This window comes from Phocoena phocoena, chromosome 16 (assembly GCF_963924675.1).
Source record: "Phocoena phocoena chromosome 16, mPhoPho1.1, whole genome shotgun sequence".
Taxonomy (NCBI): domain Eukaryota; kingdom Metazoa; phylum Chordata; class Mammalia; order Artiodactyla; family Phocoenidae; genus Phocoena; species Phocoena phocoena.
The window spans coordinates 45,427,478-45,489,241 of record NC_089234.1 but is presented as its reverse complement, the minus strand read 5'-3'; the positions used below and the strand labels follow the sequence as shown (position 1 = coordinate 45,489,241).

Genomic DNA, 61,764 nt, shown 5'->3' with positions numbered 1-61,764 from the left:
GGGTGCTTTTTATGGATTGGTTGGTTCATACCAACAAAAACTTGGTAACACAAATGTCCCTCCATATTTTTCTTGCAGAACTTTTCTGTCCCATAAAATCCAGTCACCTGGGAACCCTGGTCCCGGGGCTCTTTGCTCAGCCATAGGAGGTGTGTGGTTCCCTGAGGACTGTATAAGTGCCTGTGTCACACTCCTGGGGGGATGCCCATAGCTTTTATCCGATTTTCAAAGTGGTCTGTGCTTCCCCTCACAGGAACGTCCCTCACCCAACACTAAGAACAGGTACTCCAGTCTGACCCCCATGTATAGCGGGGAAACTGAGGCCCAGGGAGGGCATTGCTCTGAGTCACGGAGACCCCTCTGACTCAGGGCTCTCCTCCCACCCCACCCTCCAGATCTCAGCCAGTTTCTGGGGTGTCTGGGAAGAAATGCAGCCAATTTCCAATTCCCCCACCCCATCTGATTCCACCCTGTGGAGGCCCAGGCCCAAGAGACAGAGTTGGGCTCTCTGGGCTCATCCCACCATTTATGATGGAGGAAGCGAGGGAGGACGTGAAGCTCCTGGGAGCAGGGCTGCCCGCTGGGTTGAATTAGCATCTGCCTGGCCGACTTCTGCCTGTTGGAATCCTGCCCCCCAGAGGCCTGCTGGCAAAGGCTTCACTGCTTCAGAAGCACTTGTAATTTCTTAAAATGTTGGAGATGAAAGGTACTCTGGTGCGAGACCACCCAGAGGCATCACAGCAGATGATGTGGAAGGCCCTGCTAGGCCCAGCTCTCCTCCAGCTGGCAGCCTCTCAAGGGTTCCTTCTCTTTGCTGAGCTTCAGTTTCCCCATCTGTGGACTGGGGCTGACACTCCCCACCAAGCCCCTTCAAGGCGAGCCTTAGAGGTCAAGGCCGTGCCGATGAGTCCCCACATTGCCCTTTTTGAAGGGTCCACCCAGGAATGTAAATTGGTGCAGCCACTATGGAAAACAGTATGGAATTTCCTCAGAAAACTAAAAACAGAGTTGCCATATGATCCAGTAATCCCACTCCTGGGCATATACCCAGACAAAACTCTAATGTGGGGCTTCCCTGGTGATGCAGTGGATAAGAATCCGCCTGCCAATGCAGGAGACACAGGTTTGAGCCCTGGTCCAGGAAGATCCCACATGCCGCGGAGCAACTAAGCCTGTGCGCCACAACTACTGAGCCTGCGCTCTAGAGCCCGCGAACCACAACTGCTGAAGGCCGCGTGCCTAGAGCCCGTGCTCTGCAACAAGAGAAGCCACCACAATGAGAAGCCCGCGCACCGCAACAAAGAATTGCCCCTGCTGGCTGCCACTAGAGAAAGCCCGCGCACAGCAACGAAGACCCAATGCAGCCAAAAATAAATAAATTAAAAACAAAAAACCAAGAAAACGCCCTCTAATGTGAAAAGATACATACATGCATCCGTATGTTCACAGCATAAATGTGGGTGGTGTGTGCAATATTACTCAGCCATAAAAGAGAAGGAAATCTTGCCATTTGCAGCAACATGGTGGGCTTAGAGATTATCACACTAAGTGAAGTGAGTCAGAAAGAGAAAGACAAATACCACGTGATGTCACTTTCATGTGGAATCTAAAAAATGACACGAACTTATCTATGAAACAGAAACAGACTCAGAGACGTAGAGAATGGACTTGTGGTTGCCAAGGGTGGGGGGCAGGGGAGGGATGGATTGCGAGTTTGGGATTAGCAGATGCAAACCATTATATATGGAATGGATAAACAGCAAGGTCCTGCTGTAGAGCACAGGGAGCTATACTCAATATCCTATAATAAACCATAATGGAAAAGAATATGAAAAAGAATTTGTATATATATATATATATATACATATATATATGTATGTATAACTGAATCATTTTGCTATACAACAGAAATTCACAGAACATTGTAAATCAACTCTACTTCAATAAACTTAAAAAAAAAAAAAGTCCACCCAATGTTCCTTCCTCCAGGCTGTACCAGTGCACATGGAGGTAAGAGGGTACTTTGGGCCCAGGGGTCCTAAGGACACACTCACTGCTCCTCACTACTTGGGGTGTCAGGCTGGTGGGGGGAGGATGACCCCTGGGCTAAAATAGAGCTGACCAGATGGCCTAGGGTGGCTGGCCTAGCACAGCAGGTGTACACTTTCCTGAAACTCTGTGGATTCCACTGACCCAATTCTGAAGCCAAGGGCTGGGGGCTGGGGCTGGGTATGTGTGTAGGAGGAGACAGTGGATTGTCATCCCCAAGCTCAGGGCTGGCTCTGCTGCTTGGGCCTGAGGAAAGAAAATGCATTTTTTAAAAAGGCATGTTGCTTTCTCTGCCATAGGAGAAAACAGCCCCCAGCCCCCAAGACGATGCCTTGAATCTGTAGGGTAGGTGCCCAGCTGGGAGGAAAATATGGGAGCAGCACGGTGGTGACTTATGCCAGCCCTAGGCCACCATTAGGGCACAGAAATAAATACGGCGGGTCCCCTATCCTCCAGGGGCTCTAGTTCCAAGGGTGAGACCACGTGGGAGGATGGAAGAGGTTTGAACAAAGCCCTGGGGGGAGAGACGAGCTCTCTCTGGGCAACTAGGGTGTCTCCCCAGAGGGGATGAGATCTGGGATGTGTTCTGAAGGAAGAGTAGGAGTTTCTGGGCAAAGAAGAGAGAAAAGCACCTTTTCTCCAGACTGAGGGTTGGGGGGAGGCTTTTGCCTAGACGGGATCATAATGATTATGGCTTTTTGGGGTTGGGGAGGGAATTGAGCTGTTTGGGGTGATTGGAACGTAGCATGTAGAAGGAGACCTGTTTTAAATAAACTTTATTTTTATGAAAACCAGTTCTTAATGCATTCAACAAGAATTTATTTGGGCACCTGCTCTATGCAAGAAATTGAACTAAGCATAAATAGAAGAGAAAGTAATCATCCCGTGTCCCCAACAAGAGCAAACATCCGTCAGTTATGCTGCTCTGTGGGTCTGTCCTGCTGCAGAAGCGCTGAGCTGGGTGGTGGGCAGGAAACTACACAGTCCTCTGTGTAGGAAAGGTCCCTGCAGTGTTTACACACTTCGATCAAAGTATGGGATTCACTGGAGACTGAGGAACAGACAGGAAAATGCACCGAAGCTTAGCTATATCATGGTCTAACCTGGGGAGCCTTTGGTTTGAAGCCAGGAGCCTGGGGCCTGCGGGCAAATTCCCAGGAATCTGAAGGCCTGCCCTGCAGCAGCCCTGGGAGCCCGCCCTGCTGGGCAGGCTGGAGTCTGGGTGCCGAGCCCAGCCTGGAGCAGCTGGCCGTCCCGGAGTGAGACGGGCTCAGGCGCCACTCAGATGGCTACGCTGTTGGGAATCCGGTCTGGGGACAAGTAGTAATACGGCAGCTTCTTCTTCTTATTGCGCTCGGCGATCACGCTGACAATGGTGTCAAGTTTCTTACGGAATCGGGCCATGGCCTCCTTTACAGGCTTCTCAATAAAATGCTCCTCCGGGTACATGCCTAGGAACAGCTGAGGACCCAGACACGACAGAGACACGTTAATCTGCGATGAGGCGATGTAAACTGACAGGCCTTGTCCCACCCCCAGAGACCATCCTTTGGGAGGCAAGGCGTGTGCTCATCCCCCCATCTCCACCTCCTGCCACCTGCTGAGAGCGCCCCGAGAATGCTCCTGGGCTGGGAACTTACAGATCAGTGCCCTGCCGCAGGGTGTAAGGCTATAAGGACGTGTAAAGGTGCAGGTGGACGTGGAGGTGGGGGGGTAGTCCTGGCCGTGGTGGGCATGTGGCCTGGTCCCAAGCAGCACTCCCGCCTTCCCGCCTGAACTCGGGGCAGCAGGGCCACAGGGGGCCAGTGCAGGCCTTCTCTCCAGCCCAGGACGGCCACAGCCAGGCTCTGTTGGGGGTGGTATGCCCATTTGCACACCCACACAGATGCCTGCAAATTAAAACTAAGCGTACCTTTTAGAAACAAACTATGGGATTGTTAAAATTGGAAAGTTTCATACCCAGGGCTGGTAAAAATGAGAGAAATATCCCGTGCTATTGATGGGGTTTTAGATTTAGTTTGTGGAGGGCAATTCAGTCTCAACATTCTTTGACCAAGAAACTCCTCTACAAGGAACGTACTTGTTCTACGGACACACGTGCCAAGACCCATACATGCAGATGTTAGTGAGGGACCACGACATTAGCAAAGGTCCCAAAGCAACTCGATGCCAACGAATGCCTGCGGGTCTGGGGCTGGTTCAACTGGCCCGTCATTCTGAGCAGCCATGCGCCGACACCGTGGGGCTGTGTCTACCGAGAGCCGGCTTTGGGATTAGCTTCGGTAGGTTGTACGTGCGTGGGAATGTCTCAGAAGATACCCAGGAAACTCTCAGCCCCACCGCTGGGGTGCCGGGGAGAAAACCACATGACGGAGCTTTGTCAATGGTGGGGGTGGGGGGTGCCCTTGTGGGGAGTGTCCCAGTGTCCCCCGGCTCTCCTGCCCCGCCCACGCTGAGCTCCAGCCAGGCTTGGGCCTGAGGGCTTCTTGGGCCCCTCCAGCCTTGCAAGTCAGGATTCCTGGCCAGCAGGGGTCCAGCCTGAGCCCTAAATCACAAAACCCTGGGGTTGAGGAGTGGGTTAAACCTTCTAACTCCCGGAAGGGGCGAGAAGGCCTCCGGTCTCACCTCGTTGTCCTGGAACTGGCTCAGCGCCCACACTGCACCCAGATGCCAGCAGGAGCGGCCACGGTCGGGCAGCATGTCCACGATCTGCTCGATGGTGACCACACCCTTGACCTTCGGCGGCGGGGCTCGCATGGTTGGGGGGGCATTGGGGATCCAGGAGTACCAGTCGTACTGTGGGGATGGCCACCGACTCGCGTGGGCACCTCTGCGGCGCAGCCTCCGCCCACCTTCGTCTCCTGCACCTCCTCCCGAGTCCCCTCCTCCCGCTCCAGCAAGGCCAGGGCAGGTCCCTCCCTCGGGCTGGCGCCCACTGCTTAGCACGGAACCAAACCGCACCAGGAACACCGGATTCCTGGCCCCGGGGCTGCCTGGGCTTCGTCCACCCCCGTCTGTCTGGAAGACGAGGAAGTGGGGTGGTCCGCCCAGGGGCCCTCAGAAGCAGTCAAGGTGGCCTTGGCCACCTCGCCCTGCCCTTGCCCACCTGGCCGAAGTTCACTGCCGCGTGCTGGGCTGAGGCCGTGAAGATCACCACAGTCAGGTACTCGGACAGCTTCTCCTTGGTCTTGATGGACTCGGGGAAGCCTAAGGCAGAGCCATGGGCTGGCTGAGGCCCCGATCCTGGGGAGGGTCCCCCGACTAGCAGATACACGCCTCCACCCATACTGCTTCCTGGGTTCCCACACACCAGTGCTGGAGGGCCCGGGCGTGGGCAAGACTCACTGGGAGGGGACAGCTGCTTGGCCCAGTGTTCCTGTTGTTTCTGACCTGGGCTCTCAGGAGACACAGAAAGGCCCTGAGATGTCCCCTTGAGGCATACTGGTGGATAGGGGTCCCCTAGGGGCTCTGGCCCCAGTGCCAGGTGCTAAGGTGGAGGCCACAGGCCAGCACTGCCCAAAGAAAGTCAGGGAAGAGCAGAAGAGAGGGCTGGGGGCGGGGCAGGGGGACATCCCTACCCGAGGCCTTCTTGCCCCGCATGCCGTACACGTAAACGTCCTTCACGAAGTCCTGCAGCTCCTGGTCCCCCTCCACCACCCGGTCGCTCTCGTAGTAGATGTCCACCACCTCGGCTGTGAACCTGGCCCGGGAGGAGAGGCCCGGCTAGGAGTGGGTGGTCCAGCCAGGGTCTGCAGAGCTGTATCCCGGGCCCCAGGGCAGAGCCCCCATCGGTGACGCTGTCACTCTTTAACGTCCAGACTCACGTCACATGCTCTTCCACCCCTGCCCCGCCCCGGCATACCCTCATTCCCCCATCCCTGCCCGTACGATGGAGCCAGGCCCTGGCCCACTTTGCCAGCTGCCCAGCCCCCTGGCCGGGTCCATCAGCGCCCAGGCCCACTCCTCCTGCTGCCCAGAACAGGTCCCACAGCCACAGCACTCACGCCCTGATGGCCTCCCACACCAGGAGCCCGTCGTCCCGGTAGAAGTAGTAGGGGATGTCTTCTGTGTTGTCCATGCCCCGGGCCTTGATGGCCTCAGGGAAGCACAGGGAGCTGTAGGTCAGGTCCTGCATGGACTTCTGCACCATCTGCACGTGGCCACCACCCCCTGTGGCGTTGGCCTTGAGCAGGAGGGGAGAGAGCGCCGTGAGCCGAGGCTGGTTCCCCGCCTCCAGCCTTCCAGCCCCAAAGCTCAGCATGAGAAACTGTGAAAGGGCAGGAGGATGACCAGGCCTGCCGAGGGCTAACCTAGGTCTCATGAGGTGGCTGGGAGGGACGTGTGACTCGGAGAATGCCAAGGGCAGCCCAGTGAGAGGCTACGGGGAGGAGCCTCTGCCCAATCAAGATGTGAGGGGCTGAAGTGCAGAGACTGGGAGCAGCTACCGGAGGGAGGAGAGAGCTCCCACCCCGAGCAGCGCAGCAGGGATAGCTGGCAGGGTGGAGCCTGGGCTGGAGCAGCCCTCTGGCCAGGCCTGCCCTCGTCCCGAGCACGGGCTGCCCAGAGCCAGAGCACTGCTCTCTGGGACCTGATCTTTGGGCACAAGACGGGGGCAGATACCAGCCCCCAGGACCCTCACAACTCTGTTGAGAGCATCTTGTGTGCCAAGGTGAGGGCTGGATAGACGCACCGGCTGCTGAGATGCAGGCACACACACACGGTGGCTGAGTGCTCAGGGTACAGAATCTTCAAAGGAGGGCTTGGGTGCTGGGGACCAGACACTGGTCCACTGTAGGCGTTTGACCCAAGCAGGACCAATAGAGTTGCTCCCTGGTACTTTCTATTTGGATGGAAGATGATGTCACTGTGTGGGAACATGAGCTTGGAGCTCACCGTGATGAGGTCCTGTTCCCTCTCCCACAGGGGGAAGGCTGTCCGAGAACCCCGTCTGAGAGAGTGAGGCCCACACAGTTTAAAGAGTGGAAGAGCTCCATCCAGTGGCTTGTACCCTGGGGACATTATTCGAGTCCCTGGTCCCTGCGTATGAGGCATCCTGGTGGGCAGGGGTTGCTTGGGGGCTCTGGGCCCAGCACCTGGTGCTGAGAGGAAGGCCACAGGCCAGTGTTGCCCAGCGAAACACGGAGCTAGGAGCTGTGGCTCCCGAACCTGAATATGTCCAGGTGTGTGAGATGATACAGTTCCTTTACAGCTGCAGCTGGTCTGAGATGGGTTTTGTCATTTTCCACCCAAATGGTGATTCAACCCTAGTGATCATCCGGCCTGCTCACTAATGGGAGAGGAGAAAGCAGGAAAGTTGGAGGTAGGGGTGCCGGGAGGGTCCAGGCTTGGTAAGCCTCCTGAGGGGTCAGAACAGGGGTGGGGTGCTGCCTGAGAGGGTGTGATGGGCAGGGGGGACCTGAGCCCCCGCTGACAGGGCGAGTAGGCTGGGAGCACCGACGGCCTGCAAGGGCAGAGTGTGGGAGGCTGTGCTCAGAATGATGGGCGGCGGAGTGGGAGGGGAGATGCAGGTCCCCAGTGTGTAAGAGGTGGGGTGGCAGGAGGATGGAGAGGGGAGGGAGGAGGTGACGGGGAGACCACAGTGAGGAGGAAGAGCGGGTGGTGCTTGGAAGTGGCTGGGTGGGAGGGGTGGACGTGGGCCAGGGAAGCTGGGAGGCTTCACTTGGAGCACCTGCAGCCTCCCACCCTCCCCAGGCCTCCACCCCAGTGCCTAGGGGGCTGGTCTCCCGAGAGGATATCTGGACCTCAGGTTGGAGTGGAGGCTGCTGAGGTTCTGAGAAGTAGGTGCCTGCCGGGCCAGGCTCTTCGGGGCACCGAGGCGGGCGGGAGGCACCCACCTTGTCAAAGAGGCCGTACTTGCAGATGAGCTGCTCCCGGGCCTTGGTGTTGATGGCGACGGTGAACCGCACGTGTGCCACCAGGAGCTGGGTGGAGGGGCAGGAGGAGACATCAGAGAAGGCCGATCGGGGGCGCCGGACCAGGTCTGTGCCTCCTCGGGGGTCCTCTGTGGAGGGGTGATGCTACAGGCCTCAGGGAGGGAGTGAAGCTGACATGCTGACCTTCACTGTGGAGCCGCTGCCAGCGGCCTGGGGGATGGGTGCCGCTCTAATGCATAATGGTCGTGATAAAAATGATGACAGTCAACACTTACACAGAGCATAACTGTGTGCTAGGCACTGTCTGAAGCTCTCGAATCTGTCAACTATTTTAACCCTGACAGTAATCCTAGGAGGCAGGCATACTATCTGAACTGTTCTACAGATGGGGAAACGGAGGCACATAGAAGTAACCTGAGCCTGCAGTCACCCCAGCAGTCAGTGCCGGTAGGATTTGGGAACAGAGAAGGGCAGTGACAGTGCCCACCCCACCCAAGGCGAGCCCAAGCTGGAGTCAGGCCCCAGCCCTGTGTCCTCAGGAACCAGCAGGCTCAGAGCCACTTCCTTCCTTGGGGGTACTTACCCACTTCCCCAGCATCTCTCCAGGAGTCTCTTATGGCCACTCCCAGCCACAGTCCTGTGAGGATGTCAGTACCCCTCCTCCCTCCCTTCTGTCCCCCACCCCCCATATCTGGATACCCTCTCCCACCAGGTAAGGCAGCAGCTTGCTGTACCTTGAAAATGGGGTGCACAGCAGGCAGCTGGCGGTACAAGGCGATGCCAAAAACCTCAGACACTAGATGTGTGCGCAGAAGGTGGGTGATGGTCTGGTGGATGTGGAAGTCACTGGAACGCACCCAGATTTTGGCCAGAAGCCAGTCATACTTTGCATCCGAAGGGAGAAAAATGGGGTTCTCATCTCCTGGGACCTGGTTGAGCTGATACATTGGAGAAAATACTGCAGTATTTCGCTCCAGACTGTAGCCGCAGAAGAGCCTGGCCTCGCAGGAAATTCCAGGAGAATCCAAATTTCTTAAACAGTGACTTTTGAATTATGAGAGGATCATGGAGGAGGGCAGAGGCCTAGAGATCGTATTTCCCATCCCAGCTGCATCACTTACTACCTGTGGGACCCTGGGCAATGTAGCCTTTCTGAGCTCTGTCTTTGCCATCTGTAACAAGGGCACAGTGTCTACTCACCTCACAGTTATTAGGAGAAGTGAATGAAAGAGCATGAAGGCATCAGCAAGGAGCGAGCACTGTCATGTGTGAAGGCTGTGGTCTTCCACCCGTTCCCCATCTCCGCTCCTCCCTCCTGGTTCCACCTGCTTCTCTGCTGCTGCTTTTTGGTCTCCCAACTTTCCTTTCCTCTGCTCTCCCCTTAAATACTGCTGTTCCCTAGGCTCTGTCTTGGTGCTCCTGAGTTCCCTTCTGGCCCAAGATTAGCAACTCCAGTTCCTGGGGCTCTAGGGCCAGCATGATGCAGTGTCCCAAGTCACTGTCCCTTGAACCCAGCCCTGCAGCCAGGTGCCTCCTTAGTAGAGGCTGGCTTGTCTTTCCCTTCCCCGTTTCAACTCCACACTGGGGCAGGGGTGATTTTTTTTTTTCTAAAATGTAAATCATGTCAGGTCAATCCTGTCTTTAAAAACACCCAGTCACCTCTTCGTGCCAGAAAATAAGGTCGCGAAACTCTGTGATCTGGCCCTGACATATCGACATTATCCAGCCCTTCCTGCCCAAGCCCCTGGTCCCTAGCTTTGTCCATGACAACAGCCCTTGGCATTCCGGGGGCTCTCCCCTAGTGCCCGGTGCAGCCTCGGGACCTGACAGCCCGATGTCATGTGAGCCTGCAAGGTAGTTGCTGTCATGACCCATCTTTCTGAGGAGGACACAGAGCCTGTGAGGGGTGGACACATGGGATGAGAATGAATTGTCCAGAACAGAGGAGGAGAGTGGAGGAGCCATCATAGGAACTGGGGGCTGGGCCGGGTGTTAGACTCTTGCTGGGAGGAGTGTGGCGGGAACAGGGTGACCCAGGAGAAGAGCTGCCTGAGATGTGGGGGAGCCAGACCAATTTGGGTCCTCAAGGTCATGCTAAGTATTTTGGAAGGTAATTTCCCTGTCTCTCCCTCAAAAACAGAGATGAGGTCCAATAGAAATATAATGCAAGCCACAGGTGGAATTTAAAATTTTCAGGTAGCCCTGTGACCAAGCAGGACCCTGTGGGGGTCTTTCCAGGACAGATCCCCTCCATGTCCTCTGCCTGCCTCTTGTCTATAGAAAAACTTTAGCCTCCTAGCTAGGCCTTCCCTGAGTTCCAAAGAATAAATTTAATTAGAGATGTGAGAAAATGCAGAAATAAAGGAAAACAGTCAAGCAAGATAAAATAATATACTTTAGCCATTAAAACAAAGTCAAGGAACTTTAGTTCCTCCTCAAGGGCTATAGATAATATTCTGAGCCATATACTTTGAGCTGTTTTGCAGATACTGAAACCCCCAGCAGGTGGAAGAAATTAACTGTTTGCTGCCCACAAGCACACAGACCCCAGACCAGTTGGAACCAGAAGGCTGATGCTGACCCCCGATTACCTCACCACCAACCAATCAGGAGAATGTCCATGAGCTGATCACACATCCCACAAACCGCTCTCTCACCCTGTCTTTAAAAACCTTTCCCTGAAAGCCATTGGGAAGTTTGGGGCCTTTTGACCACTAGCTGCCTGGACTCCTTGCTTGGAGCCCTGCAATAAATGCTGCATTTTCCTTCACCACTATCTCTGGAAAAGAGCCAGCTGTGCAGCTGCACCAGCCACAGACCTTAACCTGAATGGGAACCTTGTTCCATCACCAGCGGTGGGAGCTTTTGCTGGGAGAGAGGAGCAGAGGCAGTCAGATGAGGACCAAGTACACACTGATAGATGAGCAGAACATCCCTGCTGGTGGAGGGCTACTCCTTTGAGGCCTGGATGGAAGTAGACGCGGATGGAAATGGTGCTAAGATACTTGTATATGCCCTTGACAAAAACCAAGCAAGAGGGTCAGGAAGGCTCCTTCCTGAGCTGCTGTGGGAGCGATGGGGGGGTGGGGCTGGGGCATCGCTCCCCGTTTCAGGTGATGCATCTCAATGCTGTCACTGTGGACAGTCGCCTGGACAACCTGCAGCTCGTACCGTGGGGTTGGCGGCCCAAAGTCAGAGACCTCGAGCAAGTGAAGGGAGCAAAGCTTATATTGGCTTGCAATGCAGCAGCTTCCCACGGACCCCATAGCGGAGCAGTTCCCTGTCCTGAATGTAACCCGGTACTATAACACCAACGGGGACGTGGTGCAAGAGGAGGAGACTCCCTGCACCTGCTACGAGCGTCGTTCCCCTCCCTGCGCGATGACCGAGAAGCAGCTCCGGGAGTTCAACATCAGGGGCCGCTGCCAGCTGGCTCACTACTGTGGCTCCCAGTGCCCGCGGAAGGACTGGTGCGCCCACAAGCAGCACTGTCAGGAGAAGCTGCGCCCCTTCCAGCACGAGCTCGAGCCGGAGCCTCGAGCCGCAGAGCAGCAGTGCAGCGCCCGCGCTCTCGGCTTCCAATCTCCCCGGGACTCGGCGGACGCAGGCTGAGAGCCAGACCCGGAGCTGCTGAACTAGCCGCTCCCGCAGCCGCGCAGCTGCCGGGGGCCCCTCACAGCGCACTGCCGCAGCGCCCCCTAGTGCTCACCTAGAGCAGAGACAGCCGGGAGGCGCCCGCCAGGACCCTTCTCATTCTCTCTATGTTAATTGTTCGTAAACTCATGTACAGTTTTTTGAGGCGGAGGACATGGGGGGCGGGGGGGCTGTCGTGGGAAGGCTCCTTAGGGTCCTGCTCAGTGACAGCCACAGTAATAAAAATAAAAACAAACGGGTGAACTTTATGTTAATAATACAATTTTATTCTACCCAATCTCTCTAAAATGTCATTTCAACATGTAAGTAATAAAAATTCTATTTTTTTTCTCGTTCTAAGTCTTCGAAATCAGGTGTGTATTTTGCACTTCCAGAGCGCCTTGGTAGGGGCTAACCACAGCTCAAGGGCTCTAGAGCCGTGGGTGGCCAGGGGCTCCCACGCTGGACAGAGCGGCTCTAGACAGCCCACCCCGGGCCTGCTCACCCAGGACAGAGCAGTGCAAGGAAAGCAGAGTTTGACCTTCACGATATTTTTGGTTGTTTGTGAATGCAATTAGTTGTCAACCTTTAAATATCAGTACTTTCACATAAAAATCTGGATTAATAGGTTTTCTTGGAAAATTAGGAGGTCTGCGAACTCTGAAACCATGTTTTCATAGAACAACACTCCAGCCCCTTTTAACAGTCCCAGCTCTCAGGCTCCCCACTGCCCCACCTCTCCCCTGGCCCCTCCCCTGCTGCCCCCTCAGTCTCGCCCCTCGTACTGTTGTCCTGCCCCACCCCCTGTCACTCCCCTCTTATTGCCCTGCCCCTCCCCTTCCCCACCCCCTGCCCCGCCCCTCCCAGTGCTTCGCTCTTTTGCACTGACTGCGCGGCCCCACCCACACCTGACTCTGCTGGCAGAGCAGGTAGGATGCCTGCTAGGCTCTGGTGCATGCTCTGTGGCCAAGGAGACCTTCTGCTGCATGCTAGGGGCTATACTTGTACTATCTCATTTATCCCTCACCGTGGCCCTGCAAAGCAGGTATTCCTTGACATTCCCATTTTACATAGGGGTAAACTGAGGCTCAGAGTGGTTTAGCAGCTCTCCCAAGTCACAAACTGGTAAACAGCTGAGCTGGGAAAGGACCCAGTGCTCTGCCTACTCCTTGGCAGTGCCTCTGGCCTTTCTCTCCACTCTCACTGCTTAGTCCAGACCCTCACTTGCTATCATCCGGAACTCCTACACCAGTCTTGCAGGTCACTCCGATTTGGGCCTTCCCTCCCACCCATTCTTCCCACCCTCCCCACTCCCCTCTAGGCTGTTAGTGATGCTGTGGAACTCCAGAACGCTTGGTGTTTTGTGTTTAAATTTTGGGGGGGGTGGTGATAAGGATGTATAGCCTTTTGTTTCTGATTAGGAAAGATTATATACTTACTGTAAAAAATTCCAATCATTACAGAAGAGCACAAGAAAGAAAGAAAACATTTCATAATCCAGCCTCTTTGCATATATGCATATTTGTGCAATTTTCCATACATTGATTAGCATTATAATCAAGTCTGTTGCTACTTTCTTTTGCTCACCTGTGCCCCAGCCAGTTCCATCCCAATGTTCCCAGCCTGGTGACCTGTGTCCTTCTGCGACTCCCCATGCCCACAAGAGTATCTGGTCACATCTATGGTGGGCCCTTTCCTTGCATTCAGTTGCCATAGAAGAGATCGTATAATCTCTACCCTGTATCTTGCTTTCTGCTGTTAACTCATAGCTGACTCAGGTCAGCTGGGATAGATCTAATTTATTGGTTGTAAAGGTGGCGTAATAGTCCATGGTCTGGACATAAAAGGTCTCTGGAGGACAGGCTGCTTCAGAGGTGCCTGAGAGTGGTGAACAAGGTTCCCAGCTCGGCTTACTTCTCCATCACTTGTCCCTTTACCTTTGGCATCAGTTTCTGAAGAATAGGGCTTCTTTCTGATAACAGGCTGGGAACTCCTTTGGAGGAGAGGTGCCCCAGAGACTGGGAGACTGGTGAGGCATGAACTTTGGAGCCAGAAGGCCTGGCTCGAGCCTCAGCTCTGCCGCTGACTACCCCTGTGCCTTGGTTTCCTTATCCGCTTAAAATGATCGGTAGCACTAGTGCCTGCCTACTCAGAGGGCTGTAGTGACAGTTACATAAATAAAGGTAGGTCCTGGTCTGAAACCCTGGTGGCCAAATGTTTCAGAATTCATAATTTTTTAGGATTTTAGCAGCGTGTACATTTCATTACGTGACACCTCTCTCCCCCTCCCTGGGTCTGGGGCAACACAATATTTTACACTCAAATATGTTAGTATTTCTGCAGTGAAACATGCATTTCATACTAAGTGAGAGAAAGCCTCTTAAATAGCCTCTCCTGTTGGTTCACAGCAAGCTTTGCTGCCAATGAATTTGCTACACATTTTTGATAAGTCTAACAGCTTTAGAATTTTTTAGATTTCAGAATCCAAGGTAAGGGGTTGTGTGTAGGCAAACCCTTGCGATAGCCTTGGCGGTTAACATCTGGCAAGACTAGCTGCTATTACGCCCACGGCACCCAATGCCTGGTTCATGGCTGACTCAAAGTACTGTTTGCTGAGTGCCTGTCTGCCTTCCCCTTGGGGGCCCCTGTGCAGCCTCCCCCGTTCATGGACCCACACCTCATCCTGGCCCGGGTGTGGTTTCCTGCTGTCTGCATACCAGCTCCCACAGTGTTGTAGTGGCCTGGTGCCTTGAGAAAGCCGATGCAGCCAGGAATGGGGAGAGATGAAGCTCTGTCCCTGCCTGCCTCTCCCCCAAACTGCTCCCCTCTCCTTCTCCACCATCTTTGGTGGAGACAAGAACCCCGGGGCACATGAAGGGGGCATCTCAGGATGGGAACAGTTCCTGAACCCCATGGTCCCCTCTTGGCAGCCTCAGCTTCCAGCTCAGCTCACAGCCTCACTTGCCTGGGCTCTGCTGGCGTTTTGATTTGGGGCTGGTCACGACGCTGGGGTGGGGAGCCCAGTATGCTATCCCAAGGCAGGTCCTCCTCAGAGCCAGGAAGTTCTCAAGGGTATCTTGGGGAGTGGAGCCTTTTCTGCCCATTGTGGTCAGCCCTCTCCAGGACTGGCAGGAAGCCCTAAGTTCCTGTTTTTCCTGTCTACCTGGAAAAGCCTTCAGCAGGACACTCAAGGCAGAGCTGCCTTCTCCTCCTAGAGCTTTGGTGGTGCCACCCAGGAAATCCTCCCTGAGCCCTGACTGCTGAGGGTAGAGCCGCCCGGGAAGAGAACAGGTCCCCTCAGCCTACCTGGATGGCAATGGGGACAATCTTGTTGGCCAGATTCTTGTACAGCAAGCAGATGGGCGCGGCAAGAAACTGCAGAGTGCAGGGGTCTGTTTTGTTGACATCGATGCCATCCAACAGCTTGAAGTCCACGATGAAGATGTTCCCCAGCTGTAAGAGGCAAGAGGAAATACATGCAAGTCAGTTGCAGCCTGAGATGGACCCAGCAATCAGGCGCAGAGGGAGGGAAAGGGGCCTCTGGCTGCCCTGGCAACTCAGTGGAGCTCAGAATTTTATAAAGTTCTTGGTCCTCTAACTCAAAGACTGACTGACATCAGCTTTCACAGGTTGCGGTGGGCTCAGTAAGGTGAAGGAATGAACAGTTCAGGAACTGTTCCCATCCTGAGATGCCCCCTTCATGTGCCCCGGGGTTCTTGTCTCCACCAAAGATGGTGGAGAAGGAGAGGGGAGCAGTTTGGGGGAGAGGCAGGCAGGGACAGAGCTTCATCTCTCCCCATTCCTGGCTGCATGGTCACAGGGTTGGCTGGACTTCAGCTCTTCTGCACTTGCTGTACCCGAAGTCTGCCTGACCCTCGTGAAGGATGTTGAAAGATCACCCGGAAGGACACAGTTTAAGAAGAAGAAAGTAGGCAGAGTTTAGATGAAATAGGTGAGAGAAGTCAAATGCCAAGAGTGATGCTGCAGGACTCCACTTACAGAGAGTTCAAAGCTGGGTAAACTCAGTGTCAGAGTCAGGACCAGGGCCACCCTTGGGAGGAGAGACGGAAAGGGCGCAGGTTCGCAGGTGGGAGGCTCTGAGGGGTGGGGTCTACAAAAGTAGGCGTCCACCGCGTCAGGAGGGGGTCGTCAGGGCCGGGGGAGGTCTTTAGAGGTGGGTCTTCAGGGGTGAGGAGGTCTACAGGGGCGGGGTGGGGGTGGGGAGTCTGCAAGGGTTGTGTGTGCTCTGTGTCCTGGTCTGAGGCTGGTGGCACAGCGGGGTAAGGTGCAAAGTCATTGAGCTTGCTGCCACTCTTGATTCGTGCCCTTTTCCGTGGATATCGTACTTCAATATAAAACAAATATGCACCTGGGATTTGGGGAAGGTAGAAAGCCACCCACCCCAGACTACACTTGAGTCCCCTAGAGGGAGCTTAAGCTGAGGGCCGCAAGGGCTCCTTTCTCCAGAGCTGGAAGAGTTCGGGTGCAGGACAAGCGGCGCTTCTTTTAAAGCCTTTTGTGTTTTAAGCTAGAAATGGAGGCAGGGGTTGCGGTCCGGCTGGGGAAGGGGGTCGGGTCTACAATACGGTGGACACTGGTCAACAGGTGCTCGTCAGTTGCACGTCCACGACTCTGCCTACAGAGGGCGCGCGGGGGCCACTGTGCAAGCGCTTGAGGGGACCAAGGCACTAGAGAAGCTCAAAGCCTGGCCATCATCTTCCTCCTTTTTTCGGACACAGAGGACCCTGGCCATTGTCTGACACCAGTGATGAGCTCCGAGCAGTCTGCTCGAGATGCATTCAGGGCAGGAGTGGGACGGGGTCGGGGAAGGAGGGGATGGTGCCCTCGGCCAGCCAGGGCAGAGGGAAGTGGGGAGAGGCTGCTTCCAGGATAGCAAGTGATGGCCCCTCGGGACACCTCGGCCAGAAGTTGGAGACACTAGTCCCGGTGGGTCACAGGGTTGGCTGGGCTTCTGTGATGGGCTGGACAAATGGCCTTTCAGAGCGGGTGTGGCCATCAGTGACCACTGTGCAGAAGAAATGGCTGCCTATCAAATCTTGAGCGGACCCAGGTTGTTTAACTTGATGAATGAAAGGCTAAAGGGAGGCCCTGGGAACCCAGGGGCCTGGGATTTGGGTCTGCACATGGGGCATTTCTCTGTTATTCCAGGCCACCTCCTCTCTCTGGGCCTCAGTTTCATCCTTCTGGAAAGTGAGAGCGCCAACCCTATCTCCCAGTTGATATTCTAGGTTCTGTAGAAGATGCTGGTGGTCTTGCTTGTCTGGTATTCCTGTCCTCTCCTTTTGGTCGACATAGTCCATTCTCCTGACCATAGCGATTGGTTCAGGGAATTATCTCAAGCTGGACCCATGACACTTGCTGGAAGTGTTGGGAAACAGGGACTTTCTTTCTGGGATTGGGTAATGTTTGCTAAAATGGTGGAAGGTAAGTCTGAAGCTGTTGGTGGTCATCTTTACCTCCACAAAAGGACACCTTCCTAAGAAAAAAAATCCAACAGAGGCAGAGAATTGAGAAATGGAGAAATGATGCCAATGGATTATCTGAACCTTGGACCCAGCTATGCCTGAACTAGTCGCTTTGCTTCTTCGTTTTTAAAAAATTTATTTATTTGGTTGCACCAGGTCTTAGTTGCGGCACGTGGGCTCCTTAGTTGTGGCATGCGAACTCTTAGTTGCGACATGCATGTGGGATCTAGTTCCCTGACCAGGGATCGAACCCAGGCCCCCTGCACTGGGAGCATATTTTCTTATCCACTGTGCCACCAGGGAAGTCCCCTCGCTTCGCTTCTTGCTGTTGCCTCAACCAATGCATTTCTTATGATTTTTGTGACTTGAAACTACAAAATCCTAATATAAAGTCTAAGAACTAAAACACTCTTGAAGAGTTGTGACGATGACTCAAAAACAACAGGGCTAGAATTTCTCTATTCATGTTGCAAAAAAATAATTGCATAGGTAAAGGTTAAAAGAAAAAATCTTTGGAGTTTTAGTAGGCCACAAACTTAATGTAGATCATAAGATGCTGCCAAAGAGAAGTAGCAGAAATGACTGTGGGAATTAAGAACCATATTGTAGGGGATGGAGCGATGTATGTGTAAGAGATGGGTGGTGTGTGTGTAAGACTCCAGTCAATGGTGGCTATTGGATTATTGCTTCACCACCAAAACCACAGCTGAGCATCAAGACCATAACTCAAAGGAAAGACGACCATTGTGGTGGCAAGGACTCCTGAGCGGAGGCTGTCCCCCTGCCAGGGTGGCTGGATGCACAGATGGCTGCTCAGTCCCTTCCAGTTCTAGGATTCTCTGGCTTTTAAGGTTCCGTGATTCTCCGATTTGAAGTTTGAAACCAACAGCACTGAATCAATGTTACTACGTCCAGCAATTAAATCTACCGGGGAGAACTGCTGTGTGTGCCTGTCTACGTGGGGACAGGTTGTCACCTGTCCACATGACCAGGTGGGGCAGGAGCCCTGCCTGGGGACTTCAGCTGGGCGGGTGGCCCTCCAGAGTCAGGTGGGCAGGGTGTGAGGGCTGGGAGGTCTGTCCACAGACGGCACTGACCATCGCTCTCTTTCTGGGGCCCCATGGTGAGCTGAGCAAGCAAGACAGGGTGACTGGAAACAGCAGAAGGCCGCCTAGACACCTGGGGCAGGTGGCAGGAGGCCTGGTCATCCTGGCTCTAGTGGGAATGCGCCAACTGATGGGAGACTAAGGCCAGTTCCCAGAGCCTCAAGCTCCTGGCATGGAAGGCGGCTGACACTGAGTCCCACCAGAGGAGGAGGTTTGAACCCCTTTCTGTCTCAAGACTACAATAGTCTTGGAACTGGAGAGGGCTGACCCTGCAGACGAGGGCCAGGAGAAGGGCTGGGGGGAGGGTGAGGACAGAAGCAGAAGACCGACACTTCTAATTAGGAAGTCAAAAGTTCCATCAGTTTTCTCCTTTTTTTTTTTTTTTTTTTTGATGCAAGGTTTGCTTTTTTCTCCAGTTTCTTTACCTTTGCAAGGTGGGTAACAATTGGTGGTCCTGTGTGTAAAGCATCTCTCACAATGCCTGGCCCACAACAGGCCCTTAGCTAGAGGGAGCTCTTTTAATCATGATATTGATATTGAAAATATTGATATTATGCTCTAAGACCTGCACATCACGGGGAAATATCCCTCTCAATTCCTCCACCTATGCTGGACAAGACAGTTTTCATAAATGCTCAGGAAAAGGAAGAGGTCACTTCACTGAGGGCAGCCGATCTTGCCATCAGCCAGACAGATGAGCCTGGAGGTAGCAGCCTGGGGGCCAGCGAGCAATGGCCAGCAAGAAGTGGTTTCTGCCCAACAGAGTATGACCTGGCTGAGCCTCTGGCCCGGGCCACCGTCTCCAGCCAACCAGGTTCTACCTCAACCTCCTGCTCCAAGGTGAGCTGCCGCTCCAGGCTGCACTCCACCATCTCCGTGGTAACCGGGAGATTCTCTGGCAGCTTCATGCAGCGCTGGATCAACACAGGGTTGCAGCCGTTCAGGAACTGGTAGCCAAACATTGAGTCTTCTTGCCAGTGATTCATAACCTGCTCTATGGAGGAGAGAATTGGAGCTCAGCCTGAGTTCTGAGCCGGGCTGAGGTCTTCCTGATGCTAGCGGAGGGCCAGAGTCCTTGCCGGGTCCCCTCTCCCAGGCACTCAGTGGACAGCCCACCATGCCCAACTGCTTGACCACTAGGTCAGGCCATGGCACCACCCCATCCTCCCTGAGCTGGCCCTTAGTGGCTCAGAAGGTTCCTGGGGAACCCCTTTCTCAAGCACAAAAGCAAAAATAGACAAATGGGATTGCATCAAACTAAAAAGCTTTCTGCACAGCAAAGGAAACAATCAACAGAGTGAAAAGACAACCTACAGAATCGGAGAAAATCTGTGCAAACCATATATCTGATAAAAGTTTAATCTTCCAAATATCTAAGGAACTCCTACAACTCAATAGCAAAAACACCAATAACCCGATTAAAAAATGGACAAAGGATTTTTTGTTTGTTTGTTTTTTCGGTACGCGGGCCTCTCCCGTTGTGGAGCACAGGCTCCGGACGCGCAGGCTCAGCAGCCATGGCTCACGGATGCAGCCGCTCCACAGCATGTGGGATCTTCCCGGACCGGAGCACGAACCCGTGTCCCCTGCATCGGCAGGCGGACTCTCAACCACTGCACCACCAGGGAAACCCTGGACAAAGGATTTGAACAGACATTTCTCTGAAGACGACATACAGATGGCCAGCAGGTATAGGAAAGAATGCTCAACATCACTAGTCACCAGTGAAATGCAAATCAAAACCACAGTGAGATAGCACCTCACACCTGTCAGGATTCTATTATTAAAAAAAAAGACAAGTGTTGGTGAGGACATGGAGAAGCTGGAGCCCTTGTGCACAGTTGGTGGGAATTCAGGATGCACAGCTGCTATGGAAAACAGTGTGGAGTTTCCTCGAAAAGTTAAAAATAGAACTGCCACATGATCCAGCAATCCCACTTCTGGGTATTTATCCCAAAGAATTGAAATCAGGATCTTGAAGAGATATCTGCACCCTCATGTTCCTTGCAGCACAATTCATAACAGCCAAGATGTGGAAACCACCTACATGCTCATCTACAGAGGGATGAATAAAGAAAATGTGGTATATACATACAATGGAATACTATTCAGCCTTAAAAAAGATGGACATTCACAATATGTGACAGCATGGGTGAACCTGGAGGACATGATGCTAAGTGAAATAACCCAGTCACAGAAGGACAGGTACTGCATGGTTCCACTTATATGAAGCATCTGAGTTAGTCCAGCTCAACAGAATCAAAGAGCAGCACAGGATGGCGGTTGCTAGGGAGGGGCTGTGGGGAGTTACTAATCCATGGCGTGAAGTTTCAGTTAAGATGAGTACGTTCTAGAGGTCTGTTGTACAACACTGTACCTATAGAAAAAGAAAAGGAAAAAAAACCACCCAGGTCCTTGTGCCCAGGAAGCAGGGGCCCTAGGATGAGGGAGAAGGAGGGGAGCGGGGGGCACCCTGGGGAGGAGTTTGTGAAGGCAGTTTCCCCCCTTGCTTGTCTCCTTAATGTCTCCTAATCTTTCTGTTGCTGTGTGGTCCTTCCTGTGCCATCCCTGGCAGTTATGATGCTACTGTTCTACCAAATACATCCTAGTCCAAAGGAACCCACTGTTGCTTTCACGTAAATGCTTAAAAAACAAGCTAACTCCTGCCTTTTCTCTGTTCGGAAGCATCATAAATGATTGATTTATTTAAAGAAAAAGTGTTGATATTTATGAGACTTTCGATGGTGAAATGAGGTTGAGGGTGCTCAACACTGGACATCCAAGGAGGAGAAACTTCTGGCCATGAGGGTGATCCCCAGTGGAGCGTACTGTGTGGGTGCAGGCAGTGCTGGCCTGAGGCACAGGGAGGCCTCGTGCTGGAGTGGGTGGAGCAGCCCTTTCCCACACCCAGGCAAGGCTCCCCAGCACCATAAGAGCCCCCAAAGCACACTCACCAGAAATAGTGTTGCTGATCCTGAGGAAGATTTTCTCAAAGTCAGCAAAGTCGCTCCAGGAAGACTGGAACATGTGCATGAAGCGGTTGATGAACAGGTTCTCCATCCTGCAGACCGAGACACGGCGGCGCCCCTGCACGCTCTGGCCTCACCTGCCCCCTGCCAAGCCCCTCCGCACCCTGGTCTCATGGGGCCTCAAGGGGACTTGAACCCAGGGCAGCTCCAAGGGGGCAGCTGATTGGCCTTGTGGAAACCAGGACAGAAACTGGCACCCATGCCCATGCTCTTCCTTCTGCATTTCCCCTAAGAAAGAGACCAGTCGCCTGTCCTCGACAGCAGTCTACAGTGCTCTCTTCCCATTCACACGGGCTCTGGTCTGTGCCTTCATTCATTCATTCACCAAACTTTTTGCTGCCCCAAACTGATGCAAGCTCCCAGGGACAGAGCACCGTTATCTCCTATGCGGCTGCTCTCCCGAGTCTCCTGGATTTGGGGGATACGCAGTTCAGTGGAATTTAACCCTCATTTACTTTCTGCCTAACCTTGGCTCTTTGCCTGGTGCTGAGGAGTCCACATGCAAGGCCAGAGAGGGCAGCTGAGGTGGGCGCAGGCCAGCACAAGTGTTAAGGGCCTGGCCGAAGATCCCAGCTCCATCTCTTCCCAGCCATATGGCCTTGGGCAAATCCCTAACCTTCTGTGCCTCAGTTTCCTCATCCATGAAACGGGTACAATAACTGTCCCTGCCTCACAGGGCTGACATGATATATAGAAAGCATTGATTTGTAAAATGAGTTCAACAAATATTAGCTACTAGTACCACGATTATCACTTACTGTTAATATTAACGTCTGCAGCCTTAAACTGTGGTGTTCTGGAGGGACCAGTGGACAAGTTCACAATCCAGGCTACGGCACAGAACTTTGCCCTCTCCCTCCGGGGGTCCTTCTGCTTAATTCATTCATCCCTTTCTTCCTTCACACTCAGTTTACCTAAGAATCTTTGCATCTGGCTCCTCTTTACTTCCTCTCCTCTCTGCCCTCCTTAAGTGCTCTCACCCAGGGCACTGTGTGTCACATCCTAGTGGCTGTATCTAAAGAGTCAGCTCTAAACTCCCCTGATCTCGCTGAAACATCTGACAACCAACCCCTTTTTCCTTGACACTAAAATGCTGACCCCCATGGACTTCATCCCTGCTTCAAACCCCCATGGTCCTGCACCGCCCCCCGCCCCAAGTAAAGGCTGGGATCCTTGCCCAACTCTCTGCGTTGGCAGCCTCAGCTCCACTTCCCTACACAGGCCCCCACTCTGGTCCTCCTGGATCACGGAGTTCTCACCGCCCTGAAAGCCATCCCCTCCACTCCTCCAATCAGCGTGGTGAACTCCTACGCATCCTTCAAGACCCAGGTTGGGCTTCTCTCTTAGAAAGCTTTTTTCTGATGCTGCCTCCTCAGAGCTTCCTCCCTGCCTCAAGTTTTCCCAGTGCTCTTTTCCAAAGGAATATCTATCACATACTATCATGATGAGCTGTCCATAGCTTGGTCTCCACTAGACTGTGAGCTTCTTGGAGCTGGGACCAAGGGAACACTTTTGATTCATCTCAGGCCCCCATCCCCAGGAGCTCAATTTGCATTTGTCAAAGGACAAGCAGCAGGGAGCCTTCTCTGGGCCAGCTCCCGTGGGGATGGAAGAAGCCCAAAAGAGCCAGCAAACAGGCAGTAACAGAGCCTGAGAAGGTAGCTCCCTGGCCAGTCTCCTTCTTTGGGCTCAGGAATGAGGACAAAGTCCTCCCAAGCATCCAGAATGGAGATACTAGATACTAGGTTTACACTGTGCTAGACCGCACCGCAGCGGCACTGCCTACATGAGTTCGTTTAAATCTCATAACAATTCTAGCAGTTAGGCAGCACCAGCCTCATTTTATAGGAAGGAAATGGGTCAAAAAAACTTAAATAACTCTCCCAAGATGGCGCAGCTAGAGTCAGAAACAATCGCTGCTCTCCAGGCTCTAAATAAGGTGACCTTTTGCTTTTAAAGGGTAATTAGAGATGAGTTGATATTTGTTGCTATACTTTGAATAGATTAATAGGTTTTTTTCCCCCAGGAAAGCAAAGTATAACCTTGCTACCCCGAGTGTGGTTGGTGGGCCAGCAGCATCAGCACCCCCAGGATGGCATTAGAAATGCAGATTTTCAGGTCCCACCTCAGCCTTCCCTAATCAGAAACTCTAGGGGTGGGTCTCTAAGTCCAGATTTTAACAGGCCCTCCAGGGGATTCTGATGCAACCTATAACTTGAGAACCATTGCTGGAGAGGTTGCAATGTTTTCCAAATTAATTTAACTATAAAGCAAACCCTTTTTAAAGGAAACATTACTTTATGATTTGTGTTAACTTATACCTTTATTTTATGATCCATTTTTAACAAAAAACTGCTACTTTAGCAAATATAAGTAAAAATTTCCAGGTCTAACTTTTAGGTGGGAATTTTTTTCCCCCTACATTTTCCCCAACAAATTTATTTTCCAATGGGACACATCTCTGATACTGTAACAGAATTCAGCATAGGTAAATAGGGTTGATATACAGACATACAGGGATCAGTTAGAACAAGGAGGAGACGACTTTAACAATTACCAAGGAGATCCAAGGATTTGGGTAGCATTCGTGAAGTTAAAGGGGAGAATCCTATTTTCTGAGTGCTTTGGTGATGTGGAGCCAACTTGTTTCTGAGCTGGGGTGACAGTAGGAGGGTGTGGGGACTTCTTCCCGCAAAACTCCTGGCTTTGGCTTCCAAAGTCAAGAGAACAAGCTCCCTCGGCTTCCCTGCTCCCGTGCCATCATCTCTTCCTCTCTCGCTCTCACCCAGCCTCAGAGGGCCTCACCCCAGCCCTCACCATGGGCAAGGAAGCCCATCTTTTCTCTCTAGCTTCCTGCTCTTCATCTTGGGGCCCGCTCTTTCCTTCTCTATGCCACCAGCTCCTTTCAAAGAGCTACCATACATGTAATTTTGTCTGACTTCACGCAAGCAGTGGGTGACTGGTCTGTGGGGCTGGAGCAGGGGTGGGAAGACTTATTGCCTTCGGACCACACTCTTCTCCCTGTCCCCAAAGCCTCTATCTGGCCCTTGACCCCCTCTCCCCCGTCCCTTGCAGGGCTCCCAACCTTGCTTGGCCTCAATGCTCCCTGAAGCCTCTCTGCTTAGCCTACCCATCCCACTCTACCCTTGGCCTCACTATCGGAGGCCGGACAGGGCTCTGAACGTCAACATGCCCCCTGACTGCACTCATCTTCCTCTTCACCACTTCTTGTCCAGCTTTCCTTTCTGATGACCACCCCACTCTGCCTATAAGCCAGATGTACAGTGTCAAGGGTGCCTTGGGTTCTCCCCTCGGCCTCTCCCCATTTTGACCTGAATTTCAACTGGATCCTGGGACATCCACACCACATCCCGAAGTCCTCCCTACTCTCCCGTTCCCTGTCTTTGTTTTTCTCCACCGCTGGGCTCGCTCATCTGACCCTCAAAGGCTGCCAGGTCTACCTTCTGCAGTGTGGCTCTGATTTCCCTCACCTCTCCCTGTTTCTCATCCAACACTGCAAATCCAGACCCCAAGGAGAAGGATGACCCTCCAAGGAGCTGCCCCCCCCACACACCCTGCTCTCATCTGATGAGAAATGTCCGGTGGGTGAGGACCCAAGCACCCTGGTCTGGTCACCTCTCCCGAACTCAGTCACATTTCTGCACTGTTCTCCTCTACTGGGAAGGAAGCTCTCTTTCTCAATTTCCTTTGAAGAGAACATTCCCTTACCAGTCCCGCCAACCTCCTGCAATCAAAGCTCCAGGCTGCAAATGGTGAGTGGTGATTAAACAGATAAGCTGCTCCTCCTTTGACGACAACATGAAATTTCACCACCCACGTGGTTCTGTGAGTAGGCCCAGCCACACCCAACCTTTATATGTGATGCTCCCTCTGCCAGAGCATCCGAGTCCTGCTTCTCCAGGCTCCCAACCGTCTGGTTAGCTGCAAGGCCAGGCTAGGTGTCCTTCTGCTGTGTAGCCTTCCTGGACCCCATAATGAGATAACACCAAACAGAGGAAGGGTCCCTCTATGAGCCCTTGAGGGCAGAGGTCTATCTGAGGGAGCAAGTGCTCAGCAGGTGATGCTGGAGAAGTGGGTCCTGGCTGGCCTGACCTCATTACTGGGAATGAATGAAGACTAATGCTGTCTTTAGGGAGAACCTTCTCTGTGCAGGGTTGACATATGTGGTTCCTTAATATTCTCACAACAGCCTGGAGTGGGAGCTATGGTCTCATTTTTTAGATGAAGACACCAAGTCTCAAAGAAGTTCACCAGCTTCCTTAGCCTCACCTTCCACTGGCCCAGAGCCCTCTCCCATGAATCCCTCATCTCCCGGGGTGGGGTCCCTCTGACCTGCTTCCCTGAGGCCCAGTCCCCTTGACTCATCCTCCTCAAATGCAGAGGCTGTGTCTCTTCTCTCCTTCTTAGGACCGCATGGTCCTTGGTTCACTGTGCCAACAGAGCTGGTGCTCAGCTGACCACCCCAGCTGGGCTGTGCCAGGTGGGGCTGAGGGCCCATCTCAGGATTTCTTTGCTCTGGTCCTGCCAAATAGTTTGCAGCTCAAGGGGCCAAGTAACATGGAAGATGTAGAGAAAGATGGGCTATGGTATTGCTGGAGAGATGGTGGCCTGTGTGGCCCATACTGGGGAGCACAGGGGAGGAAGCCTCCCTCAGACCTGGAGCTTCTAGGAGCTTCTGGGAGAAGGGGCACCTTATTCCAGTCCTGAAAAATGATGAGTTGGACTTGGCCAGGCAAAGAAGGGAAAAAGGGCATTTGAGGCAGAGAAAACAGCGAGGCAAAGACAAGGGGACACGAAGACCCCCAGCTCTGGACACACATGGCTGGGGAGTCCTGTGCATCTGGGGGCAAGAGAGAAGGCTGGGCAGAGACCCCTGTGGTTGGGGTAATCGCTGAAGGATTTTAGGTAGGTGAGTCAAAGAATTATATTTGCTTTGTAGAAGGAGCCTCCAACAAACTATACAAGTACTTGAGAATGAACTTCCAATTTCTGTGTGGGATGGAGCCTGGGGAAGCAGGTAGAAGAATGTTCCTGAACATTCTGGGGAGACATGGCGGAGCTGAGAAAGGAGGACATGCACACTGAGACCCAGGGGATGGACATGATCCCACATTCACCTGGATGGAGGATGAGGCCAAGGGAGGCATCAAGGCCAGTGGTTTCAATCCTGGTTGCACATTAGAATCCCCCAAGGAGCTTTTAAAATATACTCATGCCCGTGCTGCAAATGCTGGCTTAACAGCCTGGCTGCAGTGAGGTGGCACGGAGTCTTAATACTAAATGCACAGTCAGGACTGAGAATCACTGATCTAGGATGCTGTTGGCTATGATGGGGATACGTGAGAAGGAAAAGATAAGTGTGTGATTGTGTGTGTGTGTGTGTGTGTGTGTGTGTGTGTGTGTGTGTGTGTGAAGTGAGGGCCTGTGAGGTGGCCACACTTAATTCATTTTGAAAGGGTTTACTGAGCACCTATCCTGTGGCAGCTGCTGTGCTGGGATCCTGAGATAAAAGATGACAATGGCCTAAGGAACACTGAGCAGACATAAGAAAGGCACAGCCTGGCTTTCACTCCACCATCCCTCCATCCACCATCCACTATCCATCCCTCCACTCACCATCCATCCATCCACCCATCCATCCATCCACTCCCCCACCATTACTAAGCAGAGGTGGCACTACCCCCCAAAGCAGTATCATCTCCTCTGACCTTGCTGCCTCTCTAGCATTATCGTTTTCTCTCCAAACTGCCCCTTTTACAAGGGCCTTCTGTCCTTGTTGTATCATCCTGGTCTGGACCCTGCTCTCCTAAAGCCACATGCCTTTGACTCAATAATGCTAACCCCTGGGTAGGAAATGAGACATATGATTGCCCTGATGTTTCTAGGGAGCCAGATGTTGGGTACTGCTGCATCGCTAATCTAGTGGTTTGGTTTTAATTTTACTCTCCATTTGATCTCAATAGTAGCAGGGAAGAAAATCCCCAGTTTTGAACCCCAATAGACCTGGATTCAAATCCTGGTTTTGCCAATTCCTGCCGAAATGACCTTAGGCAAATTCCTTGGCCTGGACCTGGCAGAGCCTCAGTTCACTTACCTGGAGATGGTTAAAAACAGTACCTATTTCTTGGGGTTGCTGTGAAGGTTAAAACAGACGATTCTATACAGAAAGCACCCACACCTACAGCCTGGCACTTAGTAGAGGCTTATTAAGTGTCAGGCCCTTATTACTTCCTCCCTCCCATGGAGATGCAGCCTCAGGGAGACAAATGCATCCCAGTCTCTGTGATGTGAGGGGATTCCCTGCGGAGCCTCATATGTGTGTGTGTGTGTGTGTGTGTGTGTGTGTGTGTGTGTGTGTGTGTGTGTGCAGGGTTTTTCTCAAATGCCCCAAAGAGGAAGGCCTGAGTGTGTGGCCTCCCACCCTTTCTTTACAGAAGTTCGACCAAATGAGGCAACTTCTTGAGTGGAGCAGCTATGCAGCTAAGCAAATGCTACCACAGAAGCTAACTGGGTTAGTGCTTCTCTACCTGTCTGCCTCCTGGTTATGCCAACCCAAGGCCAGGGCCCACCCTGGGAGACTCTCACCCTGGCGGTAGGGGGTGCTGGGCACTGGGAGGTGCTGAATCTCCTCAGGGCCGTCCAAGGCTTGGTCAGGTTGCATGACCACGGATTTAGGGTTTTCCAAATTTGCATGACTGTGAGAATTCCCTAAAGTATCAGAGTACAGGTTCAAATGCCCTCCACTAGCCCTGAGGTAGGGCTGGGGCTCCATGTTGGTGATGAGCACCCAGGGAGTCTTTGAAAACCGTGTAATAATTCAGCCGCCAAGAAGGAGCACAGAACTCGGATCTCTGCCATTAATTAGCAGGGGCTACTGGGCAAGGTATTGTACCTCCTTATTCCACATATTCCTCAACTGCAGAATGGGGATAAGATCTCTGCCTGCCTCGTGGGGTTGTAGTGAAAGACGAACGGGGATGCATGTAAGTGATCAGCACAGGCATGTTGGTCATTATTACTGCAATGCCCTACCAGCTGGGTGACATCCTGGACACTGTTCACCCTTGAACTAGCCCCAGGGGAGATGAGCTGTGGATGGGGATGGGGCACTCCAAGTAAAGACCTCCACTCCGGGCTGAAAACAGCTGTTTGGTGTCTGGAGTCCTACAGTCTGTAAGTTTGTTTAGATACAGGTTTCCCTGTGATTTGATTGTGCATTAAGGATCCATGCTATTGTCGAGATATAATCAAACGATTTGGGTAGAGTTGCTCTGCTGAGCTGATCCCCCAGCCCAAGCCCACCACAAGGGGAGGAATGAGGGTTCCACCTCCGGCCCCAGCCGCTGGAGGGCTGCCCAGCATCCTCGAGTGCTTGAACACTTACGCTTTAGAGTAGTTCAGAACAAAGTCTACTCCCTTCTCACTATCGAACTGGATATCTCTGGGTAAATCCTTGTGGCATTTGGCATCGATACTCAAGGGGAAGCCAGGGTTCCACTCCATCCATCTGAGCGTGAAAAGGAAGGAGAAGAAAACTGGGTTAAATGTCTGGCTTTTGGGCTGGCCCCTCAGGCTGAAGGCTGCCTGTGTGGTCTGAGGATGTGCCCATAAGGTCACCATGCTTTAGCTGAGTGTGTGCCTGGCGAGGTACTGGGATGCCTCCCAAGGTCTGGTGTCCCCCCACCTTGCTGTGCCCTGAGTCTCACAGTGGGAAGCCAGAGGTTCCCTAAACCTGAAGCTGGGCTTACAGCACAGGGGTGGTGAGTGGTAGGTGCACACCAGTGTGTACAGAGAGCATCAGAAGACCTCATTTATTTGAGGTGACATTCAAGGGCGATGTCTCCCCAGCACAGCGCTGCCTTGCTGGTCCCTGGAGGTGGAAGTGGTTAAGGTTGCCCCATCACACTTGACCTAGACATCCAACATCCTACCAGCTTGGTCATCACCCCTGTATTGTGTGTGGTGGTCGAAGGAAAGGGGACAGTGGTCATGCCTTCCCAAAGGGGGCATGAGTCAGCAGGGAGGTTGGGTGAGGACCTCCAGTCACAGACTGATGCCAATAGCAGGTTCAGAGATTGTTATAATCAAAACAGCTCCCCGGGACTTCCCTGGTGGCACAGCGGTTAAGAATCCGCCTGCCAATGCAGGGGACACGGGTTTGAGCCCTGGTCCGGGAAGATCCCACATGCCTCAGAGCAACTAAGCCCGTGCACCACAACTACTGAGCCTGCTCTCTAGAGTCCGCAAGACACAACTGCTGAGCCCACGTGTCACAACTACTGAAGCCCACGTGCCTAGAGTCTGTGCTCTGCAACAAGAGAAGCCACCGCAATGGAGAAGCCCGAGCACCACAAAGAAGAGTAGCCCCCGCTTGCTGCAAGTAGAGAAAGCCCGCACGCAGCAAAGAAGACCCAATGCAGCCAAAAAGAAATAAATAAAATAGATAAATTAAAAAAAAACAAAAAAACCCCAGCTCCCCTCAAAGACAGGCTGTGCACTCTACCCCGCCAAAATTTTTAGAGCCTGGTGTCCTTAAAATTTATCCTGTAGCATTAGGCATTTAAGTTTGTTTTTTAAAATTTTACTTTTCTTTTTGTTTATTGAAAAACCAAACCAAACCAAACCAAAAATCTGTTAGTTTCTTTTAGGGTGGGGAGAATAATCTTTTATTTATTTAAATGATCTTACATTTGTTTAAAAACCAAAATTTACATTCTGGGATTTCAGCTTTTCCATTTGTATTCCTTTTTTGCGGTATGCGGGCCTCTCACTGTTGTGGCCTCTCCCGTTGTGGAGCACAGGCTCCGGACGCGCAGGCTCAGCAGCCATGGCTCACGGGGCCAGCCGCTCCAAGGCATGTGGGATCTTCCCAGACCGGGGCACAAACCCATGTCCCCTGCAGCGGCAGGCGGACTCTCAACCACTGCGCCACCAGGGAAGCCCTAGGAATGTCATTTTTTTTCCTTTCTTTTTTTTCTGCCTAGGATTTACTCAGAAAATTGAGGTCCCTTCAGCTTAAGGAAGTTTTTCTCCTATTTCTTTGGTTTTTACTTCTCCATGTATCCCTATCTCTCCTCTGGAACTCTCTCTGCACATCAAATCTTCTATATCTGGTTTTCATGACTCCTATGTTTTCTTCCATGACTTCCACTTCTTTGTGTATTTGTGTTACATTTCCTTACATTTCCTTCCGTTTGTCACAGAGCAGTGTCTGGCACATAACAGGCACTCAATAATTAGTTACTGAATGAACAGATTTTGTCTTCCAGGAGACCAATCAGATCTCACAGTGACTATTACTCTTTTTTTCCATTTTTCTATGAAATATTCAATTCCGAAATCATGTTTTGTGGTTGCAGAAAGTCTTTTTAGATTCTAATTGCATCTCCTTAAGAATTCTCTCTCTCTCTCTCTCTTTTTAAAATTAAATGTCTTTTCTGCTTCTTCCTTCCTTCCTTCTGCCTGGTTGTTCAATTTGGTCTTTCCTATGGAGTATGAGTTTTTTCTTTGCCTATTTATCTGTGGGTATGAAGGCCTTTGGCTCCTATGCACATCAGCCTGTCAGGCCTCTCAGGCAACAGTGACTGCAGTGGAAGGAACATAGGTATTGGTTTCAGGTGCCAGTAGTAAACTAGCTGGCAAACTGTGCTGTCTCCATGCAGTGAGAGGCCATTGTCTCCTGACCTCCTGAGGTGGGGCACTTTGGAGGCTGGGGGTCAGCAGGAAGGTGGGGTCTTGAGGAAATGTGCTCCAAGTAAACTCTACCCTTAAGAAAATGTGAATGTATTTGCTGGCTCATCTCTCCTCATTGGGTTCAGTGCTTCCATACTGAAGAAATCCAGCTCTACTCAGCTCTTCAAATTAATTAGAGCCCTACTTCCCAGTGGCTAGGAAAAGATGGTTAGGAATATTTAAATTGATTTGACCAACAGTAATTAAGTAATTGACAGTTAATACCAGTGGGGCTACCAGATGACTGCCTCAATTTTACACATATATTGGAGATACCTTAAATCATTTTCTGAAACAAAGGGAAAAAAGTCAATAAAGTAGTTGACGTTTGTGCATTCATCCACATTTTTACCCTGGTTAATGTTAATCCAGCATTGGCGTTAATACAGACAACAAAAACAGAAGGTTTTTTTAATGTCGAGGAAAAGAGAATGTTGTTAGTAAACTAACAGCGAGAAATGTAGGTTCTATACAACAGAAAACGCTTTTCAAAATGCATTTTGAGTGATCATATCCAGTTCCTGTTCACCTCTAATGATACTAATGAGAGGCTTACTGGGCCAACAGGATACCTCAAAAAACACTGTGGAATTTTTGTGACAATAAAAGTACAAGATGATATTAAAGGGCCTTAAGACTTTTAAAAAATAATTATTAGAGTATAGTTGATTTACAATGTTGTGTTAGTCTCAGGTGTACAGCAACGTGAATCAGTTATACATATACCTATACCCACTCCTTTTTTTTTAGATTCTTTTCCCAAATAGGCCAGTACAGAGTACTGAGTAGAGTTCCCTGTGCTATACAGCAGGTTCTTATTAGTTATATATTTTATATATAATAGTGTGTACATGTCGATCCCAATCTCCCAACTTATCCCTCCCCCCCATCCCCTGGTAACCATAAGTTTGTTTTCTATATCCGTGACTCTACTTCTGTTTGTAAATATGTTCATTTGTACCCTTTTTTTTAGATTCCACATATAAGCGCCATCATATGTTATTTGTCTTTTTGTGTCTGACTTATTCACTCAGTGTGACGATCTCTAGGTCCAACCATATTGCTGCAAATGTCACTATTTTGTTCTTTTTATGGCTGAGTAATATTCCATTGTATGTATGGACCAAATCTTCTTCATCCATTCCTCTGTTGTTGGACATTCAGGTTGCTTCCATGTCCTAAGACTTTTTAACGACCTAAACTCTCAGTGTTTTACTTCCCTCTTATAAGAGAGATTAGATTAAAAAGGAATACAGGCTTCCCTGGTGGTGCAGTGATTGAGAGTCCGCCTGCCGATGCAGGGGACACGGGTTCGTGCCCCGGTCCGGGAAGATCCCACATTCCGCGGAGCGGCTGGGCCTGTGAGCCATGGCCGATGAGCCTGCGCGTCTGGAGCCTGTGCTCCGCAATGGGGGAGGCCACAACAGTGAGAGGTCTACATACCGCCAAAAAAAAAAAAAGACATTCCTAGATATATACTGATTAAATTGTAAAATGTCAAAGAGGAGAATGCTGTGGAGACGGAGAGGGGATTGAGAAAGGGAAAGAGAGAGAGGAGAGATGGTTCCACAAACTCACAAGCTTCTGGGAGAAGGAAAATAATGAAACTATCACTAGGTTTCTCATTTGCCATACTGAAAATGGGGAGATAGTGTAAGGTGTTTACAGACTTTTTTAGATAATCATTTAAGCCTCTTATATCAAGTATGGACTCAGACATTATATTACCTGCATATATTACCCATCCTTTCATATATTAATTGAACAAGTTCAGCCAAACAAAAATGACATTAGAATGAACCAAGAAGTTCCTAAATATAGTAAAAAGTGTTTATTAGAAAACAATAGCAAATATATTGAACAAATAAAAATATCAAAGGCATTTTCTCAAAAATCAAGACCCAGGAAAGATGTTCATCCTTACTACTGTTACTTTGTTTTGGCAATAAGAAAAAATTATCAGTGATGTAATAATGTAAACTAAGAGACAAAAGTATCATCATTTATATAATACGATCAAATAACTGGGCAATTTAAAAGACTCACTTAAAAATAGAGACAATATTGGACTTCCCTGGTGGTGCGGTGGTTTGGAATCCGCCTGCTAATGCAGGGGCATGGGTTCGAGCCCTGGTCTGGGAGGATCCCACATGCCGCGGAGCAGCTGGGCCCGTGCACCACAACTACTGAGCCTACGCTCTAGAGCCCACATGCCACAACTACTGAAGCCTATGCGCCTATAGCCCGTGCTCTGCAACAAGAGAAGCCCGTGCGCAGCAACCAAGACCCAACACAGCCATAAATAAAAAAACAAATAAATTTATTTTTTAAAAAAGGAGACAATAAAATAATTTAGTAAGGTGTCAATACAAAGTAAATATTAAATAATGAGTAATTATCTTTATCCCAGCAATATTCATTGGCAAACGGAAAAACACCCTACTTAGAATGGCAAAAGCTATAGTTTCCCTTGGTATAAAGTGACCAGAAAGGTGAAAGAACTTCATGAAGAAAAAGTAGAAATTCTACTGAAGGACATCACACAAGATCTAAATGGGTGGAAAGATGCAACATTATTAAAATGCCACTACAGGACACACGTGTCATTCAAAGCGATTCTCATCATGAAAAACTTTAAAAAGAACCCTAAGGGCTTCCCTGGTGGTGCAGTGGTTGGGAGTCCGCCTGCCGATGCGGGGGGCACGGGTTCGTGCCCCGGTCCGGGAGGGTCCCGCGTGCCGTGGAGCGGCTGGGCCCGTGAGCCATGGCCGCTGGGCCTGCCGTCCGGAGCCTGTGCTCCGCGGTGGGAGAGGCCACGGCAGTGAGAGGCCCGCATACCGCAAAAAAAAAAAAAAAAAAAGAACCCTAAGATAACGTAACGCCTATTCACATTTATTAGAAAGTTCTGGCAACCAAAAGATGGCACTGGGCCATGTAGTAGAAAAACAGACCCAAGAAAATATGTGGATATAATACAAAACTAGCTAATATTTATCCAGTGCTTTTTATGTGTCAAATACTAGTCTATGTGTTTTCATGGTGTAACCTATTTCTTTCCAAAATCCCTAGGAAGTGGTACTATTATTTCCCTCATTTTACAGATGGGGGAATTGAGGCACAAAGAGATTACACAACTTTCACAGGACAGAGTGTGGCAGTTAAGTGGGAGCTGAGCCCAACACCGGCTGCACAGCCCATGCACGGGGTCACCACGCCAGCTCCATGCACTGTGGGTGTCATCCCAAAGCAGCAGGAAGAAACATTATGTATTAAATGATACCAGGGACATTTGACCCCCACTTCACATCATGTATAAAAATACATAGCCGATGAATTAAAAGCCTAAAGTTAAAAATAAAATTATAAAAATATTAGACAAAACTATGAGAATTTATGTAACACTGGGGTGGGGAGGGCCTTCTTAAGCAAAGCAGGAAACCCAAAAGTTACAAAGAAAAAGAATATATATATTAAGAAAGTAAAAAGCTAAAACCTGTGACAAAAGCAACTGAAGACAAATGATACACACTATACATATAACAAAGGGATACAATCTTAATATATAAAGAGCTGCTTTAGATTAATAATAAACCCACAGGAAAATAAAGCACATAAATAGGCAATGCAGAGGCTAAAGTCATCAGTGGTCAGGGGTATGCAGACTAAGACAGCAGCGGCTCTTACTTAAGGATTCCTGGATTGTTAAAAATTTTAAAGATTGATGTTATCAGGTATTAGTGAACGTATGGGCAATAGTATATTTTTACATACTTTTGGTGGGGTTGAAAATTACTGTAAAGTTTTGGGAAGGGAATTTGGTCATTCTTTTTTTTTTGAAACATCTTTATTGGAGTATAATTGCTTTACATGGTGTGTTAGTTTCTGCTTTATAACAAAGTGAACCAGCTATACATATACATATATCCCCATATCTCTTCCCTCTTACGTCTCCCTCCCTCTCACCCTCCCTATCCCACCCCTCTAGGTGGACACAAAGCACCAAGCTGATCTCCCTGTGCTATGCGGCTGCTTCCCACTAGCTATCTATTTTACATTTGGTGTAAATATGTCCATGCCACTCTCTCACTTCATCCCAGCTTACCCTTCCCCCTCCCCATTTCCTCAACTCCATTCTCTACATCTGCGTCTTTATTCTTGTCCTGCCCCTAGGTTCTTCAGAGCCTTTTTTTTTTTTTTTAGATTCCATATATATGTGTTAGCATACAGTATTTGTTTTTCTCTTTCTGACTTACTTCACTCTGTATGACAGTCTCTAGGTCCATCCACCTCACTACAAATAACTCAATTTCATTTCTTTCTATGGCTGAGTAATATTCCATTGTATATATGTGCCACATCTTCTTTATCCATTCATCCGATGATGGGCAATTAGGTTGTTTCCATCTCTGGGCTATTGTAAATAGAGCTGCAATGAACATTTTGGTACATGACTCTTTGAATTATGGTTTTCTCAGGGTATATGCCCAGTAGTGGGATTGCTGGGTCATATGGTAGTTCTATTTGTAGTTTTTTAAGGAACCTCCATACTGTTCTCCATAGTGGCTGTATCAATTTACATTCCCACCAACAGTGCAAGAGGGTTCCCTTTTCTCCACACCCTCTCCAGCATTTATTGTTTCTAGATTTTTTGATGATGGTCATTCTGACTGGTGTGAGGTGATAACTCATTGTAGTTTTGATTTGCATTTCTCTAATGATTAATGATGTTGAGCATTCTTTCATGTGTTTGTTGGCAATCTGTATATCTTCTTTGGAGAAATGTCTATTTAGGTCTTCTGCCCATTTTTGGATTGGGTTGTTTGTTTTTTTGATATTGAGCTGCATGAGCTGCTTGTATATTTTGCAGATTAATCCTTTGTCAGTTGCTTCATTTGCAAATATTTTCTCCCATTCTGAGGGTTGTCTTTTCATCTTGTTTATGGTTTCCCTTGCTGTGCAAATGCTTTTAAGTTTCATAGGTCCCATGTGTTTTTGTTTTTATTTCCATTTCTCTGGGAGGTGGGTCAAAAAGGATCTTGCTGTGATTTATGTCATACAGTGTTCTGCCTATGTTTTCCTCTAAGAGTTTTATAGTGTCTGGCCTTACGTTTAGGTCTTTAATCCATTTTGAGTTTATTTTTGTGTATAGTGTTAGGGAGTGTTCTAATTTCATTCTTTTACATTAGCTGCCCAGTTTTCCCAGCACCACTTATTGAAGAGGCTGAATTGTATTGTATACAATTGAAGAATTGTATATTCTTGTCTCCTTTATCAAAGATAAGGTGACCATATGTGTGGGTTTAACTCTGGGCTTTCTATCCTGTTCCATTGATCTATATTTCTGTTTTTGTGCGAGCACCATACTGTCTTGAATATTGTAGCTTTGTAATATAGTCTAAATTCAGGGAGCATGATTCCTCCAGCTCCATTTTTCTTTCTCAAGATTGCTCTAGCTATTCAGTGTCTTTTGTGTTTCCATACAAATTGTGAAATTTTTTGTTCTAGTTCTGTGAAAAATGCCTTTGGTAGTTTGATGTGATTGCACTGACTCTGTAGATTGCTTTGGGTAGTATAGGCATTTTCACAATGTTGATTCTTCCAATCCAAGAACACGGTATATCTCTCCATCTGTTTGTATCATCTTTAATTTCTTTCATTGGTGTCTTATAATTTTCTGCATACAGGTCTTTTGTCTCCCTAGGTAGGTTTATTCCTAAATATTTTATTCTTTTTGTTGCAGTGGTAAATGGGAGTGTTTCCTAAATTTCTCTTTCAGATTTTTCACCATTAGTGTATACGAATGCCAGAGATTTCGGTGCATTAATTTTGTATCCTGCTACTTTACCAGATTCATTGATTAGCTCTAGTAGTTTTCTGGTAGCATCTTTAGGATCCTCTATGTATAGTATCATGTCATCTGCAAACAGTGACAGCTTTACTTCTTTTCCGATTTGGATTCCTTTTATTTCCTTTTCTTCTCTGATTGCTGTGGCTAAAACTTCCAAAACTCTGTTGAATAACAGTGGTGAGAGTGGGCAACCTTGTCTTGTACCTGATCTTAGTGGCAATGCTTTCAGTTTTTCACCATTGAGAATGATGTTGGCTGTGGGTTTGTCATATATGGCCTTTATTATGTTGAGGTAAGTTCCCTCTATGTCTACTTCCTGGAGCGTTTTTATCATAAATGGGTGTTGAATTTTGTTGAAAGCTTTTTCTGCATCTATTGAGATGATCATATGGTTTTTCTCCTTCAGTTTGTTAATATGGTTTATCACATTGATTGATTTGCGTATATTGAAGAATCCTTGCATTCCTGGGATAAACCCCACCTGATCTTGGTGTGTGATCCTTTTCATGTGCTGTTGGATTCTGTTTTCTAGTATTTTGTTGAGGATTTTTGCATCTATGTTCATCAGGCACTGAAACCAAATCAATATACAAATGGAAAACAAGCTGAATGTCCATGAATAGGAGAATGGTTGAATAAGTTATGGTACCTTCACATAAAGCAAGAAATATGTGGCAGTTTAAGGACAAGGGAGACAATGAGATACTATTGCACACACATTAGATTGAGAAGGATGCAAATGTCTCAAAGTGCAAAGTGGGTCAGTGATGTAGGGAAACAGCAACTCAGGAACAGCTCTTAGGGTGAAAATTGGCAGAATCCCTTTGGAAAACAGTCGGCAATATTTAGAAAACTTAACACGTGGTCTGCAAACTTTGGTGTCTACTCCTAGGGATGTTCTCTAGAATAACTCATTCAAGAGAGCACCAGGAGACAAGACATATGTGGAAGCTTATTGTGGTGTGGCTTGCAACAGCCAGAAATTAAAGACCACCCACACGTCCACCAGCAGGGAAGTGGGTGAACACAGTGGTTTACTTACATGGTGGTGCACTACACAGAAGCTAAAATGAATGGATGACACCTATCTGTGTCAACTGGCTGCTCTTTAAAACAGAATGACCACTGGAAAAAAAGCAAGTCACAGAATGATTAAATTAAATGATGTAAATTAGATGAAAATACATTCTGCTGTGTGTGTGTGTGTGTGCCTGTGTGTGTGTGTGTGTGCCTGTGTGTGTACCACGCAGGTATATGCAGTCATAGTGAGAGAACATGGATGCTGGGTTATGACTTGTGTGGGATTCTCCATGTCCCTGCCTGGCTGATTGAGTGACGAGAGCCAGCTGGACTTGCCAGCTTTTGACATACTGGAGATTATTCTTAGTTGTTACTTCCAAACTCTAATCTGGAAGCCTGTGAGTTCATATGAAAGAGGAACTATAAGAATATGCAGATGGTGCAAAGTTCAGTGTTTCCTGAACAGAAGCAGAGGAGGAGGTCTGAAAAGGACAGATGAGTAGAAGGAGGAAGAAACAATGATTAGATCTAAGAAAGGGGCAGACTATCTCACCAGAAAACCTTCTGCCCCATTCCCTAGACCCTGCCAGAGCCCCGTCTCTGTAAAACCAACACACCACTGAATCCACCTCTCCCTGGGGAAGGGGTGTTTCTCAAAGGGTGCTGCATGGAACAATCGTTCTGCACGATGCTAAGAGTCGTACGTCAAATTCTCTTGGGACACACTGGATTTAAAAAAAAAAAAAAAGAGGGCTTCCCTCGTGGTGCAGTGGTTGAGATTCTGCCTGCCGATGCAGGGGACACGGGTTTGTGCCCCGGTCCGGGAAGATCCCACATGTCGTGGAGCGGCTAGGCCCGTGAGCCATGGCCGCTAAGCCTGCACATCCGGAGCCTGTGCTCCGCAACGGGAGAGGCCACAGCAGTGAGAGGCCTGCGTACCGCAAAAAAAAAAAAAAAAAATTAACCACGGTCCATTACCCCAGAACTTCTCAGAATCCTCAATGCTTATGTGCATTGTGAACCTCTAGAAGGGGGATGTGTTCAACAGTTTCCCAACCTTTTTTATACCATGGGACCCTCTTCTGGGGAGAAAGTTTTGGGACCAGTTGATCCAGTGCACACTTTGAAAAATACTGGGTTAAGACAAAATGCCTGTAAGACTGATCTATCAGTCATTAACTGAATTTGTGTGGAACTGATAAGATTTGCTGTCCACTCTCTTAACAGGACACAAAATAGCCTGATTCTCTGGAAGCTGTTTAACTCGCCACAGTCTAGGACTCCCTCCTTCCACAAGGCCAGAAGCACGTGGAGTGCTCACTGTAGGGGCTTTCCCTGGGTGGTTGAAGTGGGCAGGGAAGCTGTGGAAGGGGCGTATGAACGCCAGCCCTTTAGGATGGGAATGGGCGGTGTATAGCTCTTGGACAATGCCTTGTGCACTGCACCAAGTACAAAAGTCTCAAAACACATCATATGGTGCCTGAGCTGAGAGGCTTACTCACAAATATTCTACAACAAATTGCAAATTCATAGACCCTTAACATTATGCACTGTATTAGCAGATTATTCTTCCATAGCTGGTACTAAAAATCATAAAAATTTCATTAAAAATTGTATTTTGGAAAAGAATATATAAATATATGTATGTATGCGTATATATGCACACACACACTCACATATGCATAAAAATGCACAAGACATCTGTATAAGCAACATCCAGATCGAGAATCAGAACATTGCTAGTAGCCTCAACACCACCCACTGCCCACTCAACCTCCCCGATCACCTTGATTTTGTGATAATCGGTTCCTGCTATTGTTTATGGTTCCACTGCTATACAACTTTGCCTAAGCAATATGATTTCAAACCTCATGGACTGGCCAGACATGTGTCTGGTTTCTATTCTTTAGCACTGTGTTAGTGAGGTTTGTTCACGTTGCTGTGGGTACCAACAGTTCACTGCTCTTCCTTGCAGGGTAGAGTTATCACAATTTGTTCCACTGCTGATGGACATTGGGTGGTTTCCAATTTTTTGGCTCTCATAAATAATACTGTTGTGACCATCTGTGTACATGTATCCAGGTGCACCTGCACACCCGGATTTAGATCCAGGAGTAGAATTTCTGAGTCAAAGATTATAATGTAGCTTCAATTTCACCAAATATTGCAAAACTGTGTTCTACAGAGGTCGTTTCAATTTATATCCCTGTCAGCAGTGTATGAGCCTTCCCATCCCTTCATACCTTCTTTAACACTTGCGTATTGTCAAGTTGTTTCAGTTTTGCCCGTGTGTGTGTGTGTGTGTGTGTGTGTGTGTGTGTGTGTGCAGCAGTAGCTCATTGTGATCTTACTTTTGATTCCTCTGATAACAAATGAGGTTGAGCGCCTTTTCGTATACTTGCTGCTTATATTTTGTGCAGGGACTGCAGTGTCCATTCTTCTACTGAATTGACAATGCTCTTCTGTAGATTTGTAGGGGTCCTTGGTACATGATAAATAATAATTCTTGTCCATCACTCTGCGAACTTTCTCCTGACTCTCTTTGTGGTGTCTTGTAGTGAACTGAAGTTCCTCACTTTGAGATAGGTGAGTTTATTCTTTTCCTCTATGGTTAGTACATTTTGAGTCTTGTTTGAAAAATCTTTTTTCCTTGAGGTCATGAAGAAGAATCTTCTATAGTTTAAAAGTTTTATAGTTTTGCCTTTAACATTTAAGTCTATTCAACCCAACAATGAGTTTTCTGAATGATATGATGTAGAGTCCAATTTCTTCTCCTTTTTCTCTTCCTCCACTTTTCTCTCTCTGTTCTGTATGGATTCCCAAGAGTCCCACACTACCCATTGTCAGAGGCTCTGTAATATATCAAGTATCCATGTGTGTATGGCCCTGTTTCTCATTTTCCATTCTGTTTCATGGAAATGTAAGTTTTTCAAGGAACAGAGGATAGAGCTAAAAGATAATTTTGAGACTGGGGCAATCATTGGTCTCAGTGGGGACTTCTCAACCACTGGACAGCAGTGGGTCCATGAAAGCGGGAAAGAATAAGGGGCTAAGAGAAAAGAGATGTCTTTACAAATTAGAAAAGTTAAAAAAATAGAAGATACCACCCAGCTACAGCAAGGATTAGTGAACTAGGTATCTACACATTGATCATGAAAAATGGTTAAAGATTTTTGAAGAGAAATTTGTCTATATATACTAATAACTTCTACTATTTGACTTAGTAATTTCATTTCTGGGTATCTATCCTGAAGAAATACTTAATAATACACACAAAAAGGAAAGATTTTCACATTGTTTATAAGAGTAAAAAATTAAAAACCTCCTAAATGTCCAGTCAGGTTAGTGTTTAAGTAAAGTATGGTGCATCCATACAATGAAATATTATATAAAAACTAGAATAATGTTTGTGATGAGATTTTTTAAATATGGGGAAATGATCCTGCTATACTTCTAAGGGAAAAAAAGGAGGCTGTCAAGTCATGTATACAATATAATCCCAAAGAAATAAAAGTGGAAATGGATGGATTACAGGTATTTTTCCTGCTTCTACATTATTCTCCTTCTACATTATTCCCCTTCTCTTGCTTTACTGGATTGAAAAAAACAACAAAACCTGACATATTACATATTCCTTGTAAGAATTTGAATTATAGAGGAATATGTGAAAAGTGTAGCAGTCATCACTCTCCAAAAGCAACCCCCCCACCCCCGCCCCTGCCCAGTTAACCATGCTGACTGTTCCTTCTCTTGGAAGGAGTCTCAAACTCAAATGTCTCCAGGGGCCAAAGTAGGAAATGAAAGAAGCCTTGATATAGATGATAGACTGGTATTGGACTGGGGAAACCTAGAGAATGAGCCCTGTTTACTCAGAATTCCACAATGACCCAATAAACACATTTATAGGCTGGATACAGCCCACTGACCACCACTTTCCAGATGTGCACTCTTGCTCATGTATTATTTTTAAAAACAGTTATATTGAGATATAATTTACATACACTAAAATTCGTCCCTTAAAAGTATCCAATTACAAGGTTTGTAGCATATTAACAGAGTTGAGCAACCATCACCATAATCTAATTTTGGAATATGTTCACCCCAAAAGAAACTTTGTACCCATTAATGGTCATTCTCCATGTCCCACCCCCAACTTTCAGCTCTAGGCAACTACTAATCTACTAATGTGTGTCCATAGACTTGCCTCTTCTGGACATTTCATATAAATAGAATCATACACCATGTAGCCTTTTGTATATGACCTTTTCATTTATTATAATGTTTTTGAGGTTCATCTATAGTTTAGCATGTATCCATAGTTCAATGCCAAATAATATTCCATTGCATGGATATACAGCATTTTATTTATCCATTCATCAATTAACAGAATTTAGGTTGTTTCTAGTTTGGGGGTATTATGAATAGTGTTATTATAAATATTTGTGTATAAGTTTTTTTGTGTGTGTAGAAATACGATTTCATTAGTTTTGTGTAAGTACCTAGGTAGAAGTGCTAAACTGTTTTCCAAAGTGGCTGCTTCATTTTACATTGCACCAGCAATATATGAGGGCTCCAGTTTTTCCACATGCTTCATAGCACTTCTTATTATCTGTCTTTTTAATTCCAACCATCCTAGTGTGTGTGAAGTGGTACCTCATTGTGCTTTCAATTTGCATTTTCTTGATGACTAATGGTTTTGAGCATCTTTGCATGTGCTTATTGGCCATTTATATATTTGCTCTGGAGAAGTGTTTATTCATTCCTCTTTATGGCCAAAATATATTCCATTATATAGATATACCACTGACATTCATCAGTTCATGAACATTTGGGTTGTATTCACCTTTTGGCTATTATGGATAATGATGCTATAAATATTCACGCACAGGTATATTTGTGTGAACATAAGTTTTCATTTCTCTTGGGTATATGCTTAGGTGTGGAATTGCTGGATCATATGGTTACTCTGTGTTTAATAGATTGAGGAACTATCAGACTGTTTTCCAAAGCAGCTGTTACATTTTACATTCCCACCAGCAGTGTATGAGGGTTCTGACTTCTCCACATCCTCACGTTGTTATTATTTGACTTTTTGATTCTAGCCATCCTCGTGAGTGTGAAGTGGTATCTCACTGTGGTGCTGATCTCCATTTCCATGATGAATAATGATGTCAAGCATCTTTTCATGTACTTATTGGTCATTTGTATATCTTCCTTGGAAAAATATCAATTCAGGTCCTTGCCGATTTTTAAATTGGATTATTTATCTTTTATCATTAAGTTGTAAGAGTTCTTTATGTACTGGATCCAAGTCCCATAACAGATACATGATTTGCAAATATTTTTTCCCATTCTGTGGGTTGTTCTTTCACTTTCTTGGTGGTGTCCTTGAAGCATAGAAGTTTTAAAATTTGATGACATCGACTTATCTGTATTTCTTTTGTTGCTTATGCTTTCATGGTCATATATAAAAATCCTCTGCCAAATTCAGGGTCATGAAGATTTACCCATGTTTTCTTCAAAGCTTTATAGTTTTATCTCTTACATTTAGGTGTTTGATCCATTTTAATTTACATATGTGGTGTGAGGTAAGGGTTCAACTTCATTCTTTTGCACGTGGCTATTCAGTTGTCCCAACACCATTTGTGGAAAAGACTTCTTTCCCCATTGAATGGTCTTGTTGCCTCTGTTGAAAACTAATTGACCATAAGTGTAAGGGCTTATTTCTGGACTCTCAATTCTATTTCATTGATCTATACGTCTATCCTTATGTGAATACTACATTGTCTTGACTACTGCAGTGGTGTAGTACTTGGGATATTGAGAAGTGTGAATCATCCAACTTTGTTTACTTTTTTTTCAAGATTGTTTTGACTATTCTGGGTTCCTTGCATTTCCATATGAATTTTAGAATCAGCTTGTCAATTTCTGCAAAAAAGTCAGCAGGGATTTTGATAGCGATTGTGTTGAATTTGTACATTGCTTTGGGGAGTAGTGCCATTTAAACAATGTAAGTCCTTTGGTCCATGAACATGAGATGTCTTTCATCTTATTTAGCTCTTCTTTAATTAATTTCAACAGTATTTTGTAGTTTTCATTGTGTACGTCTTAAACTTCTTTTGTTAAATTTATTCATAAATATTTTATTCCTTTTGATGTTATTGTAAATGGAATTGTTTTCTTATTTTCATTTTAAATTGTTGATTGCTCACAAAAACAACTGAATTTTGCATATTGGTCTTGTATGCTGCAATATTGCTTGTTTTCAGTTCCAATGATTTTTTTGGTGAATTCCTTAGGATTTTCTACACACAAGGCCATGTCCTCTGTGAATAGCAATGGTTTTACTTATTGTTCTCCAATACGGATGTTTTTTCTTCCTTCTTGTCTAATTGCCCTGGCTAGAACCTCCAGTACAGTGTTGAGTAGAAGTGGCAAAAGCTGATATACTTATCTTGTTCCTGGATCTTAGGAGGAAGGCATGCAGTCTTTTCCCACTCAGTATGATGTTAACTGTGAAGTTTTTGTAGATGCACTTTATCAGGTTGAGGAAGTTCCCTTCAGTTCCTATTTTTTGAGTGTTTTTTAAAATTTTTGTCAAATGCTTTCTTGTGTGTCTATTAAGATGATCATGTATTGTTTTTGACCATGTATTTTTTGTTCTTTATTCATATGGTGTATTACATTAATTGATTTTTGGATGTTAAACCAATCTTGCATACTTGGAATCAATCCCACCTCTTCATATTGTATAATGTCTTTTATGTGCTGCTGGATTTTGTTTGCTGGTACTTTGTTGAAAATATTTGTATCTATATTCATAAAAGATATTGATGTGTAGTTTTCTTATGACATCTGGTTTGGGTATAATACTGGCCTCATACAATGAGTTGAGACAAGTTCTCTCCTTTTCTATTTTTTGGAAGAGTTTATGCAGGGCTGGTATTAATTTTTTAAATGTTTGCTATAATTCACCAGTGAAGCCATATGGGCCTGGGCTTTCCTTTGTAGGAAGTTTTAAAATTACTTAGTAGGAAGTTTTAAAATTAATTTAAAATTAGTATTCACTCTCTTTTCTTGTGATCAGTCTATTCATTTGATTTGTTCTTGAGTCAGCTTTGGCAGTTTCTGTCTAAGGAATTTGTCCTTTTCGTCTAAGTTATTTAATTGGTTGGTATACAATTGTTCATACTATTCCCTTTCATTCATTTTAATTTCTGTGAGGTTGGTATTGATGTTCCCTCTCTTATTTCTAATGTTAATAAATTGAGTCTTCTCTTTTCTCTTAGTCTGTTAGCTAAAGATTTGTCAATTTTCTTGTAGATTATGTATCACATTTATAACTGAATTATTATAAGAAGACATAAAAAGTGAAGGGTAATTCCTACAACGGGAGTGGGAGAACATCAAGGTGAATTCAAGCCTTTACTGTCCCATTCCTCCTAAATGCCAATACGGTTGATCCCAAGTTTTTCATAACTCTTTCACCATCTCTGCCTGGAGTGGTGGTAAGGTGGAACTTGGGTATTGAGGAGCACTGAAGGGATCTGGTCCCTTGGTCATCACGTACCAGCAATGATGGGCCATAAACTGTGGGCAGGGTTATGCCCCCGAGATAGAAGACACCATGGCCCCAAGCCATTTGGTCTGATGTCATAACTCACCGATACTCTTTTTGCCGTGTTTCCAGTTCTTTACGTCTGTGCTGCTTGAGAATGTGAATTTGGTCATCACAGGCCAACTTTGCTGTGAGAAAAGGACATGGGTGAGAAGAGCCTAGGGAAGCACATTAACATCATCCGTTTTCAGGTTTCCCTCAGACACCCTTCCCGAGCCAAGTGCTTTATGTGTATCGTCTCATTTAAGCCTCGGAACACTCCCTCATTTTATGGCAAAGAAATGGGGTGTGGGGAGGTTGAATAGATTTGCCCTTGAACTTTACCCAAGGTCACAACCTAATTAGTGGATTTTCAACACAAGACTCAAATCCCATGCTGTCAGCTAACTCTCTTTATAAAAGACAAATCCAGTTCCTCCTCCTCCTGTCTGCTCACTCAGCAAGCCTGGGGGCTCTGAACCTTGGGGTTCTGAGAATCACATCCAGATACATAAGCCAGGCTTGGTTCTCATCGTGAATTACAGGAAGGCAGACCGATGATTCTCTGGCAGGCACAGTGTGCCCACCTCTGGCCTGCCTGTGGATTTCCACCTGGGGGCTCCCAGGACACTGCCTTTGCCAAGAATCGTGGGGCCCCTGGTGCAGAGCTGCTTTTCCACTTCAGAGGAAAGGCATTCCGTGATCTTTGGTGGATCTCTTCAAACCACTTCAGAGCAGTTCATTCCTGCATTTCTCACGCAGAGCAGAAATGGCAGCCACTGCGGGTTTCCATGTTGCCTGAGAGAATAGCAGGGACTCATGGCTCTTGTGTTTCTAAGTCCAGTTGGTTGCTTCCTGGAGAAATGTGTGACTTAAGATTCAATATACAGACGCTGACACTATCCAGTTTCCTGTGGTGGCTACACAGAGGAATGAGAATGGAGCTTATTCTAAAACAGCCTGTCATGTCCTAGAGTGTGGGCTTTAGAAGAGATGTTCTTGGGTTTGGGTTTGGACTAGGGCTGTGTCACTTAAAGCTGTGTGAACTTGAGCAAGCTGCCTTAGCTTCTTCCCATGTAAAATGGAGATAATAACGCTTATTTCTAGGGCCATGGTGGGGATTTAGGGAGAGACTGCAGCAAATCACTCCATACAGTGCTTAGGACCAGTAAGTGCCCAGTAAATGGGAACCATGGTTATCACTGTTGTCCTTATAACTATCATGGACCTGAGTGTCCTCTTCCTCCCTCTAAGCCAGACTTCAAAGGTGTCTCATCTTTCATTTCAGGAATGGGCAGGTGGCTAAGGGCACGGTTGGTCACACTTCTCAGGGCCTTTAGAGCAGGAGAGGTCAGATCAAGATTACCCTTTATACTATTATTTAGGGTAAAATCAGTGAACACAGTCAATGGAACCCCGACTGGCAGGATTCCAGAGCATCTCCTTGAAAGGGGGCCGCTGCAGTGAAGAGCTTCTCCAGCTCTCTGTGGTGAAGAGCCGGATTTTTAAAACTTCCATTCCATCACAGACTGACATTTTTGTAAATAAGTGGGGAGGCTCTAGGCCATTGAAGGCAAGGTGAGTATTAAATGTAACAACAGCTGTCACTGGCACATTCATCATCTCTTATCCACCCTTAAATAACCTGCCTATTTCTCAGGCACCTTGCTCTGAGGAGTTGTATCTCCTTAGCTTTACTGTATGAATAAGTCAGAGAATGTGTAAAATTGCAACCTACCAAGTTTCAAATGGCATATAGCATCCTTCTTCCTGGCCCCACTGACGAACAGAACTTCTGGGAACAAGGCAGGTGACAAAGCCTGGACTGACTACAGCAGAGTTCAGGGGGACAGACTCCAAAAGACTGATATGAGTCTTTCACATAGATGCTTGGAATCCCTGGGAGCACAGTGACCCACTGATCTTCCTCTTTGGGCCCCAGTTCCAAGCCTGGGACTGGAGCTGCCTCAGGCAGAGGTGCAATGGGCCAGAGAGCTCTGTGAGGCTCAGAACTGTTGGGTGCTGGTCTGCAATGTGGTGAGAACAGAGGTTGAGTGTACAGGTTTACAAACTTAGAGTAACTTGCTAAAATACTTCTGACTGTTGCATCTGATAATAAAAACAGGGCTTGTATTTTAAATGGCTTTGGTTTGTTTTTTATTTCATTTTTCTAGTAGTTAACTTTTATTGTATTTTACAAAAATGTCAGTCACCACAGAGACAGCCCTCTGACTTCTATGGTCACCCCAAGTGCAGTGGTGAAATATTAGTTTCCAGAGGTTTCTATGTGGTGAGTGATTGAATCACTTGTGGGCTGGGCCCCCTCATTTCCAGGTTGCCCAAAGGGTTGGTTGTCGTGCCATGTGGTGGACCAAAGATGGCCACAAATTCTTTGACATTCCTTCTATTGAGAGGAGGTCTATGTTCCCCTTGCGTCTGGGTGGACTCTGTGACTGCTTGGACCAACAGAACGTGGTAGAAGTTACACTGGGCCAGTTTCCAGGGCCAGGCTTGAAGAAACTGGCATCTTCCACTTTCTGTCTCTTGCTTTTGGAAGCCAGCCACCACAAAAAGAAGTGCAACTACCCTGAGACCACCAAGCTGTGAGAAGCCCAGGCTCTACGGGGAAGCCTTAAAAATGAGATGCCATGTGGAGAGGGAGAGACCACGGAGCCCTGAAGCACACGAGAGGAGAACCATCTTAGAAGCGAATCCTCTAGCCCTTCCTCTCTCAGCGGATGCCCCATGGCTCACAGAGGGACCACCCAGCTGAGCCTTCCCCAAATTCCTGACCCCTAAGATCATGAGCAAAATGAAATGGCTGTTTCAAGCCACTAAGAGTGCTACACAGCAACTGACAAGTGGAACATACTGGGTGGCTTCCATGTGCCCCTCCAGATCCACCCTTCACCTGTGCTGTCCCCGAAGGTCCCTGATCAATGCATCAGTGGGCTTCACGTTCGGTTCAGCCACTGGGAACCCTGACCAGAGACTGGAGGGTACGGGACAGTGAGGAGAGGACACTTCTTCCCCAGCCTCTCTCTGTAGGGTCTCTCCAGGCTGTCTGCATCTCTACTGAGGACCAGAGCTCCTCCCAAGGCAGCTCTGGCTCCAGAACACTTCCCTTTTGGGTTATTCTCACATTCTTTCCCTTCCCCGACCCCACCAGGACTAGGAGTTCTAATGGCCCTGCACGCTGGCCTACACCTTCTAAGTATCCCGACTGGAAGGTGCCATATGCTTTTTTGTTGGAAAGAGATTCGGGGTCCGTGGGAAGAAGGACTACACATCCGAGACCGTGGGTAGGAGGGGGGCAGAAGGGAGATGTGGAGCTCGTGTTTCTACAGTCCTGGTAAATGAGAAGTGCCCTGTCTGCAACCTTTCCCATGCTGGCCACCGTAAGACAGAGTGACTTTTGTGATCTTCCCTGCCATGAAGACAGGGGATAAAAATCCTTCCTGCCCCAATCATTTAGTTCAGAAATAATCTTGGAATTTTCTTTCTTTTTTTTTTTTTTTGTTTCTTAAGTTAAATTCCATGTCAGAAGCAATGGGATGTGGCCTGAGAGTTTTAAGTACACCAGGTAGAGAAGACCTTTTCCTCCTGTGTCTTGGTTTTCTTAGCTAAAATAGAGGGGGTACTAATCATTCTCATCTTACCTACACTGCCAAAGTTCTGTGAAGAGCAAATGAACTAGTGATAGGAAATGTGTTGTCAGCTAGGAGGTGTTAGACGGTGGCACTGGAAGAAGCAGCTGTCCCCCTCCTCATTATTCTAGTGGATGCACTAGATCATTTCAGGTTTCGAGATGAGCAAGCTGAAGGGTCATGACTAAGGTAAGGCAGGATGTTGCCAAGGCATGGATTTGACTCACACACGCTAAGAGGCTGGTGTGCAAGTGGGGCGTCATTCAGAGGGAAAGGGGTCTTAGCTGACCCCCGCCATCTGCTCCTCTCTCCTCCTCCTCCAGCCAGGCCAGCTGCGTGTCTCTTACCAAGAATGGCCTCCCGAGGAAGTGCCAGATTGGGGTTTGCACATTTGAGGGTCTTGCTTAAGAGGGTATATTTTAGGTTCTTTTCTCTTTCAGCAAAAAGTGGGACTTCGTGTTTAATGACTGGTGACCGTCGAACACCAGGTCTGCCCACAGTTCCTCTGAGCTGGCACTCAGGCACTCCTGGTCAACCCCTTCCTTTTCCTGGCCTGCATGGGGTCCCTGGAGCCCAAGCCCTACTGTGACCTCACAGAGAGGAGAGCTGAGAACTCAGCTGAAGAACTGCCCATCCAGGGGCACGTCCCAGGGGTATGTGTTACTAGGGACCCCAGTTACCCTCTGGCAAAAAGGGGGTCATAATCTTCTCCTGAAGGACTTTATAGCAGAGAGGGGACATGGCTGGATGGAGCCTGGGGCCTGTCACTTCCCCCTCTGAACCTGGGGCTTGTTAGTACCTGGAGGAAGGTCACACCTCCTACCTGGAGGAAGGTCACACCACACCTTCGTGCATCGAGGCACGAAGCAGGTGCTCAACCACGGACAGCATGGTTATTATTCCCACGGATACAGCTCTTTGAGGAAGGAGTGCCTGCAAACGCTCTCATTCCCCGGAAGCCCAGGGAGTGGAAGGGGCCTAAGCCGCTCACCTCGTCCATCTCTCAGGACAGTTTCACTCTCGCCTGAGATCCAGCGGTAGCAGGGGAACTCAATGTAATCCCCGCAGGGCGTCTTCAGCGTGATGTACTTCAGGTACCAGTCGTCATGGAGCCAGTACTTGCGCTTCTCGATTCTGATCAGCTGGATGTCGCCCAGTTCGTCATCAACTACAACATTGTAAGAATCAACCTGAGAAGGAGAAAAGGCAAGTCAGACCATCTGGGAGCTCCTGAGCCTTTGAATCACCCTCAATCCATTTAGATGAGATGTCTGCCAAATGCCTGCCCTTGGCATGGCTCTGCTGTACCCTGGGTGACAGAGATGGCCAATGCCCCAGCTCTACCCTTAAGAGATGGAAGTCTAGCGAGCAAGGGATGGCGCTGCTCAGAGAGAGACATTCTGCTGTCTGCGCACAGCCCAGTGCCAGGCCAGGCTCGGTGAGGGCCTCTGCAGCTGCCCCCACTCACAACAAGGGCAGCAAGGCTGCTGGCCCTGCTACCTTACAGGGCTAGATGGACAAACTGGACCTCGCACTCAAGGGCAGCCCTTTATAGCTTGCAAAGGGCTTGCTGACGTTGCTATAGATCCCACAACAACTTTGGGAGGGGTGGGGAGTTATGACCTGCGTCTCGGATGAAGACAGTGAGGTTCAGTAAGCCCCACTTCTACTACTAATTGGCAGAGCTGGAATTCCAATCCAGGTCTTTCCATATCTCTCTCATTCTCAGTGGGGCAAATAACTGAGTGCAAATGGGGAGGCTCAGATAAAAGTGAAGTCACACAGTTCAAGCTGTCCTGGGGCCTCTGCAGTTCACTGAGCCACAGTGATGCCAAGAAAATCGAATAAGCAGTTTCCACTATATCCAAGGCACAGTGGTGGATCGAGGCCGGCCTTGCTACCTCAGGCCACGTGCAGCACTGCTCCCCAGGCTGCTGCCAGGCTCCCGACCCCAGGAGAGGGGCTGGCACAGTGGCAGTGCAGGGCAGCCGCTCCATGGCTGCTGCATGATCTGCGCATGTGCAGCTCTGGACGGCAGATGGGAAGGAAGGACGGGGGCTCAAGCTTTGCATCGGGCGTTCCAAAGACCAGTAGGTTTGGGGAGCCCCAGACTCAAGGCCCTCTGAGGCACTTTCTAAGCCAGATTTCACCCATCTCTGAACTTTTTCCTCGGTGGCAGGCTTAGAGTTCTCAGTGTGATGGTGAAGTAAGTGGAGGGCAAGGGTGTTCATCTCGCACATGACCCCATGCATCCCCATTTCCATCCTTCTCCCTCCAAATGCCACTGGGAGGACTTCTTAAAGGCAGTGGGAAGTTGAACATTTTCAGCAAAGCCCTTGGCTCTGAGCACAGTGAGCAGCTCGCAGGTCCTGGCTGCCTCAGATGCCAGATGCTTGTGGTCAGAAAGGGAAGTCTCTTCCTAGTGCCTGGTGGTCTGGGCCTGGTCCTCAGTTAGAAACACTTTCTGGGGACAGAGGAGCCAGCCTGTGTGCTGGGTCCCTAACAGGTGTGCCAGCACATCTGTCCTGCCCATCCTGCAGGTCAAAGAACCCTCCTGCCCCACAGGCGAGGTCACAGAGAGCATTGCCCCCCAGGGCCTGTGGGACCTCAGGCAGAGGGGCCTGTCTGTACCACAGGGTGCCGATGCATGGGGAGAAGGCGGTAGGCCCCGGATAGAGTTGGGAGAGGAGTCCCAGTGAGGGGCTGGATGACCTAAGAAGCTGGGAGGAGGGAGAGGAAAGGAAGGACACAGCGCTTGTTGGGTGGCTTCCCAGGGGTGGGGAGAGAAGGGAGGCCCCTGACCTGAGGCATCAGTGGGCCAGGGCAGGAAGGTTTTGATGAAGCAAGGGGCCCAACATCCACCTGGAGAAGCAGAGTGGGGACTGGTGGCTTAAGACTGGATGTTTGCAGGGCCCACCCCATTCGAAGTCCCACCTGCCACGAGTATCTGCAGAGACCGTGGCCCTCTTGCGGGGTCAAGACAGAGATTCCCACCGAGGACTGGAGGGAGGGCAGTGAGGGGCAGAGGGCGAGGTGAGCCTGAGTGTCAGGGCAGCTCAGAAAGCCTCAGGGGCCTTGAGTTCACATCCCAGCTCCAAAGTAACTGACCATGGGCCAGGGCAAACTGTTACATTCTCTGAAGCTATGTTTCTTCATCTATCAAGGGGAGATCACGCTTAGCTTGCAGGACCATTGAGAAATCCAAATGACACGATGCCTGAGGGGGCTCCTTTCTCCAGAGGCACAGACCACCAGCTGCTGTGTGTATCAGAACCACCTGGTCCTCCCTCCTTGACTCCTGGGGGTTCAGCAAGTCCCACACTGCCTGCGAGCGGCTCTGAGCTAGCATGGGCCCCTGCGCTGAGGTCCATGCTTGACTACATGTGCCACATTGAGTAGCCAGAAGTAGAGATGGGAGGAAGAAATTGAGCCCATGAGCAGAAACAACTTGGCTCAAAACCTGAAGGGAATTCCCGTGAGGATGGAGAAGGGGCCTTGAGGCTGAGTGAGAACCGGAGGCATTTTTGTTGCTGGCAGTGCAGGCCGAGCAAAGGGAAGTCAGCCTGTGTTGAGGCTTGGGCCTGGGCTCGGGGTGGCTGCTCCAAGGGAAGTGGCTTTCCGGTGGCTCCGAGGGGCTGCAGGTGTCTGGGAGGTTGATGCCAGGAAGGCTGAGGCGAAGGGGGAGGGGACGGCCATCTAAAGTACCAGGCGCCATAAGCATCTGAGGTGGGCAACTCTCATGGGAGGGAGGAGCCTTGGATCACAAAGGGAAGGGAGATGGGGCGCAGGGAGCCTCTCCAGGGCGATTCTCAGAGGGAGGGCCAGACGTCCAGCTGAGGGTGGGGACTGATAAGGAAGAGACGAGTAGCTTCTCTGAGAGAAGGGAGAGCAGGGTCACCCTGGGCACACCTATGGTGCAGTCACAGGAGAATAGGCCCTCCAGGTCACCCTTTCCCAACGACCCACAGGCACCTGGCAGAGGGCCCTGGAGTTTCACCCGGATGAAATCACTGGACAGACCTACAGGGACTCAGTAGGCCATCTGACAGAGTCCTGCAATGGGAGAGGACTGCCAGTCTGGCTTGTCTCTGGCTGGACGTGGCTTCAGGCCCCCTGCTACTGGAGGTGAACCAGGGCCCGAGTTCAGTCCCACCTAACTCAGGCAGTCTCAGGGACAAAGTCTGGTGACACTGACACTGGCATCCAAGGGAGCCACTGCTGGAGAGTCACAGGGGATAGAGAGGGGCCTCCAGGAAGATCTCAGGGCCCTGTGTGTCAAACAGCAAAGTCAGGTCTTTGGAAGATACAAAGAGCTACAGGGTGTGACAACCTTCCTTCCTCCTCTCCCTGGGCCAGTATGCTGGGTGGATACTGTGTTTGTTGACTAATTTGCCTTGACACGTTAATATCACATGTCCATTCTGAACAGTGGATCAACACTGTATCAACAATGGATGGCACGGCGCATGGCAGGCCCTCAAAAAATACAGCACATGTGCACGGCCGAGTGGATGATTATCTCATTTTACAGTTGGAAACTGAGGCTCAGAGAGGTCAGGCAGCTACCATGCTAGTGAGTAACTGGTGGCCCCACGATTAGAACCCACACCTGTGTGATGGCCTAACCTGGGTTCCTCTCACTGTTTCCCATGGCCACATTGTGGGAAAAGCCTTGGCCTGGGAGCCAGGTGACCTGGCTTTGGGCCCTGGTTCAAGCCCTCCATGGAGTATGAAGGGGCGATGTGGGGTGGGGTGGAGGACAAGGAAAAGCTTCCTACAAGGTGGCATTTGGGGCAGCTCTTGGGAGTTGGTAAGATTTCAGAGGTGAGTTGAGTGGAGAAGAAGGGGAATGGGTAGGGCATTCTGAATGTAGAGAAAGGAGGTGGGGAATTCGCATGTGAGAGGAGGAGGCTGGAGCATGGAGTTCTCGGGGCAGAGGTGGTGGGTGCAGTGGTCAGACACTGGAAAGAGACATGGAGCCTGGGAAACGTGATATTCACCAGTCCTTTCTCAGAATGGCCAGTTTGCTGATTTCACCTGTTGCTCTCAATCCTCTATTGGATACCCAGCTTTAAGGCTTTTGAATATTTCAGCAAATTGTTAGCTGGCCAGTTTTTTGCTTGATCTTTTTTTTTTTTAATTAATTAATTAATTTATTTTTGGCTGAGTTGGGTCTTCATTGCTCCGCACGGGCTTTCTCTAGTTGTGGCGAGCAGGGGCTACTCTTAGTTGTGGTGCGCGGGCTTCGCATTGTGGTGGCTTCTCTTGTTGCAGAGCAAGGGCTCTAGGTGCACAGGCTTCAGTAGTTGTGGCATGTGGGCTCAGGAGTTGTAGCGCATGGGCTTAGCTGCTCCGTGGCATGTGGGATCTTCCCGGACCAGGGCTCGAACCCGTGTCCCCTGCATTGGCAGGTGGATTCTTAACCACTGCACCACCAGGGAAATCCTGCTTGATCTTTATATCAGCATTTAAAGAAAGGTTTCATTTGTTTCTGCCCCAGATCCCTGCTAGAGCAAGGACAGAGAAGAGTCATGATGTGGTCCAGCCTGGACTGCCTGTCTTGGAGGGGTCTAGTGAGGGGCTGGTGGGTGGTGGGAGGGGGCTGTGGAGTAGAGACAGAGGGAGATGATTAAGGGGTGGACAAGGGAGAGGCTGGGGCAGAGAGAGGGAGAAAAGGGGCAGTGGTTAGGGAGGCTGAGGGAGCAAAGAATGGGGGAGCTGGGGGAATCTAGGAGACAGCAGAAGGGAGAAGTTGGAGCAGTAAACGAGAGAAACGAGGGACATGGGGAATTGTGGGGAATAGGGAGCAGAGGAAGGAAGAGAAGGAGGAAGAAGAGGCAGAATGTAGGGAAGAGATGGGACAGAGAGGGAAGGTGGGGGATAGAGGGATTGAGAGTCAGAAGGAAATATTTACTCTTCAGTACTATATTATCATTTCTGAGAAGGTGGTATTCTAGAATACATTCTTCATGAATATACTGTAAGAATATTCACAGAAAATATTTAAGAAGTATAGTTGTAAGACTCGTTCACACGTACTGAGTACATTCAAGGGTGATATACTAAGCATCACCCTACTGCCTTTCGCTTTCCTAAAAGTGCTGCCAGGGAATGAAAAAGGGTCAGGTAAGACTTCCCAGAAATCTTTGGATCTGTGAAAGTTATCCTACCGGGACTTGAATTACTTTAAATCGACAGAGCCAAAGGAACAAATCAATTTGCTAAATTTGGGCTACGTCTCTGGGCTATGTGGGTCCACCGCCTGGGCTTTCCCAGCAGATGGCGTGACGGTTGACAGGACAATCTCACCTGCGAAGGACCCCAATTCCCAATCCTGTCCTGAATCACTTGGCAGAACTCTGATGAGAATAACCAGGGATTTGTGACCCAATTTATTGAGAAAAAAATCAGTCCCATCCATTATAGGACTGAATTTTGCATGGGAGAATGCTGTATTGACCTGCCAATGAGCTGGAAATGACTGAATTGGTTGCCCAGAAAAAGTCTTTATTGTTGTTACTGTAACTGTTATTATCTATAATGATTGTAACACTTTTCGGGTAAAATGGGTTAGCCTTATCTTCTCTGCAAGTATTTCCTCTAAGATTTCTCCTTCACCTTTACCCAAATGGGACGGATTGTCCTTAAGAGGCATTGGCTGGAGATTGAGGAAGTAGATCTGGGCTGTGCAAGTGTGGAGTAACTTTGCATAAGCAGAAGCTTTCTCAAAAGATGATTTTTTTCAAAGAGCCTTTTGGAGCCAGCGATTCCCCTGCAGTGCCCCTCCTGACCTGCCCCCTCTCACCACAATGGAAATGTGACATGCAAATCTCTCCTGAAATTTGCTGCTGGGACTCTCACTGAAGTGTTTAATCATAATGTCATTTGAATGAATTCTCAGGGTGGGGAAATAATGAACAGAGGGATGCTTTCACCCCTCTTCTAACGACTCTTTTATGGTCACACCCCCGTACCTCCCCTCTGAGATGCCACACCCGGCTGCTTATGCTGTACACTGACGTGTGTCGTATGTGGAGGAGAACGGACCCACTGTGGACCACTTATAAAGGCAGAGAAGTCTGTAACCTGTTCTCCTCCCATACGTGTTAGGGGAATCCATGAAATAATGGAAATAATTATTTCTGACGGTGCTTCAGAATGGCCGAGGGTGTCATTATCCCAAACGGATGACCCATTAGCCCTCCTGCACCACCATCCCCTGGGCCAGTTCCCTGGTTGGGGAAACCAAACAATAGGAGGTAGTTCTTATACTCAACACCTAACTCTTCTAGAAGGGTCCTCTAGCCACATTAATATGACAAACTTGGCTAAGTGTCAGATGGGCTCATAGCGAGGTTCTGAGGCTCCTGGTTCCAAGCTCACTTTGAGTTTGGAATCTGGAAAAGGAGTGGGCTATGATTTGCTTACTTTAGGCTCTGCAGACCGAAAACACACTTCATGAATATTATCCAAGAAGTATTTGGCTGAACCATATGAAATTGCCAGTTTTGTCAAAAATAGTCAACTACGAGCAATTCCTTATGGTTCAGCCAAATAATGAAGAGATAAAAAGACAGCTTTGTGAAATCTGAGTCCTTTTGGTCTAGTTCAGAAGCTGGGGGTGGCAGAAGGGAACAGATATTTCCTGGGCACCTGTAGTGTGTTGGAGCTGTCACAATAGTCACTTCATGAGCACTTAAGTAATGAGCACTTAATAAGCCCAGTGGACTGGGCACATCACACCAAACACTTGGCGAGGATCGCCACCTGCTGTGCTGCTCACAGAGAAAGCTACAGGCTGGAATTCACGGCCAGGTCAGCATGGGGAGCCCACTTCTGAATGAATCCTCACACAGCGCCTGGCACCACAGACTAGACGTGCAGTCAACACGGGCTCCCTTTGCTCCCTGAACTCTCAGGCTCCAGCGTCTCTGGTGAGGAGGGGAGAGGGGAAGCCCTCCTCCTTCTTCCTCTTCTGAGCCCTCACACTCAGGGTGGGAGTGTTCCCTGGTGTACACTCTGCTGGGAGCCAGCGACGACCTCCAGGTTTGCAAAAGGCTTCTCCTGGCCTGGGTCTCTCGTTCTTTCCCTCTGCATTCCTCTGGGGACCTCTCCTGAGAATGTGAGCTGCCCAGGTGTGGAGACATAAGCTAGTGCCACTCTGGGCCACCGGCTCGAACTCCTAGACCAGCCTGAAGCCAACCCTTGTACTTTACATTTGGGGAAACTGAGACCCAGAGAGGGGGGCAGAGTGAGCTAGTGGTCAGGCCCGGATGGGACTCAGGCCTCTGGACCCCCAGCCCTGCGCGTTCTCCCCACAGCCGAGGTGCCATCTGTGGAGCCCTAGGAAGTGGGGCACAAGTAATGGTGGTCACAGCGCTTGCCCAGTTAAGTGGCCTCTCAGAGCCCCTCGCCCCCGAACTTGGGTCCCAGCCGCCCCGACGTCCGCACCCTGTCCCGGCCACCCCAGCCCGTCAGGGCCGGGCGTCCTCACCGCGCCGCGCTCAAAGTCGTTGTAGAAGGGCTTGTCCAGCAAGTGCTTCTCGCTGCAGCCCGCGGAGCCCACGAGGCTGAGGTAGATGTAGTCGTCGGTGCCCGCGAACCACTGGCTGCCGGTGGCCACGGTGACGGTGTAGGAGGGCATGGTGGCGCGCAGCGAGGACCGCGGGGCGCGGGCGCAGCGAGCACTGAGAGCCTTGGCGCGCCGGTACGCGGGTCTCCGCCTCCCGCCCACCCCGCGCGGTAGCTTCCTGCCTCTGAGCGTCCGGGGCCCCTGCCGCCCCCCGCCACGCCCCCTCCTGCCCGCCCTGCTCCCGGCCCCGCCCTCCCGGAGCTCTGACCTCGCTGACCCGCCTCGGACTCGGTAAGCGCGCCCGTTCCTGCACCTCACCTCCTCCACTTGGCCTCTGTGTTGGCAGTCAGGGGACTGGGGCCACCTCAGCTGCTATCCCCTCCTCCCTCCCTCTATTCATTCTCTCACTCAGTTTCTCATTCATTGTTTTCACTCTTCACCCTTCCCTCCTTCCTCGGCTTCCCTCACTGCCAGGCCCTTGTGAGGCATTAGGTTTGGACTCCAGGGATGCCTGGAAAACCAGACACAGTCCCTGCTCTCACCAAGTCCCCAGGGTTAGAGGGAGGCCGCGCGACTGGGGCACTTAGCCATGCTGTGATTACTGAGAGCAGGGGTGCTCTGGGAGTCTACAGCGGGAAGAGGAGCCCACCTGGGGAGTCAGGAAAGCTTTTGGAGGGGTGACACCTGAGCTGGTACTGTGGAGCGCAGAGACTTCCGTGGGCTTTGGCTTCTTCCACAGGCTTGGCTGAATGTCACTCTGCGCCGGGTGCAGGTGGGTACTGAGGTGAGTCAGGTGCCAGCCACACTCAGGCCTGGAGATTGTCAGTGTGTAGTGGAAGGAGGGCAACCAGAGAAAGGGAGGCCAGGATAAGAAAACCCGAATCTGGACACCTAAGGCGTTGTCTGGAGGAGGTTGATGCGCTCGGAGGCGAGGGGTTGCAGAACTCGGGGGCAGGGAGGCTGGGCGTGTGATGGGAAAGGGGGTAGACTTGTTTGGAGATGGCTTCTGGGAATGGACCCATGGCTGGAAGTCCTAGGGAAGAAGATGTGGACTCCACAGCAAGGATGTTCCATGAGTTAGAGGTGGTACTTGGAAAACCCGCTGCCTGGCAGAGTAATTGGTTGGCTATCATTTACTTTTAATTAATTAATATTTTAATTTATTTAAAAAATTTTTATCGGCTTTCTAACTGATGATGGGCGAGGCTTGGAAGGCATGGTAGTAAAAGGCTTTGGACACTAGAAGGAAGCTTCGTGCGGGTGGTAAGCTTTCCAACTGCTGTGACCTGATCTCAGAAATCTTCTGTATTCCCCTACACGTCCTCTGTACCCAGCTTCAGAACTGGGTCTGACTGTGGTACACATTCAGTAATGAGTTGAACTAAATTTAAAAATAAGTTCATTCCACGTGAGGTTGTGGGTACATGAAGTCACCTGTTCTGCACACTCACTTTTGGGGACGGGCAAAGAGGCAGGCTCAAGGCAGTCTCCCCATTTCTGGGAGCCTGGGCTCCATCTGGTGGCAAGTCCCGCTTTCTCCTCTGCCTGACAGGACCACCACTCTGGACAGAGAGAGAGTGAGTACTTGCCATTCTCTACAGGTGGGAGATGAGGGCAGATTTCAGTGGGACTGGCTTTATTTATCAAAGGACAAACACCAGAGGGATTCTCTGGGAATCAAACTGTAGGACATGAAAGACTCGGGCTACAGCTGAGATAGGGTGGATGAAGATAGCACAAAAGTGGGATCCAACCCCTGCCATGCAAAATGTATGTTCCAGGAAACCCTGGAGAAGGTGTGAAGGATGGCTATGGAATTGTCCTTCAAATCTAAGAATAATAGGGCTATTGTTCTGCTAAAAAAAGGAAATACAACATATTTTTTGATGAAAGTAATGAACTATCTTTTTTAGAAAATAAAGAAAAGTTTGATACACAAATAAAACTCATAACAATATGCAGAAAAAACAATTAGTAAACATTTACTAATTACATTAGACATTTTTACATTAAGAGCACATTTTAAGTGCAATTTCCTGTTTTATTTCCATTTTCTTTAATATTATATTTTCCCATATAATATCACATTTAAGTATTTCATTGACTGTGTAATGTTTAATTGCATGGATATACCACCATTTCCTTAATTAGTCCACTATTCTTGGGCATTTAGGTTGCTTTCCCTCATAAATAATGCTACAGTACATATTTTGTGCTTAAAACATTAAAAAATTTTTCTTAATATAGGGACTTAGAAATGGGCCAAAGCGTATGAACATTTTAAGACCTTTTTAACGTTATTAAGCCACTTCCCCAAGCACTGAGTTAATTTATACTCATGCCATTTAGTCTCATGCAGAACATGGAATGTTTGTTTCGTAGAAACTTTGCCACCTTGGGATAGTTTCCAAAATATCACCAACTTGTCCTCACTGCTCTGCCCTGGCTCAGGCTTTCAACACCTCCTGTATGGACTGTAGTGGCTGCTTCCTACCTAATCTCTTTACCTCTAGTCTAACTCCCATCCCCCCACCAGTTCCCCAATTCTCTAGCTAGAATTATTTCTCTTTAACATAGGTGGGATCATCTACTGCCTTAAAGTCCATCATTGCATGCTTTTCATTCTTTCTTTCCTCCATTCCTCCCTCCCTCCCTCCCCATCTCCCTTCCTTCCTTCCCTCCTTCTTTGTTACAGCTTTATTGAGATGTAATTAGCATGCCATACAATTCACTCATTTAAAGCATACAAGTCAGTGGTGTTTAGCAATATTCAGAGAGCTCTGAGACCATCACCACAATCAATTTCAGAATATTTTCATCATTCCATTAGTAGTCGCTTCCCATTGCCTACCTCATCTTTCCAGTCAGAGTAAACACACCTATTTTCTGCTTTATAGATTTGCCTATTCTGGACATTTCATATGAGTGGAATCATACAAAATGTGCCATTTTGTGACTGACTTCTTTCACTTAGTATCATTCCCCCCCCCCAGATTCATCCACATTGCAGCAAGTATCAGTACTTTATTCCTTTTTGTTGCTGAATAATAATCAATTTTATGGATACACCACATTGTGCTCATTCATTCATCAGATGATGGAAGTTTGAGTTGGGGCTGTAATGAATAATGATGTTATGAATATTCATGTATAAACTTTTGTGTATACATATGCTTTCAGTTCTTTCAGGGAGAGAACTAGGAGAAGAATTGCTGGATCATATGGTAACTCTATGTTTTTAGCATTTTGAGGAAATGTCATATTGTTTTCCAAAGTGGCTATACCATTTTACATTTTTATCAGCAATATATGATTCTATTTAATCCATATCCTTGCCAACACATTATACTCTTTGTAAAGGGGTATCTCATTGTGGTTTTGATTTGCACTTTTCTAATGATGTTGAGTATCTTATCTCATGCTATTGGCCAATAATAGAACTTCTTTTGAGAAATGTATATTCAGATCTTTGACCCATTAAAAATTTTAGCTTATTTATCTTTTCATTATTTTTTATTTTTTTTTTTTACATCTTTATTGGAGTATAATTGCTTTACAATGGTATGTTAGTTTCAGCTTCACAACAAAATGAATCAGTTATATATATACATATGTTCCCATATCTCTTCCCGCTTGTGCCTCCCTCCCTCCCACCCTCCCTATCCCACCCCTCCAGGCGGTCACAAAGCACCGAGCTGATCTCCCTGTGCTATGCGGCTGCTTCCCACTAGCTTCCTACCTTACGTTTGGTAGTGTATATATGTCCATGCCTCTCTCTCGCTTTGTCACAGTTTACCCTTCCCCCTCCCCATAGCCTCAAGTCCATTCTCTAGTAAGTGTGTGTCTTTATTCCTGTTTAACCCCTAGGTTTTTCATGACATGTTTTTTCTTAAATTCCATATATATGTGTTAGCATATGGTATTTGTCTCTCTCTTTCTGACTTATTTCACTCTGTATGACAGACTCTAGGTCTATCCACCACATTATAAATAGCTCAATTTCGTTTCTTTTTATGGCTGAGTAATATTCCATTGTATATATGTGCCACATCTTCTTTATCCATTCATCCGATGATGGGCAATTAGGTTGTTTCCATCTCTGGGCTATTGTAAATAGAGCTGCAATGAAC

The 61,764-nt window shown here is 48.5% G+C and overlaps 1 protein-coding gene and 1 pseudogene across 4 annotated transcripts; one reads left to right on the top strand and one right to left on the bottom strand.

Moving 5' to 3' along the window:
- Positions 1-2,853: 2,853 nt before the first annotated feature.
- On the bottom strand, positions 2,854-57,762 carry ALOX5 (arachidonate 5-lipoxygenase). Of its 4 annotated transcripts, none has more exons than XM_065893972.1 (14): positions 57,557-57,762; positions 50,054-50,252; positions 45,483-45,564; positions 28,603-28,725; positions 21,123-21,229; positions 18,990-19,162; positions 14,883-15,029; positions 8,678-8,881; positions 7,905-7,991; positions 6,054-6,232; positions 5,628-5,749; positions 5,156-5,256; positions 4,675-4,845; positions 2,854-3,510 (listed from the first exon to the last, which is right to left on the bottom strand). In XM_065893972.1, the coding sequence occupies exons 1-14, from the start codon at positions 57,704-57,706 to the stop codon at positions 3,331-3,333; spliced, it is 2,025 nt and encodes a 674-aa protein (XP_065750044.1). In that variant the 5' UTR covers positions 57,707-57,762; the 3' UTR covers positions 2,854-3,330. The 4 variants fall into 4 exon arrangements, with proteins under 4 accessions (XP_065750044.1, XP_065750045.1, XP_065750046.1 ...); XM_065893973.1 differs by having other exon boundaries at positions 3,331-3,510; positions 6,054-6,145; positions 57,557-57,706; XM_065893974.1 differs by having other exon boundaries at positions 3,331-3,510; positions 6,054-6,136; positions 57,557-57,706.
- Positions 10,839-11,555, top strand: LOC136136532 (zinc finger MYND domain-containing protein 19 pseudogene; annotated as a pseudogene).
- Positions 57,763-61,764: the final 4,002 nt, after the last annotated feature.

Excerpts from the sequence above, each read along its gene's own strand:
- ALOX5 (XM_065893972.1), bottom strand. The coding sequence starts at position 57,706 with ATGCCCTCCTACACCGTCACCGTGGCCACCGGCAGCCAGTGGTTCGCG. Across the intron at positions 45,565-50,053 it reads TGTCCTGAGAGATGGACGAG|CAAAGTTGGCCTGTGATGAC; the intron begins GTGAGCGGCTTA and ends CTTTTCTCACAG. Across the intron at positions 21,230-28,602 it reads GTTCTGAACTACTCTAAAGC|GATGGAGAACCTGTTCATCA; the intron begins GTAAGTGTTCAA and ends CTCGGTCTGCAG.